We start from the raw sequence: 72,089 nt of genomic DNA, 5'->3' as shown, positions 1-72,089 counted from the left end.
TATACTGGCGTCTTGTGGTTTGTTAATCACCACGGGGTTAATGATACAGCTGTGCCGGAACTTTATTTGCGTTTCGCCGGAGAAGATTAACCAGCGGAACTGTCTGTATCCTGCTCTCATCATCGTAACCCGCCGACATCATGCTGCCTAACGCAACGCTTCGTATGCAACAAAAAGTTAAGGGATTTTGCCGAACGCTATCTCCTGACCTAGAAAATTTCCTTCTCTATTAAAAGTACAAGAATTACAGACTCTATTTAATTAAATTCTTTGTTTAGTTTGTTTGCTTTCTGCTAACGAAAATAAAATCACAATCAGTGAATTAAAAGTTGCCTGGTAGTCATTGTTGAAACACCAGTAAATATAAACTTCTTCCTCTCATTAGGACTAATTCTTCTTGCATGTCAAAATTATTGTAGTTATTTTATGTTGTTTGATGTATTGTTATGAGACTAGATATATGACAGTGACTAATAAGAGTATTTTGTCGCGAAATATGGCTTCGAGCGAAAATTACGGCGACCGCCATAATTGCTTGCGTTCTGACCAATAACTTAAAAGCTGCTATTCCCATATTGGTGCTTTTCCTGACGTGAGCGGCAATTATAAATGTCTGCTGTCAAATCACGTAGTGACTGTTTACCCAGTAATAAAAGTTTTTGATATTGTATTGCTACGAGTCGTAGTATTAAGAGACACTGGTTATACTCAAAAGTGGGAAGATGTATGGTGAAACCCCCCGGTGTTCATGCGATTGTTAACAGTATTGTGTGTGATTCACGAAATTTTGTCACTTTTTCTAATTCCTTTCAGATATTGCCTTAGATGTCTTTGAAGTTTCAGAGAATATATACACAATTTTGTCGGTTCAGGTTAATTTCAGAGCAGTTTCTCGTGAATATTAGAGTTTTCAATTCATAAACAAAATGGGATCGTGACCAATTGAGAAGTATAACAAAGAGTGTGGTTTTCCAACTAGGATTTTGGATGACTTCACTGTTCAGATTTTGATAATTATTTTTCCTGTGGGTTGAGGTCATCACAGAGTGACTGGAGAAACGGTGTTAGGTCATTCCCTATTCTTTTAACCTCGGTCACCACTGACGTGACGACAGCCACGATCACTGAAACACACCGTTACGAATAAACAATAAAAACTTCCAGTCACTAAAACCTTCCCCCTTCAACAAACTATTCAACAGGCATTCACAGCAGAAAAGAACTCTCCAGATGATTCAAGATTTCCTTCTCTTGCCACAAAAGCAAAGAAAGGATCGCATGCCAGCGAGCATTGAAATCCACGAGAATATGAAAAATGGCATAATACTCAAAGATACAAAGAAGATTGTTGGGATGCAACGCAGGAAAACGTGTTGTCTTCCAGCAAGCCATAGTCTCACCTTCAAGCCAGAGAGTGATGTGCTGGCTGTATGGAAAAGATTCTGGAACTGACAAAGACTAAGCTGTGGCTGATGATATCAGCTGCATGGTCCTACCATCTTTCAGTCACAGAGAGGACACGAATTGACTATCTACTTCTTCTTCTTCTGTAGTGGTCAAACCAAGGATTGGTTTGCAACAGCTGCAATGACAGCTTGTCTCTACTCTGTGCGTCCTTAAGCTTTTCTCTTCATTTCTTTATAGGTGTTACATCCCACATCTTTCACGATTTGATCCATGTACCTCAGCCGTGGTCTTCCTCTTGGTCTTTTTCCCTCGACATATCCCTCTATGATTGTGTTCAGGAGTCCTTTATGTCTTAATAGATGACCTATAAATTGCACTCTTCTTTTAACAATGAAACTCCAGAGGCTTCTCTTCTCACTTGCTCTTTCCGGAACCACTTCGTTTGTGACCTTGCCGATACATTTTATTTTGAGCATGCGTCTATAGCACCACATTTCAAAAGAATTTAGCTTCTGGTCTTCCTCTGTCCCGAGAGTCCACGTTTCACACCCATAGCATGCCACACTCCACACATATGATTTCAAAAATCTTTTCCTGATTTCAAGGATGATGCTCTTAGATGTTAAGATGTTTTTCTTCTTGTTAAAAGCAGCCTTTGCTTGAGCAATTCCACTTCTCACTTCTGCCTTGCTCCTTCCATCCCTGGTAATATTACTGATCAGATAAGTAAATTTATCAACTTGTTCAAGCAGTTCATTGCCTACATGAACTTGGACTTTCACTTGATCTTTTTTGTCGCATGCCATTACTTTTGTTTTTGCTTTATTAACTCTCATATTATATTCTTCCCCCATAACTATCTACTACAATAAGAGAAACCACCTTTTTATTCTAACTGTGGTGAATGCATTTCAGTATAGCCCATTTTAATAGGGTGTGTTCTACACTGATATGACAAAACATTATGACCACTGCCCACTGCGACGTCGGACGCCGCCTGGTGGCTTTGCCGCCACGTGACGAAGTAGCAAAAGTATGGAAGCGGAGCAGACACGGACAGGCCGGAGATCATCCTAGCGAAGATACGGGCTGCAAATGGAGAAATCCACTGAGATACGCAACTTTGACAAAGAGAAAATAATTATTACACGGAGACTGTGAACGAGTATCTCGAAAACAGTGAAGCTGGTCGAATGGCCACGTGCTACTGTCGTGAGCACGTGTGGAAAGAGGTAGAACGTCAGTAAAACTACCACTAGGCACTAAATGGTTGGACGTCCACGACTCTTCACAGAATTCGCAGTTCGGAGGCTTGCCTGCTCTGTAAAGTAGGATAGTTGGTGATCTGTGGCATCTCTGCCCAAAGAGCTGGTGCACGCACAACTGTTTTGAAACACACTGTTCATCGTACATTGTTCAACATGTAGCTTCACTGCAGACTACCCCTATGTGTTCACATGTTGGCCCAACGGCATAGTTAATTTCCACTGCAGTGGGCACGAGACCATCAGAATTCGATTGTCGATGAATGAAATCGTGTTGGCTCTTTAGGGTGAATCAAATTTTTGTCACACTAGGTCGATAGTCATCTCCACAAAAGCCGTCATCAAGGTGAACGTGCAGCGCGCCACTAGCGCAGGCTGATCGAAGCAGTATGATGCTATTGGAGACATTCTTCTGGGCTTGCATGGGACCTGTGATACTTATCGAAGACACGCTGACAGCTGCGAACCATCTGCATCCCTTCACGCTTGATGTCCTCCCCGACGGAGATGTTCTCTTTCAGCATCTCCGTATCTCGGAGCCAGAGCCGTGCTACAGAACTTCGCCTGATGTAAATCCTATGGAACCCATCTGGGTCGCTATCAGGTGCCATCACCGCGTACGCAAATCAGCGGTCTGTTATTTACCCGAGTTACATGACCTGTGCGTAGACATCTGATGCAACATACTTCCACAAACCTATCAAGAAATTGTCAGATACCTGATACGCAGAATCAGTGATGTATTTCGTCCCAAAGACGGTCAAAGAAGCTACTAAGCAGGTGATGTCACAATGTTTTGGCTCATCAATGTATATTCTACAAAGTGGGCAGCAGCAAATTTGAGTGGGCTCTGCCCTCTGATTTAGCTATACAAGGCGTGGTGTCGTCCAAAGAGCGTGATGCCAAAGCAAAGTTGGTATCTCACAATGCAACCACAAGTAAAGACTGTAGCCGCAAGCCGCGCCGATGAATGAACAACACCAGCATAGCCACGCCCAGAAACGTTTCGCTACGCCGCCGCACAGTACTACTTGCCTCAGCCCGTGATCGTCGATCGTCGACTAAGATGATAGCATCGTCTTCTAGTAGGCCATCTGTGTGATCAGTGCATCAGGCAGAACACTAAGTGAAAGTTATTGTTAAGTATAGTCTGAGTGAGAGACTTGTATTTTATCCATATCAAGTGATATCTGAATGTTCACAGACAGTTGTAAATACGCATGACATTCCTGTGGAAATGGATTGTACAAAGTTAAGTAATTCTTCTTATCTATGTCATAATAAAGTGAACTAACATTTATGTGCTATGATGTCTATTCGGTCTCCTCCTGGAGCAAACCAAAGAACCCACATTTCTACCGGGGCTGTATTTTCGTCTGGTACAACATAAGGTATATCGCAATTAACAATAAAAACTAACTCAGGTGAAAATATACGACAGTAGAAGCAGAAATGTTCCAGTAAACACGGGGCCTCAAACGAAAATTGCAAGGTAATTGTGATCCTGTGGTTACGACGTGCCATTGACTTCAGTAAGAAATATCGTCTTAGTAAGTATAAAGATACTGCCTGACCAAAAAAGTGAAGAACCCGGAAGACATTGTCGGATGTCAATGCAGCTTCATAACATACACACTGTTGGTGGGGATGTAAATGGTTAGAGGTGCAATTCTCTGTGAGAAATGCAATCGCCACCAGAGAGCATCAGCTCTGGTCTGTTTAATGGTGTTAAAGGGCCTTCTCTGGTATACAGGGTGTTCCATTCAAACCTCCCTGATTTTAAGGACCCAGGAGAGAAAAACCACAGTAGATACGACAGTGAAACGTGCACCACATTGTACACTAGAGCATCTCAAAGAATTTATACTCCCATGTCAGAAGTGCCAAGTATCGTCGCCAGACTGCAGCATGGTCGCCTGAAGTGAAAGTGGCGACTCCACAGTTGCACGCGCAAGCAGTAGTGTGGTTTGCAGAAACAAAATCGCCGATTACTGTGCAAAGAGATTATCGTCGTGTGTATGAATGTGATCCACTTGATGTGAAAACAATTAAGGAATGGCATAGGAAGTTTCTGGCAACAGGAAGTGTTCTGAAACATTCTGGCGGTGCACATTACGGAGTTTCAGAAGAGACAGTGGAGGACATCAAACAAACGTTTCTCAGAAACCCATGTAAGTCAATTCGTCAAGCAACCTGATGTACCTCGATCAACATTGCATCGTGTAGTTCACCAGCGTCTTCGTGTGTGTGCTTACAAAGTGCAAATTCTGCAACATATGACGCCAAATGACACACTATACCGATAAAATTTTGCTGCAGACATGCTGCAGCGTACTGATATGGATACCAACTTCCTGGAAAGATGTTTATTCTCAGATGAGGCAACCTTTCATCTATTAGGAAGGGTTAACTGGCAAAATATTCGGATTTGGGGTTCCCAAAAGCCGCACATTGTCATTAAACATGTTTGTGCTAGCCCTAAACTAAACATCTGGTGCGGGCTAATGCACGACAGGATTGTTGGACTGTTCTTCTTTGCGGGACATACAGTGAATGGATCAGTGTATCTGGACATGTTGGAGCAGTTTTGTACCCTCAGATACAAGACTTGCAACCCATCATCATTTTTCAAGAAGGTGGAGCTCAACCGGCTATTCACAAGTTCCTGGATAGGAACTTTCCCAATCGTTGGATCGGATGCGGACGACCCATTGCCTGGCCACCATGTTCACCCGACATTACGCAACTTAATTTCTACATGTGGGGATTCATGAAGGACCATGTGTATGCGACCAAAGTGGACGATATTCCTACATTGCGGCATCGTATCACAAACAACAACAGAGGAAATGTTACAAAGTACTTGGCAAGAAATTGAATATAAACTCGATGTTCTTCGTGCTACAAATCGTGCACATGTAGAGGTGTATTGATGATAAATAAATAAATTCTTTGAGATGCTCTACAATGTGGTGCATTTTTCATTGTCGTAACTACTGTGTTTTTTCCCTGGGTCTTTGAAATCAGGGAGGTCTGAGTGGGACACCCTGTATAATGGGCGTGGACAGCATTAGGTGTTGAGTAATCGCTGTCAAGGATATGGAGATGCAACGTACTCGTGCGAAATAGTGTACAGCACCTAACAAAGTTAGAAGAGGCCTCATTTTGGGTTCCAGTTGTCTGTGACAGATACAATTGCCACCAGAGTGCATTAGTTCTGGTCTGTTTAGTGGTGTTAAAGGGCCTGGTCTGGTATATAATGGGCGTGAACAGCATCAGGTGTTGAGCGATCACTGTCAAGGATACGGAGATGTAATGTGCTCGTGCGAGATAGTGTTCAGCACATAACAAAGTTAGAAACGGGCCTCGTTTTGGGTTTCCATTTGGCTGGCTCGTCGAATCATGCAATATCTAGATTTGTGGGCCAATTCGATGTGATGGTGGCCCAATGTTGGACTGCAAGGGAACGTGAGGGCAGTCATATGTGCTGCCCAGTTTCTGGTCGGCCACATCTGACCATCACAAGAGACGATTACTGTACTGTGCAACAAACAACATCGTAATCCCTTCACGTCTGCGCCTACCATCCGAGCATAGCTCTTTTCAGTATTCTGTCTCATCCTGGACCACTCGTTGGAGACTATCAGCAACCTCACTAGGGATTTACTGTCTCTTGTGTAGGATGTCTCTTAATGCCACAACACAACCAGTTGCATTTGGTGTGGTGCTGCGAGTTGGAAGCAGGAACTGCTGATGAATGGCGTCGCACTGTCTTAAATGATGAAGTGCGTTTCTATCCTACCCTGGATGACCATCGTCGGTGGTTATAATGGCCCCCTGATGAGATGTCCCATTTTGGAGAGATACAGCAGTATTACTTCTGGTGTCATCGTCTGGGGAGCCATGAGGCGTGACGTCAGGTCACGGCATATACAGGCTGTTACAAAAATGTATGGCCAAACTTTCAGGAAACATTCCTCACACACAAAGAAACAAAATATGTTATGTGGACATGTGTCCGGAAATGCTTACTTTCCACGTTAGAGCTCATTTTATTACTTCTCTTCAAATCACATTAATCATGGAATGGAAACACACAGCAACAGAACCTACCGGCGTGACTTCAAACACTTTGTTACAGAAATGTTCAAAATGTCCTCCGTTAGCGAGGATACATGCATCCACCCTTCGTCACATGGAATCCCTGATGCGCTGATGCAGCCCTGGAGAATGGCGTATTGTATCACAGCCATCCACAATACGAGCACGAAGAGTCTCTACATTTGGTACTGGGGTTGCGTAGACAAGAGCTTTCAAATGCCTCCATAAATGAAAGTCAAGAGGGTTGAGGTCAGGAGAGCGTGGAGGCCATGGAATTGGTCCGCCTCTACCAATCCATCGTTCACCGAATCTGTTGTTGAGAAGCGTACGAACACTTCGACTGAAATGTGCAGGAGCTCCATCGTGCATGAACCACATGTTGTGTCGTACTTGTAAAGGCACATGTTCTAGCAGCACAGGTAGAGTATCCCGTATGAAAACATGATAACGTGCTCCATTGAGCGTAGGTGGAAGAACATGGGGCCCAATCAAGACATCACCAACAATGCCTGCCCAAACGTTCACAGAAAATCTGTGTTGATGACGTGATTGCACAATTGCGTGCGGATTCTCGTCAGCCCACACATGTCGATTGTGAAAATTTACAATTTGATCACTTCGGAATGAAGCCTCATCCGTAAAGAGAACATTTGCACTGAAATGAGGATTGACACATTGTTGGATGAACCATTCGCAGAAGTGTACCCGTGGAGGCCAATCAGCTGCTGATAGTGCCTGCACACGCTGTACATAGTACGGAAACAACTGGTTCTCCCGTAGCACTCCCCATACAGTCACGTGGTCAACGTTACCTTGTACAACAGCAACTTCTCTGACGCTGACATTAGGGTTATCGTCAACTGCACGAAGAATTGCCTCGTCCATTGCAGGTTTCCTCGTCGTTCTAGGTCTTCCCCAGTCGCGAGTCATAGGCTGGAATGTTCCGTGCTCCCTAAGACGCCGATCAATTGCTTCGAACGTCTTCGTGTCGGGACACCTTCGTTCTGGAAATCTGTCTCGATACAAACGTACCGCGCCACGGCTATTGCCCCGTGCTAATCCATACATCAAATGTGCATCTGCCAACTCCGCATTTGTAAACATTACACTGACTGCAAAACCACGTTCGTGATGAACACTAACCTGTTGATGCTACGTACTGTAGAGCAATGAGTCGCATGTCAACACAAGCACCGAAGTCAATATTACCTTCCTTCAATTGGGCCAACTGCCGGTGAATCGAGGAAGTACAGAACATACTGACGAAACTAAAATGAGCTCTAACATGGAAATTAAGCGTTTCCAGACACATGTCCACATAACATCTTTTCTTTATTTGTGTGTGAGGAACGTTTCCTGAAAGTTTGGCCATACCTTTTTGTAACACCTTGTAGTGGTTGAGGGAACTCTGACAGCACAATGGTACATCACGGGCACCCTGCGTCCTCATGAATTACCTCTCATGCGACAGTATTTTGGTGACGTTTTTCAATAGGACAATGCTCGTCCACAGGTCCATGAGTCACCAAAGGTTGCCCATGCCTAATATACACCAACAGATGACCCAGTCACTGTGCAACAACACCATTAGATATTCACTGCACACATGAAATCTAATAGGTGTTATTATGATGTGATTTCTCAATCAATAAGGCTAATGGAAATGTCCAGCCGACTCATCCCAACATGTAGTCTACTTTCTCTTTTGGGCGCCACTCATGCTGGCTCGAAAGCAGCCCAGTAGGATCGTCTGTACTGGAAGGCCCTTGGTTATCATAGTCCAGTGGTGTATTACTGAAGTTTTGTAGGTAGGGCAGTTGCCTGGAAGAGAAAGAAAATCCGGGTATCCTCCCCCTCAAAGATAAGGAAAACTCTTTAAAACTACTATTTTAACCTGTTTCTTAAAAAATATCAAAGAAGTGCAAAAATATGCTTTATTTAACTAATAAGTTTTAAATTTCTTGAAATGTGTAGCATTCACAGTCGTTTTCTATAGCTTCGTCTATACAAAAGAAAAAAAAGACCAAAGGATGTGCAGGGTGATTACAATTAAAGTTAAACTCTCAAGCAGCTGTAGAAATAACACCACTGGTCAGAATGACGTCAAACTGCAACGGGATATTATCGGAGAAAGGGCGAAACGTGTGGCAGAAGAAAAATAAATAGTTACAAAATGTAGCGATAGATGGCGCAGCAAGCATCATAATTTAATAGTGGTCGACTACAAAAGACAAGTGACTCATACAACAATGCCTAAGGTGTACGTTTGACGTTAAACAAACTGTACTACTCAGTGTGCATGGGTGTACAGCTGTGATACTGTTAGTTAAATACGTATGTCTATGCCCATCCATCGCGGAAAGGTCATCTCACATCGGGTGGGAAAAATAGGTTTTTAATATCGTCCTGAGGCCAAAAACCGCATAAAAAGCATCAATCAAAATCAAATCGGCTTATTAATTTTTGTGTGACTGGCGCAAAACATGTCCAATATGCTGTCCACCGTTTTCTGCAACAAGTTGAAATCGAGAAACAGCATGTTCCACTGCTGGTGGAAGTGTTTCTGGGATCACGTTCAGACTGTGTAGCGCAGTGTGTGACTTCAATGTAGCTACGTTTGCAACCGGAACACTGAACACAACATCTTTCAGATAGCCACACAGCCAGAAGTCACGCGGATTAAGATCAGGTGATCGGGACGGCCAGGCTGTAAGGAAATGGCAGCTGATAATTCTAGCATTTCCGAAATGGCGCTTCAGCAGGTGCTTAACAGGATTTTCAATGTGCGGAGGTTCACTATCTTACATAAAAATGATACCATCTACATATCCACGATGTTGGAGAGTTGGAATGACATGGTTGCGCAAAAGACACTCATAGCGCTTAACAGTGACGGTACAGGTAACAGGACCAGAAGCACGTGTCTCTTCGGAAAAATATGACCCCATGATAAATGATGCCGTAAGCCCGCGCCAAACAGTGACCTTTTCAGGATGAAGTGGTGCCTGCTGATTTGCGTGTGGATTTTCTGTTGCCCATATTCGACAATTCTGTGTATTGACATATTCTGTCAGATGGAAGTGGGCTACGACTGTCCACAAAATCTTCCATGGACAATCGTTGTCCACTTCTGTGTGAGCAAGAAATTCTAAGGCAGAGGTCTCTCTTACTGGCAAATCAACAGGAAGCAAATCGTGCACAAGAATAATTTTGGGTGGATGGCAAAGAAGGATGTTTGGTAGGATTTTACGCACCGTGCTCACGGGTATGCCCAATGTTTGGGCAATTCTCCATGCACTACACGTTTGCACACCACCACTCGTTTCCTCCTGTGTTGCTGTGGCCACTCCTTCCACTGACGTCGAATCAATTCATTTCCTCTCTCTGCCAGGTTGCACGCGAAAAGAACCCATCTTTTCGAATTTCTGAATCATTTTCTCCAGACCCACGGCAGTTATCGGACCAACGCCTCTTTTCAAACCCTTGAGTGTCCGAAACTTCTGCAGAGCAACGTGTGCACAGTCATCATTCTTGTAATACAGCTTTACAAGCAGAGCGCGATCCTGCATTGAGACAGTCATGGTGAACGTCGCAGACGCGAAAGGAGGAAAAGCCGTGTACCTGGTGTGTTTATACAACTTCAGTGGGTCGTACACATGACAGGTGTTTCCATTTACGTATCCTGACACATACAGCGCCATCTATTGATCAATTTTCACACTATTTTTTTCTTCTATTTCTACTATTGCAGTTGACACAGGAAGAGAAGAAAGGATCAGTATTATAGGTCTGATTGAAGAGAAAATCAGCGGAGTGCAAAACTGCAAACAATCAACTGCATAGCCTGGTAGAAGTGTTTTGTTTGCATCTCCTCTTTTCCATTTTGCCACCGACAGTATGATTTCTACATTCAGATTAGAAATGCAGTCAGCTTCATCCACCCCATTTCCCTTGTCGTACTACGTAGCCACAGTTTCCGCATCCCTAATCACTGATTCCATGGACCTTGTTGAAGATGAGCAGACTTTTGGTAGAAGTGTGCTGTGAGGCAATGGGCGAGTTGTGGCGCCCTGAAAATGTGATAGAAGTGTGTTGTGAGGCAATGGGCGAGTTGTGGCGCCCTGAAAATGTTCTAAGTTCAGAGTTGGCGTGGCCGCACGGGCCGCTCGGCAAGCCGGTGCTCGTCAGCAACCGTATGGTGCCGAACATTAGCCGGAGCAAGAGGGGTAACCCCAGCGCGTGGTCCAGGTCGACCGTGTGCCTGGAAATTCCATGTTGATGCTGTGACGAGGACTGTGCTTTGTGTCAATGAAGGAGATTTGTATGCCAGGAGTACCAAAGATGGTGGACTTTGTGAAACCATAATGGCAGACATTTCACAGTTCATTTAGAAATTAAGAATAGCTAGAGGAATCATGATACCTTAAAAAGAAACATGTACATTACCACTATTTGCACGACGCTTCTGATGGTATAATCAGATTTTCAATATCTTTATTAGTTTAAAGTTTAGTATCTGACTGTAAATTATACAAGTAACACCTAACAACGAATTTCCAAAATCTAAACGGTTCATCCGATTTTGTCAATCGACATGTCTTTAGAAAGCTATTAGTGTAAACCTAAATTGGTATGAATTAAAAGCTTGTAACTTGAATAGTACATGAGTTATTGGAGGTCAAAGTGGCCGATTACTGTTCATTGCATCAGGCCATAAGTACTCCACAGTTACACGAAAAAATGGTAGCAACATGCTTATAAATATATTTGTTCATCTATGTCTTCGTTTATATCCGATATATACTATTCATGAAGAAATTGGTCAAATATTTACTGTGTTTTAGAAAGCACAGAGACCTGGCCTACTTTTGCTTCTATTCCTTTGATATATGTTTATTTGATTTGTTTATGTATTTAATAATGTGTGTTAGAGCGTGTTTATGGTCCAACCGTAAGAATATTTATTTAATTTCAAGTTATTTAGATGTAAATCCAGTATTTCGTATGTGTTTCAATATGTTTGTGAGTATGTGTCGGCTTGAAGACATGGTGGGAACGCTATAGCCAATCACAGCGCTCGTTACTACGGTAGGCGACTACCGAAGAATGGAGAGACTGTATGGAGGTGGGGGAGGAGCATCGGGTCGCACATGACACGGGGAGTGCTGGATGGGGAGGCATGACGGACGGTCGCGGGAAATACTTGGAGAGTGGAGCAGTTTGCGCGAAGTCGCGGAAGATAGAAATATTTCGTAGTGCCGACCTGTGCACTTGTGAGAGTTCTGTGGCTTCTGCAGTGAAGATGTAGTATGCGTTTAGAAGTGAATATCTCGCGAGCTATGTTGTTGTTCATAACGAATTACGTGAAGTAGGAATCTATTGTTTCCCTGTTATTCAACTTATATTTTATTTAATTGCTGGACCATCAACACCAATAAGTGTTTTGCAGTAATAAACGGCATTCTTATAGGTACTTCTGCTATTGTAATCATCATTTAAAGTCGTTAAGAATAGTACCTCCAGATTTTATTTAATGGCAATCTTTCATTTATAAATTTTTATGTTACATTCAAAACTTGCAATTGACGAGTGATAGGAACCTTCAACTATTCGATTCATGTGTATTTTCATATTGTACGAGGGTTGTCCAGAAAGTAAGTTCCGATCGGTCTCTAAGTGGAAACCACAGTGAAAATCAGAAACATTTTATTTGCAAGAGTTAGCTACACTTTCCACATACTTCTCAACATAGTCGCCTCTCCGACTTAGACATTTGTCGGAGCGTTATACCAAATTTCCAACACCACCGTTATAGAAGGCAGCCGCTTATGCTTCATGATAATTCTCTACGCTGGTCTATAGCGCGTGGCCTGCGCCCAAGTGTTGTCTTCATATCCAACGTTTCATGTGAACAGAGATGATACTTAGGACAAGCCAATTAGGGCTGTGTTGTGGGTGATCGAACACTTCCCATCAAAAAGGCTGCAGGAGCGTCTTCACTGCCCCTGCAGAGTGCAGCTGAGAATCGCCATGAAGAAGGAAGTGCGTAGCAGTTGTGTTAGGTGGGCTGCATTCATTAAGGCGAAGCCTCTCAGTGGGCCCTCCTACTTGGCGGGAGACATCGTTGTTCTGGGCACCTCTACGCGCTCACAGTGCGCTCACGGCTGAAAAGAGCGTCTTGATGCGATCGACGGTCATACTAGAGACAGTACCCAACACATCTGTGCAAAGCTTCATCGGGTTTTCACTGTGGTTTCCATTTCGCAACTGATCGGAACTTACTTTCTGGACAAGCCTCATATACTGTAGACTCAGCAGCATTTGGCTTGTAATGCGGCAGCTACGTATCCTAGCCCATAGACAACAAAACCAGCCAAAACTTTTATTATTTCAACTCTGAGTCTGAGGGTTCGTAGTTGAGGGCCAACATGTAGCGACCAAAAACGTCTTTAAAGAATATGTTTTCTTGGTCAGTGTTTATTGTGCCAAGAACAGGGATAAAGGCATTCACCCTAAAATAACTTTTCGTACTTCATAGAGCAGCGTCAGGCCTGTTAACTTGTAGAGATGTGATCCTGGGTGTTTGAATGGTGCTTCCTATAATATCTGCCAGTTCTCTTGGCTTGATCGTACAGCAACCTGAATTCTGCAGCTACATTTTCTCGCATTGTTTTTTAAGGTGAGAAAGTATCGGTCAAAACTTCGGTCAGTAGTCTCTTTTTGGAAAAACCTACAGTTAATATTTGGCTGAGCACTCCAGCAAGGCACACAAGAGTTATGAAGAGTTGTCCATTACTGATTGCAATAAAATGACCCTAGCAGTTACGCCAGAGATGTCTCGTGAAAAGTGTGACTTTTTCATGAATAGCAATAGTAGTAATTGCAAGAGCGGTGTCAAAGCAGTTCGAGCCGTATGGGCGAAGCAAAGCGCGTTATGCTGTGACAGATCGGGAAATCGTGCTAATGTTTGGTGCACACAATTTGAGAGTCGACCATGAGACTGGTACAGCTAGTACATTCTCCCAGACACACAAACTATGATGCCTTGCGGAATACGGAAGTAAATGACTAAGTCTACTGACCAGGTCTTTAAATTTGCGTGCTTAACTTCACAGATTAAAAAAAATACTATTTTTTATATTTGCTGTCACCTATCGGGGGCGGGGCGATCGCCCTCCGCCCCCTCCTCCCCCTACTTTAATCCCCCTTGCGCCGAGCTACAAACAAATGTCTTCAATACTGACACGGTCCCTATTTATCCTATTCCAGCCACGTGGTCTCTGACTAAAGTGAAAAAAAAAAAAAAAAAAAGCTTTTATGTAGTATGGCTACTGCTGCATAAAACTGCCTTTTTTTATTTACATGACTGCCGCTTCGAATATCTCTTTCTCACACAAAAATTGCAAATGTAAAGATTCACACACCCCCAAAGATAGCCGGTATTCCAAACTTCAAGACAGCTCGATCTGTGTCCAGGTTACATAAAAAAACAGAAATATAGAAAACCATCCATATATGTTTATTCTGCGACTGCAACACCATGTGCCGGCCGAAGTGGCCGTGCGGTTAAAGGCGCTGCAGTCTGGAACCGCAAGACCGCTACGGTCGCAGGTTCGAATCCTGCCTCGGGCATGGATGTTTGTGATGTCCTTAGGTTAGTTAGGTTTAACTAGTTCTAAGTTCTAGGGGACTAATGACCTCAGCAGTTGAGTCCCATAGTGCTCAGAGCCATTTGATTTTGCAACACCATGTGTACTTGCCTGATGTTTAGAATAGTGATTGTATTATTTAAGTCTGTGTGCATAGTTTTCTTCTTCTTTTTATGAAAACGTGCAACAGCTGCCGTCGATCGAAACGCCTGAGGTGCACTACACGTGTCAAGCAACACATCACATAATACTCTACTAGCCGAGTACCCAGCGTTGCCTGGATATCTATTTACTCTACTTTTTAGCTAGTCCCCCTTCTCCTTCCTCCCTTCTCTATCCATCTCCTCCACCCCCTGTCTGACTATATTCTCCTCCCTCTATCTCTGCCCACCTCCCCTACCCTCCACTCTGTTCACTCCTTTTGCCCCTCACTCTGTCACTGCTCCTCTCCCCTCTCTGTCCATATCCTCCTCTCCTCTCTCTCTCACCATCTGCTCCTTCCCCTCTGTCAACCTCCTCCTCACCCTCTCTTAGTCAGTGTCCTCTTTCCTCCCTCCTTCCTCCTCCCTGTCTGTCCATTTCTCCTCCTTTCTGTGTCCAATGCCACATTATCATCTCCACCACAATAGGAAGTTGTTGATTCTCGCCCCCGCGGTATTTCTTTCCAGACAGTAAGTAATGAACATACCAAGTTTGGCTGAAATCGATCCAGGATCCCTAGTGAATTACACCCTGCAGTTTCGTTTTCACGCAGCCCGATGTTTATGACGTCATATTTCCTGAATCGTGGATCGTGCAATGATATATTTTTGAAAGTACATTAGATAGCATATATGAATACCGCGCGAAAAATGTGTTGCGAGTAGAGTTATTAGTAAATCAATAATAGATTAAAAGATCATGGGCCGGCTGAAGTGGCCGAGCGGTTCTAGGCGCTTCAGTCTGGAACCACGCGACCGCTACGGTCGGAGGTTCGAATCCTGCCTCGGGCATGGATGTGTGTGATGGCCTTAGGTTAGTTAGGTTTAAGTAGTTCTAAGTTCTAGGGGACTGGTGAGCTCAGCTGTTAAGTCCCATAGTGCTCAAAGCCATTTTGAGCCAAAAGATCATGCGTGATGCGGTAGTTTTACTGCATGAACAGCGAAAATATAGTAAACAAAAACCTTTTTCCTTTCAACGTTTTGTTGCACGTGTCAGTGAGAAAAAGTCTCGTAAAGATTTCAAATTATGTGTAAAGTTTGTTGCAAGTCACTAAGTGTTCATTCCCAAATACTGGACGGATATATTCTGACTATTTGCGCTTCGTGAGCTACGCTTGTTTTTCACCCTACCCACACCCGTTTGATAGGCGGGTTGTTCTTACCCCCACAGTTTCTGTATAGATAGTAAAAGATATGTGAACTAAATTTGGTTGAAATCGATCCAGTGATTTAGGAGGCGATGTGGAACATATATACATAGATACTTACATACATATGCTAATACATACATTTTTATAATATGTATGGATACACCTAAACATATACACTTTCACACACACTCGGCTATCAAGTTTTGATGCGCCAGTTGTGAGCAAGTTTTTGGGAAGTTTCTGTTAGATGTAAGGCAAATCCCACAGCTGGCAATCTCCTTCCAAACAATCCCAATTGCGACTCCATCTACCAGTTCGCCTGGTATTTGGCTGAAAATTCCCTGCCTCTGCAATGGATTATATCGCAGACAGCCGACTCTACCTTTACGGTTAGGGAGAGAAAGTTTTTAAAAAAATGCTTTTATGATTTTTTATGAAGAATACTCCACACTGCAGTGTGCAATAAATTGGACACCCTAGCGAACAAAGTGGCACTGTGTTTACCACACTGGACTCGGATTCGCGAGGAGGACGGTTCAAATCCGTGGCGAGCATCCAGATTTATATTTTACGTGTTTTCCCTAAACAGCTCCAGATAAATGCCGGCCAGGTTCGTTTGAAAGGGCACGACCGATTTCCTTCCCCATCATTGATACAATTCGGGCTTGTGCTCCGTCTCTAATGACCACGTTGTCGACGTGACGTTAAACCCCAACCTCCCTTCCTGCCTTCTTTGGACAGCCTTAAACGGAAGCCACTACTTTAACGCAAAATTAAGGCAACGAGAGAAAATGGTTTCCCGTTATGATTAGCAACAACCGTGGCGTGAGGTTGCGTGCGACGTTAAACCATGTGAGCAGTATTGCGACTGAGGTCAGCACAGCTGTTCCAAGCGTCATCATCGTCAGCCGGATGGTTCATTATCTGAAGATGGCCTGCTATTAGAGGCTGAAACCGGTCATATTTTAATACATTATTGTGCGATCGAGACTGTTTTTACTACTTTTACGTGTAACCATCGTTTTTGAAAAGAATGAGAGAGAGAGAGAGACAGACAACTAGCTTGTATTTGGATACTGGGAAAGACGAAGAAGACAAATGAACAGCAGTCTGAAGATGTACGTATATTTGGCTGAAGTAAACAAATGTACCAAGGTGGCGACTGTAGTTAAAAACAATACACCTGCATAGTTACTCCGTGAACCACCATTCGGGAGGGCGATGGGTCAAACGTGCGTCCGGCCATCCCGATTTGGTTTTTCCGTGATTTCCCCAAATCACTTCAGGCAAATGCTGGGATGCTTCCTTCAGAAGGGCGTGGCCGCTTGCGTTCCCCATCCGTCCCTAATCCGAGCTTGAGCTCCGTTTCTAATGATCTCGTTGTCAACGAGACGTTAAACACTATCTCCTCCTCCACAGGCCACTGTATAGTACAGGGGCAGATAAATATCAGAGACAAGCTAATAAACAATATCTAAATCGCATCAGAAAATGATGATAGATTACCAAGTATATTAGTTGACATGCTGTGCAGTTGACAATAATTCATTCATTAGGGAGTTGTAAGGTAGTGCAGTTTATGAAAGGAATAGCCTCATCTCAAATATTTTGAGCTTTTCTTTGCTGAGCATTGGCATGGATTCTTAGACCTTTGATTACTTAAGGGTACTGAAGATTGCTAAAGATTATCGTCCCGTTGACGTCAGTGGCATCAGAGATCGGGCAGAACCATGGTTTAGGCAAGTATGAAGGAGTTGAGCTGTGACCTTCTTTAAGCAACCGTCCCAGCATCCGCCTGCCCTTCTTTAGTGAATCCACAAAAGGGTTAATCAATATGGTTGAGTCGAGAATATGAGCCCCACTACTCCTGAATTAGATTCCAATATTTAACTACTCCTCCACTTCGCTCAGTAATGAAGAGACTGAGATGACTCATGTGTTGTGTGCGCATGGCACAGCGGTAAAACACTGTCCTTGTGCGAATAGCTGAGAACTAAATGGCTTTGGACGAACTACATTCGTCCTTTTGTGTCTCTTTGAGCCTCAGTTTCTAGTGACTATTGATGAGTAAGAATTTTCTTTTAATCTAAATCGAATTCTCTCGTTCAGAGGCTCTAAACAGTTTGTGATAAACTTGTTTAATGACTACGATAGAGTTGCATAGACGATTAATGTTATTGATGAATGCATTGGACTTCTTGAGTGAGGAGTAGATTGAAATCCCTTCCCTGATGCAGGTTTTCTATGCTTGCCATAAATCAGGTCTAGAAAATACCAGTACGGTCTCTTCAACGAGACTGCGACAGATCCTACCCATAATAAATCCTTTCTTCAACGTACCCATTCAAACGTCTCTATATCTCACGAAATTAAAACGCTGGAGTCTCATTCGGGAGGAGCGACATATGAATCTGCGTCTGGCTACCTAGACTTAGATTTTCAATGTTTTTCCTAAATCACTTTAGATGTCTTCTGGTAAACCTTGCGGGATGTAAGGTCGTGGTCCATGAAACTCTTCAGCTCCTAACGTTTCGTCCAGTGCTTCGCTGGACATCTTCAGAGGGGTGTTTCTCCTCCGGTGAGTCTTGCCGACTTGAAGAGACCGTACTGGTATTTTCTAGACCTGATTTATGGCAAGCATAGAAACACTCCTCTGAAGATGTCCAGCGAAGCACTGGACAAAACGTTAGGAGCTGAAGAGTTTCATGGACCACGACCTTACATCCCGCAAGGTTTACCAGAAGATATTTCATCCGGTCGTGAAAGCCTTCATACTATGATCACTTTAGATGAATGCTGGGTGGCTTCCTATGAAAAACTGTAATGAAATGCGAACTTGGGTTGTGCCACTACTGACCTAGTCGTTAACGGGACGTTTAACCCTAATCCTCTTTCCTTCTAGCTACTGGTACCTCGAAGCTGAGCAGGTGTTAAACTTTCTGAACTAATAATCTTTTTTGCAGATATTCTTAGTAGAAGATTTGTATTTCGCGCAGAAGATGGTAGCCCCAATTTCGGAAGCCTGTCTTGAATACGGACACTTTTTGTCTTCTTACACGCCTATTTGGAAAAAATGAACTGAATGGCATGTCATGCATTTACTCTCTGCTGACTACACGACATTGACTACGAATATCTGAAAGAATGAACTTGGTTCGCTTATGCTCCTAAACAAGTTTACGCGAAATGGCATCGATATTGTGAACAAAAATATCGATAACGTGGCTTGGCTTATCGACTGAGTTCATTTCATACATGAGAGTCTCTGGCATGACGTAGAAACGCATGAGGGGCCGGGAGAGGATATGTGGTGAAAGCTTGCTGGGGCGGCGTCAGTAATATTATGCATTTCTATTTGTGTGGCAGTGTATCTAGCCGTCGGCATGTGTGTTTTTTCCAAACGATAAGAAGGTTTGAAGAAAGTGTCGGTAATTGTTGTGAACTGAAAGCTATAGATATTCGAAGAAAAACATAAGCTACTTTATATTCTTGCACATAAACAAAGAACAGCTGACACAATCCAACGCTTGTTGTGTGCGCTTGTAGTGCAAAGTAGGTTTTAAAGTGTTCCACGCTAGCAAGTGGAAATACGGCTAGCTAAAAAAATTAATAGTCATGAATAATCAGTTGCGAAAATTCTCAAAAATAGAACATGAATGCAAGATCCCAGACTTTTGAATTGGTAAGTAACGACGGTCCTAGCCCATAGTTGTTGAAAATTACCAAACATTTTCGGTTTGAAGTGTACTACAGAACTATTTAAAAAGGGTAGATGCGCTAATTCGTCTTTGTGTAAAGTAATTTGTATCAGTGGCACAAATATTGTGAAAGAGCGTTCCTATTTTCAGTACCGGCTGTGTTAATTGCGCCGGTCATTACGTCTTCTGTTTACTTCGTATCTGCTCTTGCATTCGAATCACGACAATAAACCCAGGTGAATATATTAATATGTTAGACGTGTTTGCATAACGACAAAGGCATTTTAACATGCGGTTAGAGAAAGTTGAGTTTACTGTTAGGTAATGAGTTGAACTTCTACATTTAAAAAATCAATTTTCTGTAGTTGTGGCAAGTTGGAATGTGATGCTATTTTTGTTACGGTACGAAAGGTAAATGAAAATATTGTTTCTGCGTGCATTTGCTAACACCCCGCCGCAAAAATATAAGAAAAAAAATGTCGTGAATCAATTTTCGTATTCTGCGGAATGAACTTTTGTGAAGGGACATTTTACACTGAATAAGAAAGCGTTTCAGTTCGTAGCTATTTAGTGTAATTCAGTGCTTTTTGATTACGTTGTCACAATGGACAGTTAATATCATGTTTAAATATCGTGAACACTCTCTACCATATGTTTCTCAAAATTTTTTCATACTCTCTTCAGTCTGTCCTCCTATCTCAGCTTTTCTAGAACCTCATTTAACTCTATGGATGTGTTGGGTACTTGTCTAAAGTGTGGGTCTATGTGCTATATTCACTGTATCGCACTCATTTTGAAAGTTTTTAGTATATGAATTTAGCATTATATAATGTTTTTGGATATGCAGTTTTTAATGGATTTTTTGTAGCTTTTTCCATATTGATCGAATAATTAGTATTGATACATCAGGCTTTAGATGAAATGGTCTATTGTAGGATTTCATGAACTTTGATCTACTTATACCCATGTCACACGTATTGGTAATTTTTAGATATTTTATATAAGAAATAGGCACATTCTAAAATATGTGCCTTTTAAAAAATGTGAATGTATCTGCATAAGTCAGCAGTTAAACCTGCAGAGTCCTGTTATGCAGCTGATGTTACCATTTTACTTTTTGCATCTGATGTGAATTTTCTGGATATATCAGAGGACAGGACCAGAGTCTATGAAGAGGAGTTTTGCAACAATGCTGCAAGCAAAAGTATCATCAATACCTAAGCCCCTGTCATATAACAGAAAATGACACATCAAAAGGCAAATGTAAAGTCCGTATCACCTTGTTTCGAAGAAGCCAAAAGCAATTAATAAGATGCAGAAGTACAGAAATGTGATAGTGCACTAAGTCCAACTTGAGTTTTCTACACAATATTATGAAATTTGAGGAATTTAAGAAAGAATATTTAACACATGAAATGGATGATGTAACACAAAAGAAGAAAACAATTGGAGGTAAAAATGATAGTGAGATATGGCTCATCACATTAAGTGACAAATATGGCTGTAGTGGAATATTAAGTTTCCATTGTTAGATTAGTAAATAATAGTGAAGAACTTCAAAAGGAAATGTTTGTGTTCAGGAAAACTTCAGCATAATCCCAGTAGTAAGACATTACATGATAATAGAACAAGCATATTATCTTTGTAAGCTGACAAAAAAATGGAAAAACATAATCACATGGAGAGAGCATCTCTACAGTATGAATTCAAATCAGATGATGATGTGACAAACTTGATCCCACAGTCTCTCTTTCAAATGGTAACTTCAAAATCAAATTTCTTGCTAAAAATCTCAACAGTAGTAAATTAAAAAGAACTGTGGTAAGACACTCCTTTACAGTTTCTTGGGAGAAAGATCTGATGATGGCAAAAGAGCACAATAAAACCAAATCATATCCTTTACTGATGGGTAAAGAAATGGAAGTCCGATTTCCACAATATTGTTACTCTCTCGACACAGCTTCAATTGTGGAAGAAGAACGGCACTTAAGGCTGCTCCAGTCCACAACTGATTTAGACCAATGGTTCCCAACCTCGGGGTAATTACCACCTGAGGAGTAAAATATAATTTTCTGAGGGGTAAAAGCTAAATGGTTCAATTGTTTGTCACAAAACTAAATTATTTTCAAAAGATCACTACTATTATCACCATTTCTAAGTCTTTAATATTGATTATATACGTTATCAATAATTACTTTTCTCAATTAGTAGCATTAATGTTGATGGTGTTGAGGCAGCAACCAGCCACAAATTTATTTTCAGTTCCTTTATTACTGGTTTTGAATCATTATGATTTATCTTCAGATGCTTTTCATTCTTTCATTACGTTTTTTTTACATATTAATTGTCCTAAAATATAAATAATACATAATTATAAGCATGCCACACAGATGGTTGCATTACAGATTTTCATTGGATGTGACTTACGTGAAATGTCGGTGTGGAGTGTTTGTTTTCATTACATTCGTCCAACAGATGTGAATTCATTCCCACTGCATTCTTATTGTTGCACACACAAATTTTTCTTGCTGAGCTTTTTAGATTTGTCACAGAAAAGATTTCTAGCACACACCACATGTTTTGATACAATACAAAGTGCTTACAAACATATGAGTGACAAAGATACTATGGTATTTTGTGACATCATGAAGATGTCCCATGTTTGGAAAAAGTTCATAAATTCACTTAAGCAACTGAAACACCTTTTACACTAGTACAGGGAGACATTGATGGTGTGAGCTTTGTGGTAAATACTGTTACATTAATTATATAGTTGATCCTTTTTTTTTTTAGTACTGTATAGGTAAGACAGTAGGATACATTATTTATTTACATTTAGCATCATGAGAATTGTAGTAACACACAAATTTGCTACTTGATCTGCAGATAAGCATAAGAATATCATTTGCTATGGAGGGTGGAAAATAATTTTTGGAAATTTTTCAGGAAAGTGGTGTTAGCTAACTCGGTTTGTTCATTAAGGATATAGTCTGGGGTGCTGTTCTCTCTCTCTCTATCTATCTATTAAATATCATTTCATTCATCTTTCATCACTTTAAAAATAAGTGTTCCAAGAAAAGCATTTCATTCTACAGATTAGATAGGTGCTAAAGTTGGAGATGATGCTGGGGGGGGGGGGGGGGGGTACTAGCTAATGCCTGACTGAACCTGAGGAAGGTTCAGAACCACTGATTTAGACAGTCTTAATTGGATATGCATACTTAGCACTGAATAAATTGACCATGGGCTGGAGTGAGATTCCATAGTGCTCAGAGCCATTTGAACAATTTTTTTGGAGTGAGATTTCCTCTCTTCTCCCATAAATTAAGCAGTGTGTGGGTATTACAAATATTGTCTTATGTTGAGGCTGCAAGGATTGATGTGGGTGTGCGTGACCAAAAGTTAAGATGGCAAAATATTAAATACATTGCCCTTGCAGGTGTCATAGCAACTGTTGCCACTGCTATAAATTTAGCCATTATTAAAATGATTCTTTTGGCAACAATTATGAAGAATGTAGAGCTCAAAATTTATACATGCAAAACATGTATACATGCATTAAAATCTCTGAAGAATTATTTTGGACAGATCAATAAAATCAAAAGGTTTAAACTCCAAGCACTATGTGCAGCAGAATACGTTGCTACATTATTTTATCGTGGGGGAAGTAGAGGGAATGGAGAACATGGAAACAGTCTGGAGTTGAAATCAGATGCTACATAATGAGGGGAAAATATGTAAGTAAACAGAAGAGACAGATGTAACTGAACAAATTTTCCATTACTTCAACAATCACAATAACAGAAATAAAAGGACTGAGAAAACGCGAAAATTGTGTGGAAGAGATGAATAGGTTATATGAAGAAATCAGTATAGAGAAATAGTTAACACCTGATTGTGGACAATCTCAGGTTGTTTAGGAAATGTGAAGAATCTCCACTGAGGACAACAGACTGAATTAATAAAGTGCAAAGAATAGAGCTAAATGAATACCAGATGAAGGAATAAACCAGGTTCATACGATAAAAGAAATAATTACCAATGAGCAGATAATATTTAGTGACTGAATCTTCAAGTTTGCCTCGAATGTACATCGTGCTGAATCTTCCAGATAGATTAAAACTCTGTCCTGAGCTAATATTTGGAACTAGGGCTTTAGAATTTCAGTAGCACTGTTAACTGTTGTGATGTGGCTTACTGAATTATTCATTTTACATCTTGTAATGCTGATAAGTGTGTTATCCGCAACAGAAAAACATCCAGATTCAATGTTTATACTCAAATTCTAGCTATAACTTAGTAGTAGTTTCTTAATTGTCACTATGTGAAGGTAAAATATAAAGTAATTTGTTCTGCAAAGACTTTTGTTTTTCATTCAGTATTTTTATTAGTCATGTAAAGTAGAGAAATGGTTTTGGTGCTTCTTATAGGCAATGAAGAGGAAATAATGGGCTCTAGATTAATGATTAATTTTCTTTTGGCAGACTGTAGAGGGCAGACAAGTTGATGAAGCTGTAGCAAGTCTTTTTCACACAGTACTTTTCCACCGATCATTGGGTAAATTTCGATATAAGCAAGAAGGTAGTTACTCAGTAGGCACTGTCGGCTACTGTGATGTGGACTGTGATTTCATTGATTTTACATATGTAAGTATTTGAAATAATGAACTTGTAATTTGTTGTGGACTTTATTTCATTATCAATTTCATACCATCTGCAGTTGGAACATATATTTATTTGCAAACGAAATATAAATTGAGCACTATTGGAGCAACATTTTGACACTTTGATAAGAAAGGTAAGGAGCTGGTGTTAGTAACTGCTGAAATTTTTCATGATCAAAATGTATTGATTTCCAGCTTCTGGGTAAGATATAATCAAGAGTGACATAGCTTCTTTGTGAAAGTAATATGTATGTGCCACTTTCAATTGGACTTGAGAAGGATCTTGCTATGAAATGTATCCTTTATCAGTTCACTATCATGTATAACAAAACATTCACATTTAAAATAAGTGATGTAATTTGGATGTTTACTGAAGTGACACACACTCCTTAGTAGCAGAAACTGCAAATAATGTTTTGACAACTATTGAACAGTTGCCAACAAATACTGTTGCGTACTGTAGATAAAAAAAGAGCATTTACTTACCCTTCTTCTGGAGTCTACTTCATCAATAACGTAACGTGTGTGTGTTTGGGGGGGGGGGGGGGGCAGTAAGAAGATGTAATTATCAGCAGTTTTGGTATGAATTGATTTTGAAATGAGAATTTTCTCATAAATTATCCCACATATTTTTGTCCTGTCTTGCAGCTTATTATTCTAAGTCATCTTTCCATTTACATAGTACTTGTTGCACAGAGCACTTCAAAAGAAAAATGTTTAAACTTCCTCTGACCACCTCTAAAACTTTGTAAGTACCTGTTTTCTTGAACGCAGTTACTTAAACTACTGTCTTAGAATAGTTATATTGCATTATGAACTTTGTCATTTAGAAATGGTTTCAGTTGGGAAAAAGTGGATTATTCAGGATTAAGAGAAGTATTGTTATTCTCCGGATATTTGTATATATTTAGTAGTGGCCTCTTAACTATTTATAGGACAAAATGATTTTGAAAAGTGAGTACAAGTTTCTGAGATTTTAATGGCATGATGACAGCTTATGTATTACACAGCAGAAAGGTCTAATCTCAAAAGATTGATTTTTAAGATATTTCTTAATACACAAGGATACAGAATGAACTTTTGAAATAGAAGTACCAGAAATTATTCAGTGATTATAGAAACAAGCCTTTATTGTTTGCTGGAACTTTCTCGTGGGTGCTTGGTTCAGTTAAGTCACACAAGGTAGCACTATTTTTAATAGATTGGTCCTTTCGTGTGCGACTGTGGTGAATACCTCTCACAGAGCTCTCACAGAGCTCTAACAGAGATTAAACTGAAACTTTGAAATAATATTGCTAAATAGGATAGTGTAAAGAGAACACACGAAGCAGAAAAAATTTTTAATGAGTTGATGCAACTTTACTGACACTGAAGATTGGGTTGAGCAGTCTAGTGCCTTACTAGTCCTAATCATATTGGCAGTGGTGCGCCCTTGTCTTCCTCTGACCTTTGGAGAGTCCCATTTTTAAAACTGTGTGCTTTCACAGTACCAATGAAATTCATATTGTGAAATTTGTGGCTTATAAGCAAATGAAAATAGGTCAGCAGATTCCTGGTGAGTTGTTTTTTTCATTGATATACCAATATGATTGCCCAGAAACATTGTACGTCTGATCTTTTATTAGCAGAAACTTTTTTCTTTAATTCTCAGTATCTCAAAGTAAAGGCAAATGTCAAAGTTGCACTATGCTGAAAGGGTAAAAAAGAACTGCGCCACATGCTTCCCAGTATTGAACCACCCCTTTCAGGTTCTTTGCAGAAACCTTTGTGGAAGTGTAGTATGTCCTGAGGGATTAAAACTGTTGGTCAGATATTGTTACTTTGTCTTTAAAGCAAAACAATTCAATCTTATGAACTTAGTTCCTTTTAGGCATTTTGAATAGTTACTGCTGCGATATACGTTCCTTTTAGGCATTTTGAATAGTTAATGCTGCAATATGCGTCTCTCTTGCAGCACTAGAATTAACCTAGAGTTAAAGCATCATATCTCTCAAAGCAAATTGAATGAACAGCTTACAGCTCTAGTTAACCAACCAGTTAAATGAATCAACAAAAATAATCAATTTTTGAAAATATAAGGTAATTAGACAGATAAAAAAGTTTGTTCACCAAGCAGTGGCAGGATAACACACACACACACACACACACACACACACACACACACACAAGGGTGTTAAAATTTGCAAGCTTTCAGAGCCAGTGGCTCTTATTCTTGCACAAGGTTTGAAGGGGAAAGAAGAGGGGTGAAGGAAAAGGACTGGTGAGGTTTAGGAACAGGGGAACAGTTAAGGATAGTCACCCAGCACCCTGGGTCAGGGGAGACTTACCGGACAGGAGGAGAAGGAAAGACTGATTGTTGAAGACTGCATCGGATGGTTTGAAATCCTGAGAGTTTCAAGGTGGAAGATAAGTTAATGCGCGGGACAGAGATTAATGCCAAAACGTCGTGCATGAGTTGGAGTGGAAAGCTAAGTGCATTTTATGTGGTAGAGGTGGGAGGCGGAGGTGGCAAAAAATACAGGTTAGAAAATGAAAGAAATAGAAAACTGAAAGGGAGTGAAGAAAGGAATAGTTACTTTGAAGAAACTAACATAAATTAAGCCCAGATGGGTGGCGGGAACCAATGTCATGTTGTAGTGCCAGTTCCCACATGCGGAGTTCTGAGAAAGTGGTGTCTTGGGGGAAGAACCCTGATGGCAGGTGTGGTGGAAACGGGCACTGAGGTTATGAATGTTATGTTGTACAGCATACTCTGCAACAGAGTATTGTGTTACTAGTATATACCCTCTACCTATGCCCATTCATATTAACTCATGACTTTGTGGTAGTCATGTCAATGTAAAAGGCTGAACAATGTTTAAATAAGAGGTGGTATGAGATGTCATTTCAGAGGCTGCTCTCCCTTTGATAGTATATGTTTCGCCAGATATGCGGCTGGTATAGATAGTGGCACGGGGATAGATAGTGGTACGAGGATGTATAGGGCAAGGCTTACAGTGGGGGCTGTCACAGACGTAGAAGCCGTAGGGTACAGAGATAGGTGCAGGAGGAGTGAAAGATCTAACAAGGATATTGTGGATATTGGGAGAGCAACAAAAAGGTGTTCTAGGCATGATGGGCAAAATGTTGGACAGAATCAACCTCATTTCAGGGCCCAGTTTTAGGAAGTCACAACCTTCATGAAATAGCTGATTAATACACTCAAGACCAGTATAATACTGACAAGGGGGGCCATGACATCGGAATGACTGATTTACTTCAAACTTTGTACATCTTTAGTTGGCCATTAAAGCAACATAATGTGCAAGTAATGAGGTGCACTACTCTGGCAATTCCAAGAAAATTGCAAGAGAAGTTTTACGCGTCTTTTATATGGCTAATGTGTGTAGATGTTGGCTGTTACAGCTCATGGTGGTCAAGTAATAAGCATTAGAACCTTAAAAGATGAACTTGTATGAGGCAACCGTTAGATTCCTGCTCAAACGTGCGTATTAATCTTTTTTTTTTTTTTTTTTCATCACTGGTCATATTAATTTATATGGCGTTTGAGAGGCAATATAATGAAAAAAGACACTGTGTATTTGCATGAAGTTTCAATTTGTTTTCCATGTCTGCATGATAAGTAGCATCCTGTAAGGTGTGATGATGTGAGCATGTCCGATGAGTAATTGTGCATTACTCTTGTGATTCGGCACATTGTAACTCATTATATTACTGATCATGAATAACATCATTTGCATTATTTAAAACTTTTATCCATTATGAATGAGGAACACTGTGACTGATGAATAAAGGTGTCTTGTAATTATTGAAACCAGTCACCTTTTGTTTTTTCCTTTAATTTTTTTTTTTTGTTCCATTACCAGATTCGAACTGCCTAGCGATTCATCAGATGGTACATTTATTAATTGTCTGCAGCAATGTGGAAGTCATGTAGAGTGATTAATAACCATTGGTTGGATTGCACTGCAGTACAATTAACGTCACAGGCAAACATTCATTATATTTTCCAGATTGCTGTGTTCACCTATATCCAACTAATGGGTATTAATCACTGTACAGAAATCCCACAGTACTGCAGACAATTAATAAATGTACCCTCTGATGATGAATCTCGAGGTGGTTCGAAACTGGTAATGCAATAATAAAAAAAAAATGAAGAACAAAACAAAAGTGACTAGTTGCAGTAATTTCAAGAAACCTTTATTCGCATAATTATTTATTTAAGTTTGACATGGGCTCTCAAAGTCTGTCCTTCATCTTTGAAAATTTAATTACATACAGTAAATAGGCAAATAACATAGTAAATTCACTAAAACTTCATGAAAATGCATGTGGTTTTTTTCCACTATATTATCTCTTAGATGTCACGTAAATTAAATAATGTGACCAGTGATAATAAAAACATAGATTAAAAAGTGTTATCAGGACTCCAACTGTTGTCTTGTCTACGAACCTCTTCCAACACGCCAAGGCTAACCACTTGACCACAGTGACTTCTTACGGTTGGCATCTTCGCACAGCTACATCAGTTACATAATACATGTAAAACTTCTCTAGTGATTTTCTCAGAATTGCCTGAGTAGTGCCCTTACTGCTTGCATGTTATGTTGTTTTAATTGCCTACTAAAGGTGTACAAAGTCTGAAGTAAATCCATGATCCCAACATTGTGGCCTCCCCTTGGAAGTGACAAGTGGTGTACTCCGAAGTTTTTTTTTTTTAGGCATGAGTAGTGCCAGGACTGGATGTGATGACCTGGAAAATTTGCTTTTGAATTAGGCTGGTCGTATAATTACATCCGGTGAAGGCTGAAGTGAGAATGGTGGTGTATAGCTGTAAAGAGTCTGCATCTGAACAAACATGTTTGCCTCAAATGCCAAGGCTGTATGGGAGGGAATGTTTCCATGTCAAACATTCCCTCTCACACAGCCTTAGAATTTGAGGCAAACATATTTGTTCAGATGCAGACTCTTCACATTAATACACCACCATTCTCACCTCAGCCTGCACTGGATATAATTACTCCACCAGCCTAGTTCAGAAGCAGATTTTCCAGTCCATCACATTCAATCTTGGAACTACTCATCAGTCCAAAAAACAACTTAGGATTACACCACTTGTCTGTCAGTAATATACTGGTCTTCAGTGTATTAATCAGCTACTTCAGCAAGGTTATGACTTCCTAAACTGTACCCTGAAATGAGGTCGATTCTGTCTGACATTTTGCCCATCACACCTAGAACATCTTTTAGTTACCCTACCAATCTCCACAATATCCTTGTTAGACCCTACACTCCTCCTGCATGTATCTCTGTACCCTATTGCTCCTATGTCTGTGACTGTCCCCGCTGTAAGCCTAGCCCTCTTGCCCTGTGCACCCTCCTGCCACTACCTATACCAGGCCTGTAACTGATAAAAACACACACTATCAATGGGAGAGCCACCTGTGAAATGACACATCATATACCAGCTGTTATTTAAACATTGTTCAGCCTTTTACATTGGCATGACTACCACAAAGTTATCAATTAATATGAATGGGCGTAGGCAGAGGGTTTATACTGGCAACACACAATGTCATGTTGCAGAGCATGCTGTACAACATAAGTCATAACCTCGGTGCCTGTTTCCACCACACCCGCCATCGGGGTTCTTCCCCCAGACACCATTTTCCCAGAACTCCGCAGGTGGAAACTGGCACTACAAGAAGTCGTTGATTCTCGCCACCCATCTGGGCTTAATTTACGTTAATTTTTTCGGTCTTGGTGTTTCTTCATGGTAACTATTCATTTCTTCACTTCCTTTCAGTTTCCTATATCTTTCACTTTCTGACCTGTCTACTTTTTGTCACCCCACTCCCACCTCTTATAATGTAAAATACACTTAGCTTTCCACTCCAACTCGTGCATGATGTTTTGGCAGTAATCTCTGTCCTGCACATTACTTTATCTTCCAGGTAGAAGCTATCAGGTTTTCAAATCATCTGATGCAGTGTCCGACAGTCAGTCTTTCCTTCTCGTCCTGTCCAGTAAGTTTCCCGTGACCCATTGTTCTGGGTGACTATTCTGAACTCTACCCCTTTTCATAAACCGCACCAGTCCTCTTTCTTCACTCCTCTTCCTTCCCCTTCAACTCTTGCGCCAGAATGAGGAACCACTGACTCCGGAAGCTTGCAAACTTTAATACATTTATGTGTGTTTTCTCCTGCTGCTGCTTGGTGAGTCAATTTTTTAGCTATCCAAGTACATTATATTTACAATCAATTAAAGGAATGTCTCAAATGCAGTCTGTGAATATAGTTACATGATGATTAAAGTGTGATGAAAATCAGTTTTCATTTAGTTTCTAACTCCGAAGTTTGTCTTCAGCTTGACTGGCTGTACAAACTCGCACGCTCATTAAAATTATTTTTGTGAAGAAGTAAATCTTTCCAGTAGCTTTTGTCAGGATTTTAATAACCAGCAATAAAAACAACAAGAGTCATATATTTCATTTAAGTGGTTGTGTCCCTTCTAAACAACTCATTCTGAATATGCAGTCTTCTCCTTGTAGTCCTGTCTGTATTACCCATGGAAGAATGAAACAGGTCACAGGTTAGTTTAGGGTTTTTCTGTTGGTCAAAAGTCCTTCATTTACATGAGAAAGGGATGTATAGACTTCCTGTAATATCACTCGAGTACAATGGCATTTTCTGCGAAGCACAGTAAGAACTTTGCTCCATTTGCATCAGTTTCATGGGAGCTGTTGGATAATTTTGTGTGTGATTTGGTCCTTAGACTATTGCAATCTGTGTGCATATTCACAAGCTGACTGATTGTCTATCAGTAATGAGCAAACTGTGTAAACAGTGTTCTCAAGGCATGAATGTTGCATCCTGTGTTGTAACTAATCAACTGGTTACTTTAATTTCAGATCACTTCTTCTGAACTGGAGATGTTTGGCTGTCTGCAACTGAACATCCTTTGACTCACTGATGCTTGGTTTTTTCCTTCTTTTTGTAACTTTGAAATTAACACCATAGAGTCTGAAATATAGAACTGTTTCTGTTGGTCTATGACTAGACAATGGTTTGTCTACAAATCACTTTCAAGACAAGACCTCTATGTGCCAGTTAACTATGTGAAAATTTACCATTACATTCCTAACTCATAAACCCAATAAAATCTCCCTAGACAACCTTCAAACTGATACAATCAAGGTTACTGATCACCTTTTGCTGGAGTCTGTGAAGAATAGTTGCACATAAGAGAGAGATGATTTTATGTAATGTATGCTGTGTTTTTAATTTTTGTACAGCATATATTAAACAGGCAATTATAATAAAACTGATTGTGTTTGCAATCTGCAAAGTTGATACTTTTGTCACTGTAATAATTCATCTGGAGAGAAATTTCAAAGTTGGGAACTCTTTAAAGCATTTGAATAACTTTTATGTCTTCTGTAAGTCGGGCTTGGTGGTCTAGTGTTAAAGGGCGAACCTGGAGACCATAATGTCAGACACTGGAATTTTTCTGTCTGCCTTTATGCTAGCCTTGAGCTCTAAATGATGTCAAGATACACCAGGAGTGAAATGTGGTTCAGATTCCATTTTAAACTCTAGGTGCCCTTTTCCCAGTAGGATTTCCAGGGTAGATTAAGTGAGCACAAGTCACCGAAGTGGTGTCCAGTGGAAATAACTTGCAGACAGATGGTTGAACATTTCTCCTGGGTGGTGTGCAGCCAGTTATGTCATACCAATATACCTTCTTACACCTTCTGTGTATGCAGGGTGCTCGGAAATTCCAGTTACACACTTAAAGGGCTTTTAGAGGGGGGTGAGTAGAGAATATTTTGAAATGGAACCATGGCCAGGCATGTACTGTTCCCATGCTACAACCATTTGAGAACATGTTGGTAACACAACTACTTTGCAAGTAATTGCTCAGGTGTGGCCCAGTACATCACTTTTTTTATAATTCCACTCACTTATTAACTGCCAAAGAAATTGCTTGTGTACTTGACGGATTCTCTTCAACGTGATGCAGTATGGCCTCTTGCAGTTTGGATGCGTGGTGGCTTCTCATAGCATCACAGTCATGCCTGATGATGGTGAAGGTACACTTTCTTGAAGCCATTGCATAAATTGTGGCAAAAAGAGTACATGATGGAGTCGGACGTTGTGGAAAACGATCTTGGTAAAGGTGACTAGCAGTTCTTCCATTATCATGAGCTTCGCCATTCAGAAACACCATATTAATGTATTCTGTAAATGTGTACTCGACCAAGTTGCTCTAACATTCACAGACACATGAATGTGGCTTGAACCAGGTCAGGGAGGTAGGATACATGCCAAATGACATCATCAGCCGATTTGACGTAACAGTCCCTCACCATGACTACCCTTTGCATGCCTACCTAGTGAATGCGTTTTATTTTGGTCCAGTACTGGCAGTTCTAAAAATTTATTTTATTTTTGGTGCAAGACTGCACCTTTTTGTTTGGTTTTTCATTATTGCATGTTTTGTATTTGGGCCTTGTTTCTTACTGCACTTTGTTTCAAGCAACTGTGCATCCACACATTGGCATATCTTTCTTTGTGTGTTCACTCTCAATAATATATAGTAAATATATCCTAATAAATGGTAGAGGATTCTTATAAAAGCACCAGCTGATTCTAATTAAACTGACGGTGTTCTGAGTGCTGTGGTGCAGGCTGTATACATTGTAGGATGCTGAAACAACATGCATATGTTCAATAATCAGTGTGCTTGTGGAGTATACTGAAAAAATAGTAGTTCCATTTTCTGCCACCATGTGAAAATATGGTGCTGTAAGCATTTGGAATGTGGTGTAGTTGCAGGAAAAGGGGAGGAACGATCAAACATAAGGTAATGGTGGTTCTGTCACTTTTGTTAGAATATGGTCACGAGTTATAATGTGTTCAGTATGGTCCCTGGCTTGGCAGCATACTGCACTAATAACACTACACGGTCTACAGTTGCTTGCAGATTATTCAGTCTAGTCAGAGCGATATGTCATCATATGATGTCTTTCAGATCTGGAAGAGTTCGGATACATCCCCTATTAGACATGATCCCTACAACCAGAAGTCACATGGATTTAGGTTAGGGGATCTGGAAGGCCACATATGTTGAAACTGCCTGGAGATGATGTGGCCCCATCTTGCATGAAAATAGCTGTTTAAACACAGTCGTGTTCTTGCAAAACTGGAATCATGTGTTGCACAAGGAGGTCCTTATAGTGTGCAGATGTTGCTGTACACCTAACAGGCGTGCAAGGTGTCATCTTCTCGAAGAAAAATGGACTGAGAATGAATGAGCTTGCAAAACTACACCACAGAGTCACATAAGCTGAGTGCAGTGGATGTTCTTGCACAACATGTGGCGGAGTAAATCCCCACATGTGACAGTTCAGTTCTGTGCATTCACGGCACCATGCAGAGTTAAATGGGCCTTGCCTGTACAAAGAATCTTCCCTGGCCACATGTCATACACTTCCATGTGTGCCAAAAGAACGAAGGGCCAAGTCATGGTGTTGTAACCTATCTTGGGATTTCATTTGGTAGATGTTCTGAATGCCATACCAGTATAAAATGCGCCACAAAATCTTCTGATCTGTTGACCAAAGGGGAAACAATTCCCAGTTCCTGTGACACAGCTTGAGTACTGGCTGCAGAATGAGGCATGGGCTGTGCGGTTAGCTATAGCTGTAGCAGCTTCAACTACTGCCATGGGAATGAGCCACCTCCTTCTCCCTAGTGATCTCCCCAATTCAACTGTTTCTCCAGATTTCTTGATCATATTCTTTATCCCATTTATTGACATGGGGCATCTTCACAGCTGTTTCTGTCAGTGATATTCCTACTACTATTGCTGCTGTTCTGATAAACCTTTACCTGCAGTGCATGTTTTTTCTTCTCAATAGCCATTGCGTTTCTTATAAAAACTTCAATCTTATTGACTGTTTACACCAACAGTCATTTCATAAAAAAATCAACTAATGTCGCCAAGTGACAAACAGCCTACTGTTGTTTAAAACACAAACATTTCACATGTGCCTGTTTAGAGTGCCATATTTTCTCCAGCCGGTGGAAAGTGGAACTATTATTTTTTTCAGCACACTCCATGAGCACACTGATTAATGAACATATGTACGATGTTTCAGCAACTTGTGAGACATACAGCCTACCTTGCACCACTCAGAACACTGTGTTTAATTATAACCACCAGGTATTTTCTTCTACCACCTTTTTTTTGTGCTGTGGCATAAGCTTAAACACATTGTGTAGTAGAGACACATGAAACTATGCTATTGGCCATTTTCACTCTGTTTGTACCCTTGTGGAGAGCGTGTGCAGGTGAATCTTACAGGTCCTGTATGTGGGGAAAGAACTTCGTGTGTCACATCCCCGCTAATTTGAGAGAACGTAGCAATGTGTCAATATGGTCAACTGTCCCCATACTTGATTTGTAAACTACAACACAGTATGGTTTCTCATTTGTTGCACCAGTCTTTCTGTTGGTTTCTGCTGTCTCACATTTTTGTGGTATTACAGGTAGTCAGTAACAATATTACTTTTATTATAGCACTTTGTGACAAGCATTACATCAGTAATGCCCATTCATACAAAAAGTGCCAGATGTGGTTGTCTCATAGTTAGGAAGTCAGGGGACCAACTTTAGGTTTGAATGCCAATTGTCAACTTAAAGTGAGTGTTCTCATTTGAAATATGGCTCCATGAGTGTTACCACTATGTTGGCAAATTTCTCCAAATTGTGGAAGCCAGATCAATGATATAACTTGTCCAACAGTTGTACAGCACAAATGTTTTGTATTCCAAACCTACTTCTTTTGGATGATGTGTACTGTTTGAAAGATAATTGCCCTTTGAACAATGACAGACTTTCATTGCTGCAGTGTTTTCTATATGGGTGAAATACATTGTGAAATTCTAGTGTAGAATAGCAGGTCTCCTTAATTTGTGGAAGAGTTGTCACTAAAATGAAGCATTCTCAAAATCAATTAAAAATGATCTCTGGGACACGTATTATGTTTGAGTATAATTACTTTTCTGGATACTAGAAATCTACTCTGTAGGAATCAGCACGGGTTTCGAAAAAGACGGTCGTGTGAAACCCAGCTCGTGCTATTCGTCCACGAGACTCAGAGGGCCATAGACACGGGTTCCCAGGTAGATGCCGTGTTCCTTGACTTCCGCAAGGCGTTCGATACAGTTCCCCACAGTCATTTAATGAACAAAGTAAGAGCATATGGACTATCAGACCAATTGTGTGATTGGATTGAAGAGTTCCTAGATAACAGAACACAGCATGTCATTCTCAGTGGAGAGAAGTCTTCTGAAGTAAGAGCGATTTCAGGTGTGCCGCAGGGGAGTGTCATAGGACCGTTGCTATTCACAATATACATAAATGACCTTGTGGATGACATCGGAAGTTCACTGAGGCTTTTTGCAGATGATGCTGTGGTGTATCGAGAGGTCGTAACAATGGAAAATTGTACTGAAATGCAGGAGGATCTGCAACGAATTGACGCATGGTGCAGGGAATGGCAATTGAATCTCAATGTAGACAAGTGTAATGTGCTGTGAATACATAGAAAGATAGATCCCTTATCATTTAGCTACAAAATAGCAGGTCAGCAACTGGAAGCAGTTAATTCCATAAATTATCTGGGAGTACGCATTAGGAGTGATTTAAAATGGAATGATCATATAAAGTTGATCATCGGTAAAGCAGATGCCAGACTGAGATTCATTGGAAGAATCCTAAGGAAATGCAATCCGAAAACAAAGGAAGTAGGTTATAGTACGCTTGTTCGCCCACTGCTTGAATACTGCTCAGCAGTGTGGGATCCGTACCAGATAGGGTTGATAGAAGAGATAGAGAAGATCCAACGGAGAGCAGTGTGCTTCGTTACAGGATCATTTAGTAATTGCGAAAGCGTTACGGAGATGATAGATAAACTCCAGTGGAAGACTCTGCAGGAGAGACGCGCAGTAGCTCGGTACGGGCTTTTGTTGAAGTTTCGGGAACATACCTTCACGGAGGAGTCAAACAGTATATTGCTCCCGCCTACGTATATCTCGCGAAGAGACCATGAGGATAAAATCAGAGAGATTAGAGCCCACACAGAAGCATACCGACAATCCTTTCCACGAACAATACGAGACTGGAATAGAAGGGAGAACCGATAGAGGTACTCAGGGTACCCTCCGCCACACACCGTCAGGTGGCTTGCGGAGTATGGATGTAGATGTAGATGTAGATGGGTGTAATTAAATTGAAAACTGCAGTTTTTAAGAGAATGTGTCTAGACTAATTTTCAGCTTTTCATAAGGATCATAAGCACACAAATGCAGTGGGGAAATAACTTCTTCAAATGCCATATTTCCACCATGACTATCTAAAATGCAGGGATACTTTGGTATTTGCCTTGGTATGAAAATATAATCTATTGGCTTTGTGTGCTACAAATTTCATCATACTTTCTAATAAAATATCAGGAAAAAGAGTAGGATGATGCAGTATTGTCATAATATGAACTTGTCTGAAGCTGAGTCATCAAACACATGCACAAATGGATGAATTTGTCATAGTCAAACCTGTTGCTAAAGCATACTTTTTTCCCAAATATTTTGCTTGCACTTTGAGACACTTCAGATTCTCAAGAACTTTCATCTCTTGTTGAAGCAGGTGGACGTTATATCAGTTCATAGACATGGCTCAGAACTATTACTTCAGGATTCTGTCAAAAGTTGTTGCTGTGATCACAATCAATGAGTTTTTACATTAATATCGTTGTGCACAGACTCTGACTGAGCAGGCTAAATGTTGAAAAGCTATTTGACACTGTGTGGCTATATGGCTCTGTGTTTTAACATGCCCAGAGCATACAGGTACACGAGTGGAAGCATGTCTTAATGCATTAGGAACACACCAGGGTCTCCATGGCTGCACACCCTAACATGTTCAGTGCACCTGAGAACAGGACCTAGGCATGTGTTAATCCATTATACATGAGTCAAAGAATTAAAAAAATAACCTCACTTATCACTACATGCATTGTCTAAACCTGTCAATTCAAATTTGATTGCTTCCTTGTTTGGAAGCCAACTTTTTAAAAAATGTAAACTGAATATGCATCTTTTGATGCATCAAATTGGTAGCCCCATAGTTCTCTCCTTACTTTTAGGAATCATTTATTCTCGCAAAAGCAGGATGAGTTGACATCTGAAAATGACTTCGTTATTAAAAACACTTTTTGTATAATTTAGTTGGGAGCAATGCTGTATTGTGACATTTTGTAAACAACAAAAGAAATAATACAGTCATAGGTATTTGTTTCAAACTTAGGTGACTTTTCAGCAGTTGTGTGCTGAAGTTGCTACGCAATTGGGTGGTTAAAGTATTTTAGGAAGATGATCCCAGTGTCACACCTCTGTCATAGAATTCAACATTGGTACAGTTACTAAAATTGTTCAACAGCTTTCTGTGCTCATTATGTGACAGTGTTTCTGAATTACACATAGTCATCTCCATATGGTGGTACCCAAGGGTACAATAATTCTTGATTTCCGAACAAAAAGCTGTGAAAATGGGAACATGCCATGAGTTAATGTATTAAAATTACTAATGGATATGATGTGTTTCTGTAACCAGTTATGATGTGTGGATATATGTATCATAATAATCCTGAAGAAAAACAAGCCAGTACACTTTGGAAGGCATCATGTTCTTCAACACAAAGATAGACAGAATTCATTCTATATGCAGCAGATGACAATGGTTATTTATTTCAACTATGAGAATTTTTTTGCCATTTTACAGGATTTTTGAAGTTAAACATTATCAGAGAGATACTTATCATTGGCAAATTGTAATTTTTTGCAAGGTTCTTTTCTGTTCCAGTTTTGAAAGATCTTTATAATGATTAGAACTGCCTGTTCTTGAGTTTGCCACCCACTGAAATCTTTGCATCCTTCTATGATATTTATTTTATGCTGCTTCGTAAACTTCCAGATTAACATCTTGAATACCTCAGAATAACCCTTCTTCCTGCCATTGGTATTTAATCATGCAACTTAATTTCTAAGATCTTACTGTTTTATATTTGATATGCACCCTGCTATCAGTGCTTCAGATTTCGCACTATTCGCGTAGTTGGACATATGAACATGTTGTTTTGCTGGCTATTATGTTTATTCTTTTGCAGGCAAGGGAAACACTTCAGCAGTTCGCTGCTTCATTCCACAGATTACTGTTAAAGAGCAGGAGTGGCTGGGTGCAATTGTTATAGTTGTGGGTGGTACTAATACAATTGTTTTTGAAGTAATTTTGCTGTGTGTTAAAACAAATAAAGATAATTGGTACACTGAAATAGTCTTAATGTTGTTGACTAACTTTATTGGTTAACTGTCATGATACCAAAAGTTCTGCAAAAAATTTACACAGGCTTTGTTTTGTAAGGATGTAACTACATTCTGAATACTAGTAACATTCCACTGCATTTTATTGAAAGAACTTTAGTTTTATGCTGCACACTGTAGGTTGTAACTCAGATTGCACTGTAATCAGCTAGCTTATTGTCTGTACATTATTGGTTTCAAATTTCACTACAGAGCTTGTAATGTGATGGCTGAAAAACTGCCAACTAAAGTATTAAAATGGACTAGATATGTTTCTGTATCATTTTATAGCTTATGTGTTTGGGTCATCTGTGAGTACAAATGCAGGACAATAGTTTTTGTGGGAAATAAATGTATTAAAAATGAGCAAAATAGAAATGTTTGCTTTTGCTCAGTTTATATGATGTCATTCCTGTCTGTTGTTTGAGATGGGGAAATAGGCATATAATCAGGAAAGATGCTCTGTATTATTAATTAAAGATGAAAAAGACATTACCATTCTTGTTTTTATATATTTTTTTTTATCTTCTGTCTGTATTCATGTTTAACATCAGTTTTCAATTTTCAGGTTTGTTGTTCATCTGACAACCTTGATCGTACTCTAAAGAGAGAAATTTCAGAGTTTTCAGAAGCCCTGCGTGGAAATGATGGCCCAAGCTCAGGACAAATTTCGTTAGAGTTTTTCCAGAAGAAAAAGAATCGGTGGCCTTTCCAGACAGAGTGTATACCTTGGGAAGTTTGGACTATAAGGCTAGAACTTATAAAACTTAACAATGAACAGGGTGAGCATAGGATATCTTTGTCATATTTGTTGTTGTTGTTCTCATGCTATTGTCTCCTGTGCAAACCTCTTCATGTCTGTGTAACTACTGTAATCTACATCCATTTGAACCTGCTTACTGTAGTCAATATTCGGTCTCTCTCTACATTTCTTACCCCTCCCCCCTTTTCTCCCCTCCTGCACCTGCAGGTGCATGCGCCCCCCCCTCCCTCTCTCTTTCTTTCTTTTTTTCTTTCTTTCTTCAATTACCAAATTGATGATTCCATGATGTCTCAGGATGTGTCCTATCAACTGTTACCGTCTTTCATTCAAGGTGAGCCACAAATTTCTTTTTTCCCCAGTTTGATTTACTACATCCTCAATAGTTACTCAATCTGCCCATCAACTTTTTAGTATTCTGGTGCAGCACCGTTGTCTGAATTACTTATCATCCATTTTTCACTTCTGTACAAGGCTACAATCCAAACCAATACCTCCAGAATAGTTGTTGTATGACTGTAATTTATATTCAATGTTAACAAATCTCTCTCTTTCAGAAACTTTTTTTTGCCATTGTTAGTCAGCATTTTTCGTACACTCTACTTTTCCATTGTCAGTTACTTTAATGCCCATATAGTAAAACTCATTGGCCGCTTTTAGTGTCTCATTTCCTAATGTAACTCTGTCAGCTCTGCCTGATTTACTTTAACAAAATTCCATTACCCGTAAACAGTCATTTTGGAAAGCTTTAAAAATAATAGAAGAGACACTTGGAGGAGAATAATTGTCGATTTATAGAAGAGGAAGAGGATCAATTGTAAAATGCCATATTTATAATGACACATTTGGAGCAGCTTCAGATTAATTTATCCTCTGTTTCTAATTTTAGATCTTGAGGAGGCTCATAACTGGGTCGAAAAGAGATACATGAGAAGTAATTTAACCCATATAATGAACTCTCATAAAAACTGTACATATCAAAACTAGACTGTAGAATATGTCCAGAAAATTTATACATTGTTCAGATACTTAGACAACTGTGCGGTCTATTACAGTTATGAGTAATTATTGTTTCTACTGTAATGTTGAATTTGAGAACTAGCTCGGCAAAAGTATGAGTAATAGCAGACTGCAATTACTGTAAAGTGTGTATGCTGTCCTTTACATTTCTGCCAATGACTTTAAATGAACATTGAAACAATGGAGATCTGCTGTGAAGTAACCCTCAAATTTAACATTAGAGGTAGTGAAATAATGAATCGTAACAGTAAATAAGGCAAGGGTGGGAAAATCACAAATGTATATTGCATAAAAACATTATCATTTGTGGGGTACCAGATTCTAATGTCAGGAAATGAATGTGTCTTAAAAAGACAAAGGTTCATACTTAGGAACATTCTCACAAAGTATAATAATGAAAATCTAAAGGCAAAACTGTGTGTTGACATTGATTGGTAAAAGATCTTGAAGAGATTTTGTGTGCCTGGAATACTAGATGACAAGCAGCTCAGTGTGCAGATGTGCTTGTAGTTCCGGGCATCACTCGACAGCGGTTTCTTGTGCGCGGTCACCACACGGTTGCCATCTACTGATGGCGCCATCCTGTACACCTCCAACTCGGACATCTATGGCGGCTTGACATACACCACCCACACCTCCGGTTGGCAATTGAAGCCCCCTGTTTATAAGCATCTGCAGGAGCTGGTTTACACATTATACAGGGTGATTCAAAAAGAATACCAGAACTTTAAAAATGTGTATTTAATGAAAGAAACATAATGTAACCTTCTGTTATACATCGTTACAAAGAGTATTTAAAAAGGTTTTTTTTCACTCAAAAACAAGTTCAGAGATGTTCAATATGGCCCCCTCCAGACACTCGAGCAATATCAACAGATAAGTGCCAATGTGGTGGTGCTCCATCCTGCTGAAATATGAATTGTTGTGCTTCTTGTTCGAGCTGAGGGAACAGCCAATTCTCTAACATCTCCAGATACTGTAGTCCAGTTACAGTAGCACCTTCGAAGAAAAAGGGACCAAAAACTTTATTGGCTGAAATGGCACAGAAAACGTTCACCTTAGGCGAGTCACGTTCACACTGAGTTGTTTCCCGCAGATTCTCAGTGCCCCATATACAGACATTGTGACGGCTGACTTTCCCGTTAGTGTGGAAAGTTGCTTCATCACTAAACACAATCTTTGAAACGAAAGAGTCATCTGTTTCCATTTGAGCAAGGATAAAATCACAGAAATCGATTCTTTTAATCTTATCAGCTGCAGACAGTGCTTGAACCAATTTCAGACGATAAGGTTTCATAATTAACCTTTTTCGTAGGACTCTCCATACAGTTGATTGTGGAATTTGCAGCTCTGCTAGCTCTGCGAGTCGATTTTCCTGGGCTGCGAACAAATGCTTGCTGGATGCGTGCTACATTTTCATCACTCGTTATCGGCCGTCCAGAACTTTTCCCTTTGCACAAACACCCATTCTCTGTAAACTGTTTATACCAACGTTTAATACACCAACTATCAGGAGGTTTAACACCATACTTCGTTCGAAATGCACGCTGAACAACTGTTGTCGATTCACTTCTGCCGTACTCAATAACACAAAAAGCTTTCTGTTGAGCGGTCGCCGTCTTAGCATCAACTGACGCTGACGCCTAGTCAACAGCTCCTCAAGCGAACAAATGTACAACTAAATGAAACTTTATAGCTCCCTTAATTCGCCGACAGATAGTGCTTAGCTCTGCCTTTTGTCGTTGCAGAGTTTTAAATTCCTAAAGTTGTGGTATTCTTTTTGAATCACCCTGTATATGTTCTTGGCTGCCAGCAGGCAGGGGCTCCCCATGCACCTGTCCATGCCCCCATCTGTGCGCCTGTTGCTGGCCCCTTGTAGCCTCAGCACATGATGCATGTGCTGCAGGCTCCACCTCAGCTGCCCAACACCTTGCACACGATGCTGCTCCTGCCACGGCCCCCTCTGCCCCCCGCACCCTCAGCAACTTTGTTGATCTGCTTTGACGACTTCATGCTGTTTACGTATATGATGATGTAAAAGTCTCTTCAGTGCTTCCTATTCTTGGCATGTGTAGGTAGGTCATCCCCAACTCCAGAGTTGTTCATAATCTTGATAGCAACTTTCTCTCGTTAGTAAGTACATTAAAACTGTAATATCTGCAGATTCTCCACAGCCAGTTGTCTTTTCTACTTCATAATGAGCCTTGAGATTGCCATATGTGACCCTCTTTTATACACTTTCCAATCAATAAAGTTCAGTGAAACATAAACAGATAGGTACATGACATGAATAGGAACTGATTATAATTTGTGTGCCTGACATAAAAAATTTAAATTTCTGTGCACATTCCATTGGAAAAAAATGTGGTCATATATCTACATTCCAATAATTAGGTTTCGATATTTGGTTGATGGATATGAAAAAAGATGTTTTGTTATTTTATTGAGTACTTGCAGCTAAGCACTAGTAGTAACGGTGATGTGTGTAGTAGATGAAGTAAAGGCTGTAATTCAGTCTTAACTGCTGGAAGCCTCCTGATGCTTAGGCAGGCAGCTTATTCAGTAACCATACAATTGATAATGAACTGTTGTTTTACAATTTCATCAGTTTATTTTAGTGTTTGTTTTTGAAATAGCAGTGTAATACACATGGGCTGGTGTACATTTTCTTTAGGTTTGATAGAAGATGACAGCTACACATAAGGATGAATTATATTGAAGTAAATAAAATGATTTCAGACAGTAGATAAGAGTTACATTGTTTGTTATAGAGAAGTTAATTGCTGTGTGAAGTACTGAATTTGAATAAAATCTTCCAGCTTTCCTACAAAGCAAAGTGATGTAGTGACATAAACACTGGAGTAGTGTGGTTTGAAATCTGACATGTGTTCCATGGTTTTTGTGAATCTGTAGGAGATAATTCTGGGATGGTTTCTTATGTTTTTGGCCTTCCCATTAAAGTACATTAATGTATTTGCATATCAGTTTAAGAAATTAATACAGATATTAACACTTTATTGTGCACCATACAACTGACCACAGGTAACCACAAAATACCGTTAATTGGTTTTGTGATGGAGTGCTGGAAGAAGAGCATTCTTTAGAGAAAATAGGGGTCTTATGTACAAAGTGTTGTGGTGCAGCTGACAGGCGGTTCACAATATCATATAGGTTGTGGTAAACAATCAGTCTTCAAACATATATGGAAAAGTTTTCCGATACTTACCATATGTTTGAAAAGGCTGCTGGTAAAAAGGGGAGGGGGGCTTGGTTATATAGACACTTGACATGAGCAAGTTTAGTGTTAATCACCCGGAAAATGTATATCCAAAGAAACAATATTATGGAAAGGATACTTGATATGCACCGTATAGCAGAGATACTGAGTTGCAGGTAGGCATAACAAAAAGACTGTTAGAAAGTGAGCTTTCGGTTAACAAGGCCTTCATTGAAACACCCCCCCCCCCCCCCCCCCCCCCCACACACACACACACACACACACACACAGTTGCTATGTTCCATCCTATATTTTCCATTGTTTGGTAACCAAAGAAATGTATTCATATTGAATACATGTGTTGTGAACAAATGCTTCTGCGTTTGAATGCTGGTGATGGAAGAAATCACCATTATTTGGCTGGCAAGGGAGGAGAGGTGGTGATATACAGTTTCTCATCACCAGGCGTTTGTGTCAATGTCATGAGTGTTCTTCCAAACCTCTCTGCAGTGTTTTGTAGAATGAGATCAAGTGACGCCATGACTGGTGATGTTAAGTTCAGTGGCCTCCTTGATGCTATTAGAGAGAAGTATTAGTCAAAGCTCTGGCACTTGGTTTAACACTCATCTTCTCTGTTTGTCAACGACAACACACACGCCACTGAACTGTACATGAACTTGTAGTCACATACACTGGACAGATACAGTGAAGGCAAAGCAGTCACAGTTCATGGAATAAAGGTGCCATTGTCTACCAGCCAATAATGCCCTAAGGCTTTTCTTTGAGCTAACTTCAGAATTGTATAAGAAAGTTGATACTATGTCATTGATAGAAGGAAAATACTAATGATACTCTTGAACTGAACTGTCATATGTTGTAAATAGCTCAGTGATGGATAACTGAAATACCAGACTATGAAGTACTTGAATATATTACAAAATTCTCAAATACTGTATTTGGCATTATAACATGAATATTCCGAGGTGATACATTGTATGGATTAAAAATGTAATGTTAGAATGCAATGGGAAGATGATGATCTATTGTGGCTTGTGCCAAGTCAATGACACAACTAAAATAATCATTGCATAAAGGCTATGTATGTTATAAAATAATGCAGGGTGGTATATTGGTTAAAGAATGTTGTTTGAAATGAGAGTTGTATGTATAATTTGCAGTCTGCAATTGTATTGAAACTTTACGTGAAATTCTTGTCAGCATCTTGCCACATCATTGTGTAAGTCAGCCAGTGTTCCTGACAAATGGAAGCATATTACACATTTTGTGTGTAGTAAATGTAACTGGGGAATGTATGTTTGTTATTTCTTGTTTGTTCAAAGCTGCCCATAACTTGTTACAATTTTTGTCACCCAAATTGCTTGACAATGCCTGAAGAAAGCAAAAGTACTCAGTTGTCAATGAAACAGGGCGTTTGTTTCAAATAAACCAGCTAGTCTGGTACAGTAAAATGGATCCTTTTGAAATCTTTGTGATTACTTCATCTTCTCCTTTAAATCATGATGTGATAAAGATGTGATAAATACTGTTTGCTGTTGATCATTTCACTTTACTCTGTAATAGCTACCACAGCTTTTTTTCCACAGATTGGCATTTAAAATTTATTAGTACCTTAACTGATAAGTTGTGATTCATAATAGCATACTTGCTCATGATGAAGAATTTCTATTGCGTACAAAATAACAACAATAATTATATATATTTTTGTTTGTGTATGTAAACTGTACTTGCATCAAAAGTAATTGCTTTGGTTACATAACATCACAGGAAATACACAATAAACTAATTTTTTTAATTACCTACAAACTTACTGTAAGGTTTTAGAATACACAGCAGACTTACACTGAATAAAGGGTGATCTAAATTATGTGCAAATCAAACAAAGCAAGGGGGGGGGGGGGGGGAGAGAGAGAGAGAGAGAGAGAGAGAGAGAGAGAGAGAGAGAGAGAGAGAGAGAGAGAGAGAGAGTGTGTGTGTGTGTGTGTGTGTGTGTGTGTGTGTGTGTGTGTGTGTGTGTGTGTCCACCAGTTAATGACAAAACAAAATCTTCATGAAAAAATTCAGTAATAGTTTATAGTTATGTCAATTTATGGACAAGGAGATGCTGTTAATTACAAAAAGAAAGAGGAGAAAAATTTGAACTTCAGAAAAGTGGTGACTAGGAATATGTCAGCAGCAAAAGTACAGTTAAAAGATGAATGTGCATATCACTGTGTACTACTGCTGTTCTTCATGAATAATAGCATTCATCTCTGAGGCAAGCAGACAACCACATAATATAGCAGAATGAACAACACGTGAGTTAGAAACTTGACTTAAAAAAAAAGACAAAAATCCCTTGAACAAAAAGAGGAAGTAAGATACCAAAGGCTGCAGTGCTTGGAATTATAGGTAAATAACAGAATTGGGGGGGGGGGGGGGGGGCGCTTGTTAGTGGGAAGGGATAAATTGATGTCTCTACAGTGCACAAGCTGGCCTTTGCAGAAAGAGGCAGCACTGGAAGAATAGAATTATATGAAGAGTAAATGTACATTCACTGAGCGACAAATCAGAATATGTTTAAAAATTCATGTCAGGGAAAAGTATTTAACCAGGGGATGGAGATGAGCCAACTATTAGTTGTGGAAGGAGATGAGCGTAAAACTTAAGGTGTTTACAAAATGTGGTGGTTGAGTGAAAGGATGAGTAAAGAACTGTGAAAAGGCAAAAGATGTAGCCAAGCAGAGGACATAATACAAAATAACAACATTAAAGCAAACCAGTGCAAGGAGTAAAGGTTTGTAAAAATATATTTATTTATTTATTTATTTGTGAGACCTTTGAGTGAATAATAAGAGTGCAGGACATTAGTGGAAAAACAGAGGTTAATAATGGTTCCAATAGAGTGAACTTTGATACAGAACTAAGTTAAAATAACTGTATATTTAAAGAACCACAATGAAGATAAGAATGAAGTAATCACATGGAGAACAAATACCAACAAAAATTTAAGATGCAATAGCTGTTCAGGATAAGATATTGGCATCATTTTAACTGGCCAGTATGGAAAATACACACATCAAAAAAAGTTTTGCATCATCTCGGTTCTGAGAGTACCGGAACCTCTACAGAAAATTGGAATAGAGATCAACATAAACATCATTTCTGTCCTTTTTATTGCTCATGAAAACCACACATTGCATGTTCTACCACCATACAGCGAGACCTTCAGAGGTGGTGGTCCAGATTGCTGTACACACCAGCACCTCTAATACCCAGTAGCAAGTCCTCTTGCATTGATGCATGCCTACATTCGTCATGGCATACTACCCACAAGTTCATCAAGGCATTGTTGGTCCAGATTGTCCCACACCTCAATGGCGATTTGGCGTATATCTGTCAGAGTGGTTGGTGGGTCACGTCATCCATAAACAGCCCTTTTCAGTCTATCCCAGGCATGTTGGATAGGGTTCATGCGTGAAGAACATGCTGGCCCCTCTAGTCAAGTGATATTGTTATCCTGAAGAAAGTCATTAACAAGATGTGCACGATGGGGGCGCAAATTGTTGTCCATGAAGAGGAATGCCTTGCCAATATGCTGCCGATATACTTGCACTATTGGTCAGACGGTGGCATTCACGTATGGTTCAGCAGTTACGGTGCCTTCCATGACCACCAGCAGCGTACGTCGGCCCCACATAATGCCACCCCAAAACCTCCACCTTGCTTCACTCACTGGACAATGTGTCTAAGGCATTCAGCCTGACCAGCTTGCCTCCGAACACATCTCTGACGATTGTCTGGTTGAAGGCATATGCGATACTCATTGGTGAAGAGAATGTGATGCCAATCCTGAGCGATCCATTCGGCGTGTTGTTGGGCCCATCTGTACTGCGCTGCATGGTGTCATAGTTGCAAAGATGGACCTCGGGAGTGAGGTTGTGTATCGTGCAGCCTACTGCGCACAGTTTGAGTTATAACATGATGTCCTGTGGCTGCATGAAAAGCATTATTCAACATTGTGGTGTTGCTGTCGGAGTTCTTCCAAGCCATAATCCGTAGGTAGCGGTCATCCACTGCCCTGGTGCGGCCTGAGCGAGGCATGTCATCGACAGTTCCTGTCTCTCTGTATCTCCTCCGTGCCTTAACAACATTGCTTTGGTTCACTCAGTCGCCCCGGACACTTCCCTTGTTGAGAGCCCTTCCTGGCACAAAGTAACAATGCAGGCATGATCGAATCGCGGTATTGACCGTCTAGGCATGGTTGAACTACAGACAACACGAGCCATGTTCCTCCATCCTGGTGGAATGACAGGAACTGATCTGCTGTTGGACCCCCTCCCTCTAATAGGTGTTGCTCATGCATTGTTGTTTACATCTTTGGGCAGGTTTAGTGACATCTCTGAACAGTCAAAGGGCCTGTGTCTGTGATACAATATCCAGTCAATGTCTATCTTCAGGAGTTCTGGGAACTGGGGTGATGCAAAACATTTTTTGGTGTGTGTAGTTTCATGGTGGTCATCTGAGAGAGAGAATACACATTGACCATAGAACAGAACAGGAATGTGTCTGTTAGTGTTATTAGATTCACAAGTATGACTGTGCTGTGCACAGAATAAACATCTCCAGTGTGTAATAGATTTTTTGCAGGGCATAGGAAAGGAACTGGCCATCTTGTAACTCTCAAATTTGAGTGGCTATTTTATTGCCTAAACTGAATTTTTGTTAATTATGTGTAGTAGATGTGTTTGTATGTGCTTTCATGCTGCCCATTATTTAATTTTCTTTTTCCACTTTCAGAGCGTCAGGTTTGCCGAGAAAAAGTTGGTGACATGCTGACAGAAAAAATATTGTACATAGCAGAAGTTATGAATAGGCATGAGTATGTCCCCAAAATGCCCAATCAGTCAGAGCTGGATTTGATTTTTGACACAACATACCCTGATGTACAGCCATACTTGTTCAAGGTAATTAATGATCATAGTTTCAGGATTTGTGTGCACATGCATTAATTGTATGTACGTATCAGTCAGTAACAAAGTAGAAACTTTGAATTAATTTTGTTCTGAAAAGGTGATATATTTATTATGTATGTTTTCTTTGTATATTTTTTCCAGGTATCATTTACAACATCAGGGCCATCAAATACATCAGTTGGTACTACAATGAAAAAGCTAATAAAGGAAACTCTTTCACTATAAGTCATTAATTTAAGTTCTATATCAATGCAAGAAATGTCTGTGTTGAAGATAACATCTGGTTCTATGTGTGAAGAAAGTGATTAATTGTGAGAAGAATATTTTTGTCAGGGAGGTGATGTGTGCAGTTCGTGTACATAGTATTTGTCCTGCCATTTATAAATTTTAAGAGAGAATGTTGAGTACCAGAGGTTATGAAGATAACTGCCATCTTCCAACAATCCTGTTGTTTTGTAATCACTCACTAATTGGTGTGTGGGTTGGTCTGCGAAACTAGTTTTAGCATTGTTGTTAATAATGTGACAGTGAATTATTTATAACTGGAGCTTGATTCGTGGTCTTCTCCTTAAATGTTTTTAATTTGAGTGTTTATTGACAGATTTGTTTTGACTACAATGTTGCAGCTCAGAAAGTCATTGTTGTTTTGAATAAATGAATGATGTATAATTTCAGCTTTGTGTATTTCCGTGCACAGGTGCATGTGCCAGCCCTCCCCTCCTGCGTGAGTGTGCTTGTGCGCATGTGGGTGTGTGTGCGCACCCACGTTTCCTTAATAAACAGTGGCATGAAGAGGTGGCACTGATTTGCTTTCTCTGTACAGCTGGCTACACTGGATGACATTCCATGTGTAGAGTCTGTTCTTCTGAGACACCGTTGAAAACTGATACACAGTTATGTGAGGGCTACAGGATTCTGTGTACTACGTGCATTCTGTAATTGTCACCCACAAAAAATTCCATCAACTAACATATTTCGACAGGTTAACAGGTTAATGTCTGAGTCAATAGCTGAAGGTAGAGCAAACAACATTAGGCATAATTTTGACCATTATGTGAAATCTTCAGTACCTTCTGGTTCACATGTTACACACACCAATCACTGTAACACTGTTGCAGGCAATATAAGCTTCATTATTGGGGTACAAGATATATCTATTCATAATAGCAAATCTTTTATCCGCCGGCCATCTTTTTAGTTGGTAACTTAGATATAAAATGCCCTTAGTGTTGACAAGGCACATGGATCTCTGTCTCTCAAGCCATGTTTACCAATGGTAGACAACAGTACTTCATCACTCATCTCCAGTACTTTGTAAACACTGTCAAGTCACATTTTTAAGGCCAACTGCTAATGTGCAGAGCAACTGTTGTTTCCATCACAAGGTGGAGGAGGAGTGGGGGGATTAAAGTCTATGGATATATGGGACCTTATTTTCCACAACTTTTGAAGGTTTCGTGAAAAAGGATACACACAGTGATTGTGACTATGGCGGTAGTTGTACATTTTTCTAATAGGATTAAGGCCTGCGGAATTTGGAGGCCAAGGGGCTTCATAAAGTTTTACCAGGTGCAGGAGATATATCCCAAATGATTAAATATGTGGGGGGACAGGGATATCCCAAATGATTAAATATGTGGGGGGGGGGGGGGTGCAGTTCTCTCTATCAATGAAATTGGGACCAGTGATAAAATTCTTGAAAAGCTTACATCACACATTGACAGACCAAGGAGACCGTTTATTGACTTCTCTCTGCTTGTGTGTATTTTAAACTGACCAATAGAGCATATTTCGAAGAATGACTTGCCTATGGTATGTAAACAACACTTCACCCATAAACACAATCCTGTTTAGAAACACTGCACTACCTTGCATTTTTCGTAGACACTTTTTGGAGATCTGTAACTGAATTTGAAAAGTGACATGTGATTGTTTGTCACCACTGCTAAAAAGTTAGCTGTATTTCTGTCATCAGTTGCTGTTATTTTTCATTGGAGTATTTTACTCTGCATACTCAGTATCTTGAAGTTCTTGTAATGTTTGCAATGACAAATCTGAGGACTTGACATTATCAGGCTGCTGATACACATACAACTGCGGTTTAACAGTTTGGTGACATTTGCCATAATGAAAACCATATCCACTTTCTCCACTGCTGTAGGCATTGTGAAAGTGTGAATAAGAGGACAGTCATTAAGTTTTAATTATCACATCAGAAAAATAAAATCTACCTTTTTTTTTAGGTAGATGTCTGCAGTCCTGGTACCCATAAAAATTGCCAAGCCCCATCACAATAGCTGCTGCTAGATGGGCTAAAACAAAATGACACAATCTATTGATAAATTGGAGTATCATGTGGTAGTTTGTTTTCTGCATTTGAAGGAAAACAATGCTGCAACAATCCTTGTTGAGACAGGGAATTGTCCAGGAAAAGTGCTCTATCGTATGATGCAATGATTAGTTGGAACAGATACTTCCAGTGTTTTCAGACAAATCTGACCGATGATGAACCAAGAGGCAGCCCATCTTTTTGTGAAGAACCAGGACCCCAAGAAAAGTCAAGGCCCAGGTGCTTGAAGACTGATGCATCACAACTGAGGCAATAGTAGAAAAAGCCAAAATCAGTCATGCATCAGTTTTCAACATTGTACATGACATTTTTAACATCACAAAAGTTGGTGCCCTGTGGATTCTGTGACTACTCTCAAGCATCCAAAAAGCCCAAAAATGTTGCAGCTCTGTCGGGCAAATGCAGATGATGTCTTTAGTTGTTAATCACCACATATGAATGTGTCACTATGACACGTGGCAAAGGAGCAAATCAAGCAATTGAAATATGTGGATTCACCAAGAAAGGTGATGGTTAGTGTTTTTCAGGACTGCCATGGTGTGGTGGAGACAGACAGAGTATGCTTATGAGGACAAACCATCACAGGAGTATAATACAGCAATCTGGTGACTAGATTATGGCTGGCAAGAGGGTAAAAATCGCAGGAGGAGACCAAGAGATTAATACACTAAACAGATACAGAAGGATGTACGTTGCAGTAGGTACTGGGAGATGAAGCTTGAACAGGATAGAGTAGCATGGAGAGCTGCATCAAACCAGTCTCAGGACTGAAGACAACAACAACAACAACAACAACACATTGATATCCACCTGGCCCGTGAAACAGATAATGTGCGTCACCAGAGAGACTATATGTTGCCGAACAGGATCAATCCAGTTTTGGTACTATGAGCAATTTCAAGTCTTTGCTGTTGATCAGCAGACGTCACTCACTTGGAATCCCACAGCTTTCATGTTAATTATTCACTACGGTATCACTAATTCATTTCATAACAAGAGCACCAACTTCGACATTTCAGAAATTCACTTCTTTTAGTCTGAAAGGTTGTAACTTATATTTCTGCACCTAGTATATATCACTTCCTTTGCTCAAACCATGAGTTTGTGACTTGCGTACAGAACTGTCTACTGACATCCATGTTACATGACAAATATTGTGAGCTATGTGTAGTGTGCATATTATTATAGAAACTGAAATAAAGCACCTTTGACATGACTTGACTGTGAGTAAGACAACCACATCCCATTCATGTTCTGTTGCTCTTTCCAGTCATTTACATGTTATGTCCCATTCGGAATATCATCTTCAAGTTTCACAATCCCATCACTTCCCATGAGTTGTTCTTTACAATGTAAAGTGCTTTATCGATTCATACGTGGTAAGTACTTGGCACAAATAGAACTTAAGACACTCACGTACAGGGTGTATACAGTACTTACCACTGAGAGACTTGGGACTGATAACCCTGTAGTCTGGTCCCTTTACTTCCCAAATAAACCATCCAACAGAGAGACTTGATAATCTTGGTAACACTCACGCTGTTTCATCCATCTGGGAACTGACTGTAAGTTGCTTGTAATCTTGTGTCCACAGCCAAGTCTTGCACAGTGTTGAATTTTGTAGTGCCTAAGGGACACAAGTTACTTGGCACATCACTTTTGTGGTGATTAGGTATGCCTGTTAACATTTGGAAAATTGGCACCCAGATTGACATATGCAAAGCACGCTTCTGCTACACAACGTGGAACATTTTTGTGCATATTTAGCTCCTGGGCCAATGATTGGTTGCAAATGTGAATTGTCACCAGCTGTTAGCTGTTAGTAACACACTCCATGTGCCTGTCTGAAGCAAAAAAGGGCTGTGATTCACAAGAAGACAACTTTCAAAGAAACTAGAAACACACTGCCTTGAGAGGGATGGAAGTTGGTGCTTGTATATTAATAAAAGCCACAAGTAAGGAAGTTGAACATGACCTGTAGAATGGAATGCTAACTTTTTTATCCTTACCTTTCCATTGCACTTGGGATGTTCAGTTCTCAAACTTAAAAAAAAACCCTTTCTTGTATGTGGCTCAATGACATAGTGGTGCCAGTCTGTTCTTGACTGTTGTAGTGTGCATTTATGTACCATGGCCTTCCTTACTGAGCAGTCACGCGTACAATGAACACGCTCACTCTTTCCCTTCATGGTGTAGCTTTTTAGTTGTAATTATAGTGAAAATTTCCTTCCTTTTCGTAGAAAACAACACTGAAGTTTAGCTTTGAGAGGAGTATTGTATGTTCATCTGCGTTCTTCCTTTGTAATTGGTTGATTAATGAAGGAAAAATGGATAATGTTACAAAAAGAATATCAGTGCTGTAGTTAGTGAAAGAATAGTAAAAAATACCAACAGTTTCCTTATATTTTAGCGTGATAATGCTTCAGTAAACACAGTTGTTATTGTTTATGCTGGTTTTGTTTTACAGTCTGCCATAATTTATAATTTGTCGTTTGAAGTTCCACCTGATAAACTACAAGGTATATGAAATAGAGAATGGGGAAAGAAAGTGAAGGGATGGATGTGAATTCAAGACTTCCTGCCGCACAGGGCACTATGTTAATGTGATGGGGAAAGCTGAAAATTCGTGCAGGATCAGGACTCGAACCCAGATTTATCGCTTCTCAGTAGTGGTCACCTCAACCACTTCGGCCATCTGGAAACAGCCCCGACAGACTGAAATTCCCAACTTATTGCACACTGTGATGTAGTGTCTCGTGCCCATTAACCCCTTACTCGCAAATTATTGATTCACCACTCAAATATTCTAAAGAACAATACCACTGTCTACAATGTTACAGTGGATATATGGTTGGATTAAATTAAATGGAATCAGGGTAGCCAGAGTGGATTTGCAGAAGCATATCCCATCCTATCTGTTTGTGGCCACATAATGTATCTATCAAATGAAAATAGGTCCCATACTTAATTTACAACTCAGTTATTCTTGTGGTCATATAAGGTCAGTGTAACTTCCTGGTGACATGGGCTGCCAACAAAATGGTTCAAACGGCTCTGAGCACTAAGGGACTTAACATCTGAGGTCATCAGTCCCCTAGAACTTAGAACTACTTAACCCTAACTAACCTAAGAACATCACACACACCTGTGCCCGAGGCAGGAGCCGAACCTGTGACCGTAGCAGTTGCGCGGTTCCAAACTGAAGCGCCTAGAACTGTTCGACCACACTGGCCGGCAGCTGCCAACAGATAAATACATATGCAATATTGTGTTCTGCTTTTGAACATGCAGGTGGACAAAGTGAAGAGTAAATTTGACTGAACAGTCAAATAACACAATTGATGTAAAAAATGCATTTATCTTTAGCTCTTCACTGCTGTGGCTGTGTGAACACATGTGGAAAGAATTGTGAAAACAAATGTGTTGCTGTCCAGCTAACAAGCACCAGCTGAAGAGACTGAGGTGTGTGAAATCACAAGTCTGTTGATGACACTCTTTGGTCTGAGTTGATCTAATGAATGACGGATATCTGGGTGTAAGGAATCATTTAAAAAATGTTAGGTTTTGGACTGGCAGTATCTAGAAGAGTCTCGCTGGCCAAAACAGCTAACAATGTGTTAACTTGATCATTGTCATAACCGTAATTGGGGCTGGTAGATGAACGTTGTTTCACCTATGTCACAAACTATTTCATTCATTAGGATTTCACTATCTTTTAACTCCATCCATCTTAGTCATACCCTGTGTGTTTTTAATAGCAGTTCAGAATTACAGTCTCTGGTGTGTATACCGAATACATCCACTGCATTCCTATCCTTTGAAAATGAGGATAGACAGTTAACACTACCCTCTGACATTCTGTTGCCCCAGATTTCCCCAGAAATTATTGTACTTCATATGTCTCTGTGTCTGTCCAGACTACTAGGGATGGACAGACCAGGATACTCTCCTGTTGGCAACCCAGTAACTCTTTCTTGGACATCGGCTCGTAAGTTTCCCTGTTTTCTGAAATTATTAGCACTGCTAGAGGGTAGTTGTACTCATTTCCACATTGTGCTCCATTTCACTCGGTAAGGGTGCACAGTAAAACACTGATACCAGGCATTCAAGCCTGCTACCGAAAACTGTGTTGACACGTAGTCTTGCTCAATCTGTCCTCATTTCAACTAGTGACATGTGGTAAAACAATGATAAATTGTCCTCAGATGATTGCACTATATGCTGTAACTCGGTTGTAAAATTCTTCTGTTTCTTGAAGGCCTGCGAAGCACCGCTGCAGTGGCAGTAGTGTAAATTTACTCACTGGAAGATATTGAATTTCTATTTTAAATCTGTCACAAAATACACTGCAAATTGCTTTCCCCCTTCCCTCTCTCTTGTTCAGGTAATAATAATAAAAAATAAATAAATAAAACAGAAATAACAAACATTTTTCAAGATGGAAGTAATTGTGCGAGTGCTCACAGGAAATTACCTTCAAACTTACACACTTCAGAATAACTAGACCCTCATTGAAAGCCCTGACTTTCATGACACATGGAAACCAACAAATGAATCAACATGAAATTGCACCTACATAGTGAATGCTTCAATAAGAAGACTGGAAAGATTTTATATAACAGGGCCATTGAAAACAAAAGTAGTTTATTCTGAAATAGCTTCTCTTGCCTCCTCTGACCAATGCTGTCACATGACATATATCAAAATGCAACCACAGGAAATGAAACATGCAAGAGAGATATGGAAGCTGAATGTAAGCATACTCTTAGACAGAGAATTATAACATGAATTTAATAGTGAATGGTGCATCTGTACGAAAACAAGTGTAGAAATATCAGTGGACTGAACTAGATGCAAAACTTGCAAAGTCAAGGATCTGGAAATTTTTAATATGCTTTTCAAGCTGTAAAATAAGACACGAAAAACATCTGCTACTCTTGTGTCTGTGAATTGTATGGTAGATGTACAGACTAGCTCTGTTGCAGAAGTAGTATTAATAAGGTTCAGCTAACATTTTTATGTATCAAATTGCAACAGCTGGACAGTCTGAAAGTAAGAATGAAAGCAATCAGTGAAATTGAGCAAGAACCAACATCCCTCTATCATCTTCTAAAACACAATAAAACCAGGAATCAATGAATAGTAGAAGAACTATAAATTGAGGAAGGGCATCCTAAAAGTAATACATAAATACTTTCAAAGCCTCACCTTTTGAGATTTAACAAACAAGCTCAATGCAGATGATGATTGGTCACTATGCACCCCCCTCATGAAGGAAGAGATTCTTGACTCAGTAAGACAGACAGCAAAACAGGGAAGTCGCCAAGCTCAGATGGAGTACCTACCAAGTCTTGTATAAAATTTTGGGAGACAGTAGAAAAGCATACCACTGATATCAGGAACTGTATTTGGATGAGTAACAATATTCATGAGACTCTGAAGGACTTCTAGTTGTGCTAATTCCAGAAGATACAAAGATGAAACATTTATCTAAATTTGTGCCCATATCACTTTGGTAATCTGATTATATTACACAGTGCGTTGAAGGTTAGATTGCAACAAGTGATGAAGAAAGTCATATGACAAACTGTTCCTGGAGTGCAGCAATTCATCCATATGTTCCAGAAACTCTCAGATACACTGTAAACTGACCAATACACTGACTTCCACCATTGAGCTCTATAGAGAGGTGGTTTGCAGGTGTTTTCAATTGCTTGAAGGATGGTAGCCCTGACCTCACACATGCAGAAGAATAAGGGAGACTGCTTTTTTTCTTCTAGACAAGTCTTGAACTGCACACCTGCGGTACATTTGTGGGATGGTGATATACATGTACACTGATCAACCAGAAAATTATGAACACCGATCTTCTGTCGATATAAACTTGTTTGGGTGATAGCAGCATCACCTGGTGAAGAATGACTGCTAGTCATACACACACATGGTGCGTGTAGTATGAATGAGCATGCTGGCCGTGATCAGAATGGGGAAGGTGCACAATCTATCGGAATTTGAATGAGGGCAGATTATGATGGCCTGGAGGCTTGGCAAGAGCATTTCAAAATTGCACGAGTTGTTGGGTGTGCGAGGAGTACTATGGTAAGTGTCATCAACAAATGGTGAAACTATGGCAAAACCAAGGTGAAACCATGTCGAGACATATAACGGGGTTGGGCGGCCACCCCTCATTAGAGATGCCAGACACTGTAGGTTGGGCAGACTGATAAAACAGGAGAGGCAGTGGAACCAGCATCAAACTTTAATGGTGGGCAGATGCAAGTGTGTCTCAACACACAGTGCACCGAACACTCCTAACAATGAGCCTCCACAGTCAACGACCCATGCATGTGCCAATATTACCACCACAACATCAGCAACTATTACTGAAATGGGCACATGAGCATCAGCACTGAAAGTTCATGCAGTGGCAATGTGTTGCATGGTCTGATGAATCCCAATACCTTGTCTATCATGCCAATGGGAGGGTGTGAACCTGTCATCTCCCAGGGGTACAGCTCCTTGACACCCGTACTGTGGGGTGGAGACTAAGTGGTGGCAGCTCTGTTCTGCTCTGGGAAACTTTCACTTGAGCATCCATGGGTCCAGCGGGGATTGTGCAAGGCATCATGGCAGCCAAGGAGTATCGTACTCTGTTTGCAGACCACATATACCCCTTCATGATGATCATGCTTATTGACAGCAGTGGCATTTTTCAGCAAGTTTATGTACCATGATACAAGGCCAGGGGTGTGATTGAGTGGTTTGAGGAACACAGTGGTGAGTTCCAAGTTCCAATTGATGTGCTGTCCCCGCAGTTCCTCAGATCTGAACCCCATCAAACACATCTGGGACGTGATTGAATGTGGCGTCAGAGCTCTCACCACCCGCCCCCGAATTTACAGGAATTAGATGACTTGTGTGTACAGTTGTGGCACCAACTCCCTTCAGCGATCTACCAAAACCTCATTGCTTCCATTGCCATGATGTGTTGCCGTTGCTGTCCATGCCAAAGGTGGACATACTGGCTATTAGGTAGGTAGTCATAATGTTCTGGCTGATTAGTGTATTCGCATCCAATAGTACCCCTTGTAGCTTCCAAATTTTGCATAACATTTTTGTCAATGGACAGCAGAAGCTTGAGGGTGTGTGACTGTTATACTTCAGTCAGTAAGGTAATTGATTTTTCACCAAAGATACTGGTACAGGTTTGTACATGATTGGTTACCCCCATTACTAGCTACTAACTGACTAAGCTACAGTGACCACAAATTTTGTCTCGTCTAATAAGAAAGTGAGGTTTGCAGAAAAAAAGTTGAGAGTGTTCATAAAACAATAACATGGGATTTTGCCTATCATGCCACATGTATTAGACATTGGGAACAGATGGCACATTATCAAAGCTATTTCTACAGATGTATTGAAGAAATGTGCAAAAATTTTATCTTCTGTACTGAATGCACACTTGTTGTTGTCATGAGTCCTGAAACTGGTTTGATGCAGCTCTCCGTGCTACTCTATCCTGTGTAAGCTTCATCATTTCCCAGTACCTACTGCAACCTACGTCCTTCTGAATCTGCTTAGTGTATTCATCTCTTGGTCTCCCTCTACGATTTTTACCCTCCACACTGCCCTCCAATACTAAATTGGTGATCCCTTGATGCCTCAGAACATGTCCTACCAACCGATCCCTTCTTCTAGTCAAGCTGTGCCACAAACTTCTCTTCTCCCCCATCCTCATTAGTTATGTGATCTACCCACCTAATCTTCAGCATTCTTCTGTATAGAAGTCATATGTGGGTGGTAGTCACCCTACCTTCCAGATAAAGTGATATTGTAGCTTGAGTTCACTACTGCATGAAAAAAATGTTGATTATTTTACTGTAGGGATATCTAGTTCCTCGGCATACTCGGTCCATTCAGCTTTTTCAAAGTTGAACCTTCTGAGGCATGGTATTTTTGTTGTTCTCACAGCAGCACATATTTTGATTATGATAAGCTGGTGTTGTGTTTTAGGAAGGGGTGTGTATATGTTTTCGAAACATTAGTCTTCCACCTTTGCACTTACAAAACAGTTATTAGGGTTAGATTCACACCTCCAGATCTTGCCTGTGGTCATGAGGAAGGGATAAATTATTTATGTATGCCAATTGCTCTGGGTCTAGTATATGTCCAATCTCATTTGTATCTTTGTAGCCCCATGATGTGCTGTGGCAGTTAAGGTCTCCTGAAATGAACTGTGTTTTCTGGTTGTCTAAGTTTGGTGGCAAAATCTGTCTGAGCACTCCAGGGGACTTGTATACTGATTTTATAGTAAAGGTGCAATACTCAGTAGTCAGTAATTTTATGTTGCTGTACTTGCTGCTGCTGGCAATTCTGTTGGTTGATATTATGGCTCTCAGGTTTTGTGAAGGTAGCACTGCTGTATGTAGGATGTCGATTTTATGTAGCCGATATCATTCTCACTATTTTTTGTCTTATTGCCCCTTCTTTCCTGCATACTTCTTGGATACAGTGTGTGTCTCATTTAGGTGTGTGGTAAAGTTCTGACGGGATCTGTTGTTTATTTCTGATGAAAACGCTACATATAGGTTTTTAGCTGTCAGAGTTGGCTCTTTTCTTCTTGCATTTCGGGTGATGGAAGGAGTGGTTGTGGCCTTTTATTGCAATGTTTCCAGGGGACACCAGCATTATGTGGCATATTTGTTGGTCTCTTATATGTGACAGTGCACATGTGGAAGCTCCATAAATAAACTAAAAAAAAATGTTAAGCCTTAACATTGTCAGCTTGCCTCTGTCTTCCTTACTCTTCCTGTACCTACAGTGGCAGTAAACAAAATGTAGCCAATCAGTCACTTTACTTACCTGCTTCATATGTGCTTACATCATGAAAACAAATGTTGGTGGGTATGTCTGTTGCATAAACTCTTTGTTCTGCAGGTCTATATGTGAGAACCTTCATTCAGATTTGGTCAATATCTGTAGAATGGCTCAACAGCTCCTTCTGAAAGATGAGCACAATTTAGAAACTGTAACAGACACATGCAAATGCATAGCAAGACTGACATTTTGAAGACTGATTTACAAGTGGATTGGCAAACTGTCTGTTGAACATGAATACATCTTAATGTCTTCCACAGTGTTTTTGCTGATAATCATCATAATCATCACTCTAACAATTAAAACTGTGTTCTGTAACTGCCTCAAAACTTTATGTTTTCTACTGGCGAGGCACCCGTACCTGGAGGCAAAAGGGGTCCATGGCCCCCTCTAGCTCTCCTCCATGCTGTTTTCAAATGAACCATGCTGACATTCTCTTCAAATGAATTAGGAGAATCATGGTAAACAAATTAGGATGACCAAACTGGGCTCGGGATTCTGTTCTGCTGATATAAACACTACACGTCCTTGCTAGGCAACAGCATTCTGAGCTCAACTAAGAAACGTACTTCTATCACCGTATTCTTTATGCATTGCTCCTAAAACAGACGAAAAGGATTGCAGCTAAATGCCTACAATGACGAAATTCATATCACATTTGTTACTAACAATAATGTTTCTACACTAAAGTTTGTGAAAGTTGCAGCGCAAGGAAGGGCACATGTGACCATAATGAACTTCACGCCTCAGATTTGATACACGATAATTCCCAAAGCAATATTGTTACAGAATGTGATCTCTTGTTATGGGAAATTAGTATGGAGTAAATCTTCCACATTCTGTAATCAGATGATCTGATTGTCATGCTATGACAGATGATCTGTATAAATTTTTTGTAATCCTCTCACGAGTCCATGATGCATCAACTGTAATTACTGAATGAGTTGCGTACTAACAATGACTCTGACATCTTCAGAAAGGCCACTATGGTGGCTGCCCTGGGCCTGCTTGCACTGAGATTTATCATTCACCCATAGTCGAGTGGGGGGCCATTCCAAGGTGAGGCAGACAACGAAAGACTTCCCAGGGGTCTGGACGAAGGGCCTCCCCAGTTCATCTGACACACATTTTTCAGGCAGTCTCTGTGTCTGATAAACATCCTGGGCCAGATGCAGTCACTTGTTCTGTTTCAGGGGAAGCCTCTAGGCCTGCAAGATCCGGGAAGTCACAGAGAGTAGGATTACTGGTAGTTGGGAGCTCCAACTTCAGGTGCGTAATGGGACCCATAGGGATATGGCTGCCGAGAAGGGGAATAAATCCATTGGGCACTTCATGTGCATATTGGGAGGAGTCATTCAAGATGTGGAATGGGTGCGTGCGGATGCAATGAACAGCACAAGATGCAGCCAACTGCAGGTGGTGGCTCGTTTTGGTACCAATGATGTCTGTCACTTTGGATGGGAAGAGATTCTCGCTGATTATCTGGAGTGGTAAAGACTGCTAGTCTTGCTTGTGAGATGTAGGTGAAGCTCACCATATGTAGCATTGGCAACAGGACTGACTGTGTGGATCTTTGGTATAGAGCTGATTGGAGGCCCTGAATCAGAGGCTTGGACGATTCTACTGCTGTGTAGGCTGCAGATTCCTCGACTTGGACCAGAGGATGTAAAGATTTAGGTTCCTCTTAATAGACCAAGGGGTCTGCTATGCACAAGAAGTGTCCGACGGGTAGGGGGGGGGTACGTGGAGGGGACTTCTGGTTGGTATTTTAGTTCAGAAGATCTCAGGGAAATCACAGAGTGTGTGTCAGTCTAAAAGGGATGCAGGGCAAACACAGAACCAGGGTAGATCTAGCAACAATCAGTATTGTAAATATAAACTTTCATAGATGTGTTGAGAAAGAACAAGAGCTACAAGCAGTAATAGAAAACATTGAAGCTAAAATCGTTATTTTTACAAAGGATGGTTTAAATACAGTTGGTGGTGGAGTGTTCATTGCCATCAGTAGTAGTTCACCTTGTGGTGAAATTGAAGTAGATAATTCCCGTGTGTTAGTAGGGTTAGAGGTTATACTTGACAGCGGAATAAATTAATAATCGATTCCTATTACCGACCATCCCCCCCCCCCTCTCCACCAAGGCTCAGATGATACAGCTGCTAAAAAGTTCAAAGAAAACTTGGGTCTCATTTCAAATTGACACTCCACTCAAAAAATTATAGTTGGTGGTGATTTCAATCTACCCTCGATATGTTGGCGAAAATACATGTTTTAAGTCTGTAGTAGGCATTACACATCGTCCGAAATTGTGCTGTATATTTTATCCGAAAATGTTTTGAACAATTAGTTCAGGAACCCGCCCAGAGTGTAAATGGTTGTGAAAACATACTTGATCTCTTAGCAACAAGTAGTGCTTATCAAATAGGCAGTTTCACGACGGATGCAGGGATTAGTGGCGACAAGATCACTGTAGCATGACTGAATACCGTAACATCCAAATCTACCAAAAATAAACGAAAAATTTCTCAATTTTTTTTAAAAAAAAGCAGATTAAATTTGCTTGAACCCTTCCTAAGGTACAGTCTCCACTTCTTCTAACCTGACTGTGTAAGCATAGAACATATGTGGTTTAAATTCAGTGACATAGTGTCAACAGCAACTGAAAGATATATAATAAATAAATTACTACGAGATGGCGCTGATCCCCCATGGTACACAACAGAGGATAAACCACTGTCGTGAAATCAACGAAAAAACCATGCCAAATTTAGAATAACGCAAAGTCTCCAAGATTGGCAAAGTTTTACTGAAGATCGAAACTTAGCATGGACATCAACTTGAGAAGCGTTTAATAGTTTCCACAATGGAACTCTGTCTTCAAATCTGGCAGAAAATTCAGCGAGATTCTGCACCGGCAATGGAGGGTGAAGCTTTGACAATGCCAGCCCCTCGTGCTGGCGAAAAGTCAGAAAAATCATTAGATGAACGTCGGCCGAAGAACCCGAGACAGAAGCCAATAGGCAGTTTGTCAACAAGTGGCCACAAAAGCCTCAACAATTTTGTATTGTCTCAGTTGTGCGACTGGATTCATGATTTCCCGTCAGAAAGATCACATTTCGTAGTAACTGATGGAAGGTCATCGAGTAAAACTGAAGTGTCATCTGGCGCCGGTCGCTGTGGCCGAGCGGTTCTAGGCGCTTCAATCTGGAACCGCACGACCGCTGCGTCGCAGGTTCCAATCCTGCCTGGGGCATGGATGTGTGTGATGTCCTTAGGTTAGTTAGGTTTAGGTAGTTCTAAGTTCTAGGGGACTGATGACCTCAGATGTTAAGTCCCATAGTGCTCAGAGCCATTTGAACCATTTTGTCATCTGGCGTTCCCCAAGGAACTGCTACAGGCCCTCTGCTGTTCCTGACCTACATAAACGATTTAGGAGACAATCTAAGCAGCCCTCTTACATTGTCTGCAGATGATGCTGTCATTTACTGTCTTGTAAAGTCATCATATGATCAAAACTAATTGCAAAATGAGTTAGACAAGATATGTGTATGATGCAAAAAGTGGTAATGGATTGTAAATAATGAAAAGTGTGAAGTCATCGACAAGAATACTGAAAGGAATATGCTCAGTTTGTTACATGATAAATCACAAAAATCTAAAAGTTGTGAATTCAACTAAATGCTTAGGGATTACAGTTACAAATAACTTAAATAATGTCCTGGGGAAAATCTAACCAAAGACCAGGTTTTATTGGCAGACGCAACAGGTACTAAAAAGATAGCCTACAATACGTTCGTCCGTCCTCCTTTGGAGTACTGCTGCGCAGTGTGACATCAGCATAAGATAGGATTGACGGAGGACATCGAAAAAGTACAAAGAAGAACATCTTGGTTTGGAAGATCGCAAAATAAGGGAGACTCCGCAAGCCACCGTACAGTGCGTGAGAGAGAGCACCCTGTACCACAACTAGTCGTTACCTTTCCTGGTCCACACGCAGACTGAGCGAGGGGAAAACGACTGTCTATATACCTCCGCATGAGCCCTAATTTCTCGTATCTTATCTTCGCGGTCCCTAAGGGAAATGTACGTATGTTGGTGACAGCTTCAAATGCCGGTTCTCTAAACCTTCTCAGTTGTGTTCTTTGAAATGAAAGTCTTCTTCCCACGAGGGATTCCCATTTGAGCTCTCGAAGCATATCCGTAACACTTGCATGCTAATCGAAACTACGGGTAACAAATCTAGCAGCTGGCTTCTGAATTGTGCAACACCACAGATACGGAACCACTAATGAAAGCCCATTGGTAGTAAAAGAAATAGCAAAATTAGTTATCCTGACATTGACGGGAGCTACTAACAACAAAAGAATACTATGTAACTAATAACGTTTATTATAAAGAAAGGACTAAATGAAAGACTATCAGACGAAACGAAGCCTGAAACTTTAAATAAATAATTCAAAATATATTCTTTACGAAGGTTAAAGCCCAGACCATAACATTTATCCAAGAAGAGAGATGTAGCCGCATCGAGCTGTTAAGTTCGCTGCGACTACAATGTAACACTGCAATGGTGATGTTAATTCAGTCTCTCTTGTAGACGTCGCAATAGTAGTAAGCCTATTGAACGCTACTAGATTGTTTCAAACCGATCTGAAGTTTTAAAAGTTTTCCAGTACCGACTTCACGTACTAGTCAGAATTTCGAACGGAAGTAAAATAACATTTACGGTTTAGCCAGACAACGGAGCAGTTATTATATGTGAAAGAAAAGTAAATCGTGTGATACCTGATTAAAGCTGGGACTTATCCTTCGTGATCTGTGATTGTCACGAACATCAAAGGACACAGCAATAAACCAACCGCCGACATAAACTCTATTATTATCCTTGATAGGAAACAGATACACGCGATCACGAAGAACTTACAGTCACGCCGTGTTGTCGGAAGCTGTAGTTAATGTCAGAATCGCTGATGCAAATACACTACTGGCCATTAAAATTGCTACACCACGAAGATGACGTGCTACAGACGCGAAATTTAACCGACAGGAAGAAGATGCTGCGATATGCAAATGATTAGCTTTTCAGAGCATTCAAACAAGGTTGGCACCGGTGGCGACACCTACAATGTGCCGACATGAGGAGAGTTTCCAACCGATTTCTCATACACAAACAGCAGTTGACCGGCGTTGCCTGGTGAAACGTTGTTGTGATGCCTCGTGTAAGGAAGAGAAATGCGTACCATCACATTTTTGATTTTGATAAAGGTCGGATTGTATCCTATCGCGATTGCGGTTTATCATATCGCGACATTGGTGCTCGCGGTGGTCGAGATCCAATGACTGTTATCAGAATATGGAATCGGTGGGTTCAGGAGGGTAATACGGAACGCCGTGCTGGATCCCAACGGCCTCGTATCACTAGCAGTCGAGATGACAGGCATCTTATCCTCATGGCTGTAACGGATCGTGCAGCCACGTCTCGATCCCTGAGTCAACAGATGTGGACGTTTGCAAGACAACAACCATCTGCACGAACAGAGAGTTCGACGGCGTTTGCAGCAGCATGGACTATCAGCTCGGAGACCATGGCTGCGGTCACCCTTGACGCTGCATCACAGACAGGAGCGCCTGCGATGGTGAACTCAACGACGAACCTGGGTGCACGAATGGCAAAACGTCATTTTTTCGGATGAATCCAGGTTCTGCTTACATCATGATGGTCGTATCCGTGTTTGACGATATCGCGGTGAACGCACATTGGATGCGTGTATTCGTCATCGCCATACTGGCGTATCACCTGGCGTGATGGCATAGGGTGCCATTGGTTACACGTCTCGGTCACCTCTTGTTCGCATTGAGGGCACTTTGAACAGTGGACGTTACATTTCAGATGTGTTACGACCCGTGGCTCTACCCTTCATTCGATCCCTGCGAAACCCTACATTTCAGCAGGATAATGCACGACCGCATGTTGCAGGTCCTGTACGGGCCTTTCCGGATACAGAAAATGTTCGACTGCTGCCCCGGCCAGCACATTCTCCATATCTCTCACCAATTGAAAACGTCTGGTCAATGGTGGCCGAGCAACTGGCTCGTCACAATACGCCAGTCACTACTCGTGATGAACTGTGGTATCGTGTTGAAGCTGAATGGGCAGCTGTACCTGTCCACGCCATCCAAGCTCTGTTTGATTCAATGTCGAGGCGTATCAAGGCCGTTATTACGGCCAGAGGTGGTTGCTCTGGGTACTGATTTCTCAGGATGTATGCACCCAAATTGCGTGAAAATGTAATCGCATGTCAGTTCTAGTATAATATATTTGTCCAATGAACACCCGTTTATCATCTGCATTTATTCTTGGTGTAACAATTTTAATGGCCAGTAGTGTAGATTCCAGACCCTGAATGACAGATCGGTGTGTTTTCAGTGCAGGTTTAAATAATTACGAAGTTCAATAAAATCCAATATAACCTTAATGCTTCGTGTCGGCTACGCCATTTAATGGAAATTTACTGTGTAATTGTGAAATTAACTATTTATTGAGAGAACGCAGAAGTTAAAGATGATTTTATTAACAGTGAACAGCAAGTTTACACCGAAATACGACGCTTGCTGTACGTTGTCCGAAGAGTTTATCTCTGGAATTGTGTCGTATTAGTTGTTGAATTAACACCGTAGCGACGTCTTGACGACGCTATATTAATTAAAAAATAAACATCCTCGCGAAACTATGATGTGGCATCAGCTTGAGTGATAGACTTTATAATTCAAAATATCCTATTATCTGCGTTTGAACACTCATTCGCAAACCGGGCATAAGAACTACAGTTATCAAGTTCGTGTAAGCTTATCAGCCTGTCGCGAACACGCAAAGCATATTTGGTTAATTGTTTCAGATCGAGGGAGTTGGTGCGGTACCGAGTGGTGCAGTCGTTGTGGGTTCGAAGTAAAGAAGACCGACAGACTTCGAACACCAGTCCTTCAATTTCAAACAAGGGTTGCTTACACATTCCGGCGTGCTGCTCCATCGATACGCTGATATCAGTCTAAGGGAGACAGTGTCTGAAACTAATCAACCAAACTAGGAGTTTGTTTTTAATAGTTACAGATCGGAGTCGTCGCGATCGACGTACGCTGTTCCATGTTAACTAGACTGGGACAACCATCACCATCGAGCTGACACAAATAAAACGCCACAATTGCTTCGACGTCTTCTTTAACTCCCACCTAGTGCGGATCCCAAACACTCGAGCAGTACTCAAGAATAGGGCACACTAGCGTCCAATATGCGGTGTCCTTTACAGGTGAACTACACTTTCCTAAAATTCTCCCAATAAACCGAAGTCGACCATTTGCCTTCCCTACTACATGCTCGTTCCATTTCATATCGCTTCTGAATGTTACGTCCAGGTATTAAACGACGAGACTGTGTCAAGCAGGGCACTACTAATGCTGTATCCGGTCATTACGGCTTTGTTTTTCCTACTCACCTGAATTAACTTACGTTTTTCTACATTAAGAGCCAACTGCCATTCATCACACCAACTAGAAATTTTGGCTAGGTCATCTTGTATCAACAAACAGTCACTTGTCTCCGACAAATGGCTCTGAGCACTATGCGACTTAACTTCTGAGGTCATCAGTCGCCTAGGACTTAGAACTAATTAAACCTAACTAACCTAAGGACATCACACACATCCATGCCCGAGGCAGGATTCGAACCTGCGACCGTAGTGGTCACGCGGTTCCAGACTGAAGCGCCTAGAACCGCACGGCCACACCGGCAGGCTGTCTCCGACACCTTCCTGTACATCACAGCATCATCAGCGAACAACCCCAGATTGCTGCCCACCCTGTCTGCCAGATCATTTATGTATATAGAAAATAGTAACGGTCCTTTCACACTTCCCTTGGGCACTCCTGACGTTACCATGTCTCCGATGAACACTCGCCGTCGAGGACAACATACTGGGTTCTATTGCTTAAGAAGTCTTAGAGCCAGTCACATGTCTGGGAGCTTATTCCGTATGCACGTACCATTGTTAAGTCTGCAGTGGTGTACTGTGTCGAATGCTTTTCTGAAATCTAGAAATATGGAAGCAGCAAGTTGCTCTTCATCCATAGTACGCACTATATCATGTGAGAAAAGAGCAAGCAGGGTTTCTCACGAGCGATGCTTTCTAAAGCCGTGCTGATTCGTGGACACGAGCTTTTCGGTTTCTAGGAAATTTATTATATTCGAACTCAGAATATGCTAGAGAACTCTGCAACAAACCAATGTTAACGATATTGGCCTGTAATTTTGCGGGTCCGTTCTTTTCCTCTTCTTATATACACGAGTCATCTGCTCTTTTCTCCAATTGCTTGGCACTTCGCGCTGGTCGAGAGATTCGCGATAAATGCAAACTAAGTAAGGGACCAATGACGTAGAGTAATAAAACCGAATTCGGATTCCATTCGGACCTGACGACTTATTTGTTTTCTATTCTTTCAGTTGTTTCTCCACGCCAGAGGTACTCATTAGTATGTCATCCATATAGGACTCTGTGCGATGGTCAAACGACGGTACGTGTGTACGTTTCTCCTGTGTGAACGTTTTCTTAAACGTGGAATTTAAAACTTCGGCCTTTCTTTTGCTATCTTATACTGCAAAACCAGACTGGTCAACGAGTGACTGAATGGAACCCTCAGACCCGCTTACCGATTTTACATGACTAGAATTTTTTCGGGTTCTCCGACAGATCTTTAGCCAAGGCATGAAAGTGGTAGCCGTTGTATGCTTCGCTCGTAGATCTTTTCACAGTCGCACGAATCCCTACTAATGCTTGCCTTTCGTCATTTACGAGTTTTGTTTTGAACCGAGACAGCAACAGCCTTTGCTTCCTCAGCATTTTCCGAATTTCGTTATTAAACCATGCTCGGTCTTTTGCGTCCTTAATCCACTTATTAGGCACATACTTGTCCAGAGCACGATTGACAGTCTGTTTAAACTTTGCCTATAATTCCGCTATGGACATCGTCCTGGAACTAAATGACTGCAGTTCATTGTCTAAGTGAGATTCTAACAATTGCTTAGCTGCTTTTTCTAGCAGAAAGATTCCCCTGTCCCTCTTGACTGAGTAATTAACTTTCGTAACGATAGTCGCTATGATGACATCATGATCACTGACCCCGTCTCTATACTGACGCTATCGATAAGGTATGGCTTCTTAGTAGCTACAAGTTCCATTGCGTGTTGGCTGCTGAACTAGCTGCTCAAGACAGTTTTCGGAAAACGTGTTCAAAAGTAATTCGCAAGACTGTGGCTGTACCCCCTGCAGTGAGTCCATATGCTTCCCAGTCTGTACTCGGTAGGTTTAAGTCATCACCAACTAATATTGCATAATCTGGGTATTTATTCCCAAATGACCATAGACTTTCTTTGAAAGACTGTAGACCTGCCACAACGGAGTCGGGTGGTCAGTAAAAATGTCCCGCAATTAGCTTGGTTTCACTTAGACCTGCTATACGCAACAAGATAACTTCACTGTCACACTCAATTTCAACCTTGGTAGAGACAATATTTTTGTCGACTGCAGTGAGCACTTCCCCTCCTACGGCCTAATCTGTCTTTCTATCAACATTCCAAGACTCGCTGAATATCTCAGAGCTTTTTATTTCGGGTTTTAGCCAGCTCGCAGTCGAAATACAAACGCTTTTCTGTGGGTCCCACCGATTGCAGTTCTGTCGCTGGAAATACCTTGCTGGCTCGTCCAGCTGAAGCCGCTGAACACACATGTTACCGTAAACAATGGACCTCTGTTGGTCACGACAAGTTTTCAGTGACACAGTTGTAGCAGACTTGCTGTAAGCCAGTGGCTACTAGCTTCCAGTCGCGCGAGCTCGTAACCCAGCAGTCTTCTAGGCTTGGGAATGCTGAGCAAAGGTAGTCAAGCAGTGGGTGCCCACTCTGGCAAAGGAGAAATAACGACAGTCTGCCCCACTGCCAACAAACGCCGTACAGGTGACAGTCGTTAATATTATTTATACCAAAAACCGCAGTGAATTCTCACTTGCAACGACACATGAGAGATAGACGAGCAAACTTACGATAGTTCAGTGATGATTCCGAAAATCTGTCACGTGTAACTGGTTGCCTGTCCCCACCTCATGGGAAGGTAATGAGAGCGCCGAGCCTATGAAACCCCATGTTTTTTTTAAGTAGACAATTTCGACGGCGTAAGTCAAGGGTGCGCCGAACCTACGACGATCGATTTCCAACCAGTTTTGTAGAATTAATTATACATCTTCGCGTCTCATCTCACCGCATTTAATACTGGCATACAATACCTCTTGCAGCACTTGAATTTGTTCTGTGATCTTTCTGCACCACCTATGTACTTCTTGAATAGTCACCTATGCTCAAGATAGAAAATACATAACTACTGGCTGGCTCTGAGCACTATGGGACTTAACATCTATGGTCATCAGTCCCCTAGAACTTAGAACTACTTAAACCTAACTAACCTAAGGACAGCACACAACACCCAGCCATCACGAGGCAGAGAAAATCCCTGACCCCGCCGGGAATCGAACCCGGGAACCCGGGCGTGGGAAGCGAGAACGCTACCGCACGACCACGAGATGCGGGCCATAACTACTGAACTTCAGTATTGGGTCCTTGGGATTTCCCTTTTTCAGAAGATTTTCTGAATTAGCTGAGTCCAACACAGGTGTCCGTATCACAGGACTCATAGATACCTCATCTTACTACGTTACACTTATAGCAGATAAGTGTTAACCAGTCGCAGTTCTTAAAGACGACACACGGACCTTCTGGTCACAACAATTCTATAAGGAAAAGAATTTCATCAGTCTGTGTCTTTAATGGAAGAAAGGCCTGTGTCATAAGGCGTAACTACACACACACACACACACACACACACACACACACACACACAAAGTTTTGCATCACCTCGGTTCCACGAGTTCCGGAACCTGTACAGAAAATTGGAATAGAGATCAACATAAACATCATTTCTTCCCTTTTTATTGCTCATGAAAACCACACATTGCCTGTTGTACCACCACACAGCGAGACCTTCAAAGGCGGTGGTCCAGATTGCTGTACACACCGGTACCTCTAATACCCAGTCGCACGTCCATTTGCATTGATGCATGCCTGTATTCGTCGTGGGATACTATCCACAAGTTCATAAAGTCCAGATAGTCCCACTCTTCAACGGCGATTCGGCGTAGATCCCTCAGAGTGGCTGGTGGATCACGTCGTCCATAAACAGCCCTTTTCAATCTATCTCAGGCATGTTCGAAAGGGTTCATGTGTGGAGAACATGCTGACCACTCTAGTCGAGCGATGTCGTTATCCTGAAGGAAGTCATTCACAAGATGTGCACGATGGGGATGCGAATTGTCATCCATGAAGACGAATGCCTCGCCAGTATGCTGCCGATATGGTTGCGCTATCGGTCAGAGCATGGCATCCACGTATCGTACAGCCGTTACGGCGCCTTCCATGACCACCAGCGACGTAACGTCGGCCCCACATAATGCCAAGCCAAAACAGCATGGAACCTCCACCTTGCTGCACTCGCTGGATAGTGTGTAAGGCATTCAGCCTGACCGGGTTACCTCCAAACACGTCTCCGACGATTGTCTGATTGAAGGCATATGCGATACTCATCGGTGAAGAGAACGTGATGCCAATCCTGAGCGGTCCATGCGGCATGTTGTTGGGCCCATCTGTACCGCGCTGCATGGTGTTGTGGTTGCAAAGATGGACCTCGCCATCGACGTCAAGAGCGAAATTGTGCATCATGCAGCCTATTGCGTACAGTTTGAGTCGTAAAACGACGTCCTGTGGCTGCACGAAAGGCATTATTCAACATGGTGGCGTTGCTGTCAGGGTTTCTTCGAGCCATAATCCGTAGGTAGCGGTCATCCACTGTAGTAATAGCCCTCGGCCGGCATGAGCGGGGCATGTCATCGACATTTCCAGTCTCTCTGTATCTCCTCCATTTCCAAATATCATCGCTTTGGTTCACTCCTAGACGCCTGCACACTTCCCTTGTTGAGAGCCCTTCCTGGCACAAAATAACAATGCGGAAGCTATCGAACAGCGGGATTGACCGTCTAGGCATGGTTGAACTACAGACAACACGAGCCGTGTATCTCCTGCCTGGTGGAATGACTGGAACTGATCGGCTGTCGGACCCCCTCCGTCTAATAGGCGCTGTTCATGCATGGTTGTTTACATTTTTGGGCTGGTTTAGTGACATCTCTGAACAGTCAAAGGGACTGTGTCTGTGATACAACATCCACAGTGAACGTCTGTCTT

General features: G+C 40.9%; 1 protein-coding gene across 1 annotated transcript; it reads left to right on the top strand.

Moving 5' to 3' along the window:
* The first annotated feature begins 19,047 nt into the window (after positions 1-19,047).
* On the top strand, positions 19,048-49,204 carry LOC124555419 (autophagy-related protein 101). The gene is made up of 5 exons (XM_047129324.1): positions 19,048-19,455; positions 23,956-24,117; positions 39,129-39,342; positions 48,355-48,521; positions 48,672-49,204. The coding sequence occupies exons 1-5, from the start codon at positions 19,426-19,428 to the stop codon at positions 48,753-48,755; spliced, it is 657 nt and encodes a 218-aa protein (XP_046985280.1). The 5' UTR covers positions 19,048-19,425; the 3' UTR covers positions 48,756-49,204.
* Positions 49,205-72,089: the final 22,885 nt, after the last annotated feature.

This window comes from Schistocerca americana, chromosome X (assembly GCF_021461395.2).
Source record: "Schistocerca americana isolate TAMUIC-IGC-003095 chromosome X, iqSchAmer2.1, whole genome shotgun sequence".
Taxonomy (NCBI): domain Eukaryota; kingdom Metazoa; phylum Arthropoda; class Insecta; order Orthoptera; family Acrididae; genus Schistocerca; species Schistocerca americana.
Note: the sequence above shows the minus strand (reverse complement) of the source record. Positions and strands in the feature narration are given on the sequence as shown.

What these genes read in the sequence shown, in the direction of transcription:
- LOC124555419 (XM_047129324.1), top strand. Translation starts at nt 19,426, where the DNA reads ATGAATGCAAGATCCCAGACTTTTGAATTG. An exon ending in GATCCCAGACTTTTGAATTG is followed by an intron (nt 19,456 to 23,955) that starts GTAAGTAACGAC and finishes TTCTTTTGGCAG; the next exon opens with ACTGTAGAGGGCAGACAAGT. An exon ending in ATTTCATTGATTTTACATAT is followed by an intron (nt 24,118 to 39,128) that starts GTAAGTATTTGA and finishes TTCAATTTTCAG; the next exon opens with GTTTGTTGTTCATCTGACAA.